This window comes from Agelaius phoeniceus, chromosome 25 (genome assembly GCF_051311805.1).
Source record: "Agelaius phoeniceus isolate bAgePho1 chromosome 25, bAgePho1.hap1, whole genome shotgun sequence".
NCBI classification, from domain to species: domain Eukaryota; kingdom Metazoa; phylum Chordata; class Aves; order Passeriformes; family Icteridae; genus Agelaius; species Agelaius phoeniceus.
In genome coordinates this window covers 228,212-295,701 of record NC_135289.1, presented here as the reverse complement: position 1 = coordinate 295,701, position 67,490 = coordinate 228,212, and the positions used below count along the sequence as shown (strand labels likewise).

At 49.9% G+C, this 67,490-nt stretch overlaps 6 protein-coding genes across 15 annotated transcripts in view; 3 read left to right on the top strand and 3 right to left on the bottom strand.

Moving 5' to 3' along the window:
* The window catches only part of WNT2B (Wnt family member 2B), a 15,755-nt gene extending 14,568 nt beyond the window's left edge, over positions 1-1,187 (top strand). The window contains exon 5 of the mRNA XM_054648715.2: positions 192-1,187. Within this exon, the coding sequence (XP_054504690.1) occupies positions 192-421 (230 nt within the window). The 3' untranslated portion in view covers positions 422-1,187. The remainder of the gene's footprint in view (positions 1-191) is intronic.
* Positions 1,188-7,814: 6,627 nt separating this feature from the next.
* On the bottom strand, positions 7,815-29,561 carry ST7L (suppression of tumorigenicity 7 like). 5 transcript variants are annotated; one of them, XM_077190637.1, is made up of 16 exons: positions 29,525-29,561; positions 27,480-27,562; positions 26,373-26,532; positions 25,797-25,851; positions 25,156-25,271; positions 23,221-23,299; positions 22,612-22,766; positions 22,392-22,489; positions 21,865-21,979; positions 20,058-20,130; positions 19,248-19,350; positions 15,982-16,132; positions 15,751-15,843; positions 13,027-13,166; positions 8,619-8,687; positions 7,815-8,386 (listed from the first exon to the last, which is right to left on the bottom strand). In XM_077190637.1, the coding sequence occupies exons 1-15, from the start codon at positions 29,535-29,537 to the stop codon at positions 8,634-8,636; spliced, it is 1,488 nt and encodes a 495-aa protein (XP_077046752.1). In that variant the 5' UTR covers positions 29,538-29,561; the 3' UTR covers positions 7,815-8,386; positions 8,619-8,633. The 5 variants fall into 5 exon arrangements, with proteins under 5 accessions (XP_077046752.1, XP_054504917.2, XP_054504918.2 ...); XM_054648942.2 differs by lacking the exon at positions 29,525-29,561 and adding an exon at positions 29,150-29,282; XM_054648943.2 differs by lacking the exon at positions 29,525-29,561 and adding an exon at positions 28,860-29,110.
* On the top strand, positions 29,536-39,554 carry CAPZA1 (capping actin protein of muscle Z-line subunit alpha 1). Its single transcript, XM_054648947.2, has 10 exons — positions 29,536-29,686; positions 32,943-33,006; positions 33,262-33,313; positions 34,138-34,201; positions 35,088-35,294; positions 35,684-35,763; positions 36,190-36,268; positions 36,738-36,809; positions 37,397-37,459; positions 38,050-39,554. Exons 1-10 carry the CDS (start codon positions 29,648-29,650, stop codon positions 38,188-38,190), a joined length of 861 nt encoding a protein of 286 aa, XP_054504922.1. The 5' UTR covers positions 29,536-29,647; the 3' UTR covers positions 38,191-39,554.
* Positions 39,555-40,324: 770 nt separating this feature from the next.
* On the top strand, positions 40,325-47,130 carry MOV10 (Mov10 RNA helicase). Of its 2 annotated transcripts, none has more exons than XM_054648868.2 (22): positions 40,325-40,729; positions 41,428-41,521; positions 41,611-41,744; positions 41,827-42,065; positions 42,146-42,386; positions 42,574-42,696; positions 42,785-42,938; positions 43,027-43,181; positions 43,302-43,478; positions 43,568-43,715; positions 43,801-43,962; positions 44,057-44,160; positions 44,393-44,490; positions 44,582-44,701; positions 44,790-44,892; positions 45,094-45,217; positions 45,297-45,488; positions 45,632-45,706; positions 45,818-45,943; positions 46,122-46,210; positions 46,361-46,482; positions 46,639-47,130. In XM_054648868.2, the coding sequence occupies exons 1-21, from the start codon at positions 40,596-40,598 to the stop codon at positions 46,473-46,475; spliced, it is 2,907 nt and encodes a 968-aa protein (XP_054504843.2). In that variant the 5' UTR covers positions 40,325-40,595; the 3' UTR covers positions 46,476-46,482; positions 46,639-47,130. The 2 variants fall into 2 exon arrangements, with proteins under 2 accessions (XP_054504843.2, XP_054504842.2); XM_054648867.2 differs by having other exon boundaries at positions 46,581-47,130.
* A 371-nt stretch (positions 47,131-47,501) lies between these two features.
* Positions 47,502-55,756, bottom strand: RHOC (ras homolog family member C). 2 transcript variants are annotated; one of them, XM_077190561.1, is made up of 6 exons: positions 55,585-55,756; positions 54,006-54,230; positions 49,214-49,371; positions 48,847-48,967; positions 48,424-48,554; positions 47,502-48,284 (listed from the first exon to the last, which is right to left on the bottom strand). In XM_077190561.1, the coding sequence occupies exons 3-6, from the start codon at positions 49,367-49,369 to the stop codon at positions 48,111-48,113; spliced, it is 582 nt and encodes a 193-aa protein (XP_077046676.1). In that variant the 5' UTR covers positions 49,370-49,371; positions 54,006-54,230; positions 55,585-55,756; the 3' UTR covers positions 47,502-48,110. The 2 variants fall into 2 exon arrangements, with proteins under 2 accessions (XP_077046676.1, XP_054504613.1); XM_054648638.2 differs by having other exon boundaries at positions 53,966-54,230; positions 55,585-55,754.
* A 1,319-nt stretch (positions 55,757-57,075) lies between these two features.
* Positions 57,076-65,839, bottom strand: PPM1J (protein phosphatase, Mg2+/Mn2+ dependent 1J). Of its 4 annotated transcripts, none has more exons than XM_054648819.2 (10): positions 65,480-65,838; positions 64,104-64,230; positions 63,331-63,654; positions 62,787-62,899; positions 61,153-61,237; positions 59,713-59,831; positions 59,482-59,545; positions 59,207-59,314; positions 58,912-59,063; positions 57,076-58,650 (listed from the first exon to the last, which is right to left on the bottom strand). In XM_054648819.2, exons 1-10 carry the CDS (start codon positions 65,737-65,739, stop codon positions 58,503-58,505), a joined length of 1,500 nt encoding a protein of 499 aa, XP_054504794.2. In that variant the 5' UTR covers positions 65,740-65,838; the 3' UTR covers positions 57,076-58,502. The 4 variants fall into 4 exon arrangements, with proteins under 4 accessions (XP_054504794.2, XP_077046660.1, XP_077046661.1 ...); XM_077190545.1 differs by having other exon boundaries at positions 64,581-65,616; XM_077190546.1 differs by having other exon boundaries at positions 64,627-65,616.
* Positions 65,840-67,490: the final 1,651 nt, after the last annotated feature.

Sequence of the window (67,490 nt, the reverse complement as noted above, 5' to 3'; positions counted from 1 at the left end):
CGTCCATCATAGGGGACATGAGAGACACCACAGCTGCATCCCTGGCCAGGCTTGTGGCATCCCACGTCCATAAAGCAGTGGCACCCATGGAGATGCCCAGGGTCCCCAGTAAGCCCTGGGGTGGGTGGGCGGGCAGGGAAGGGCAGGGACCCGGGGAGAAGGGCAGCCTGACGCGCTCTGTTCCCCCGCAGGCTCCCTGGGCACGGCGGGCCGCGTGTGCAGCAAGGCGTCGCGCGGCACGGACGGCTGCGAGGTGATGTGCTGCGGCCGCGGCTACGACACCACGCGCGTCACCCGCGTCACCAAGTGCGAGTGCAAGTTCCACTGGTGCTGCGCTGTGCGCTGCAAGGAGTGCGAGGACACTGTGGACGTGCACACGTGTAAAGCCCCCAAACGGGCCGAGTGGCTGGACCAGACCTGATCAGCCGGGAGCACTGAGGGAAGAAGCCACTGCCACCCCCCCTTGCAATTTTTTTTTAAACCCCTGTGCCCTGAGGGCCGCGATGTTCTGGGAGCTGTAGTTCAACTGCATGGCTTTTATTTAATTAATTCTACAAAGCACTAAGGAAAGGACTGCAGTTTCCAGGAGGTACTGTGGGCCCTTCAATGTGCTCAGCAAAACTAATCCCTGACCTAGCAGGAGGCTGCGATCCTTGCTTAAACTGTGAACCTGCAACGGTTCTCTTGGCAAAGGGATGGTGCGACCAACAGAGACTCAGAGGACTGACTGTCAGGATGTGATGGCTGAGGAATCCTGCACCTCCCAGAGAATCTGTTACAGTAAAGCTTCACCAGCGAAAAACCCTAGTTCAGAATAATCCACTCTTGCAAAAGCATTCTTGCTTTATCTTTTTTGCAAGGCCAGAGGAAGGGTGTTGTGAAGCTGTAAGACAGTTCCATGATACCTGTGTTTCCCTCGAGCAGACCTGATACATCACTAACCCCACTGAGCAAGAGTCACCTCTGCACAAGGCTTGTTCCTGTGTCCCCAGCACAGGGAACAAGTGGAGTTGTAACCTGGAACTGAACTCTGAAGGACTGCACAGAGACAAAGGCCACCTCTAGATGCTGGTGGACACACGGGGCTTGAGAGAGCAAATGAAACCTGTGAACTTACTGGTAGGTTCTGAAGTCAACCATACAACAGCATCTCTGTACAACTCACGTGTATGTTGTGTATACTGCTTATTATTTTAAGTCAAAATTAATTATAAACCTGTACCAGAAAATTATGTCCTTTGCTTTTTGAATTCCTACTCACTCAGCTGAGCACGTCCCCAGAGCAGGAACCAGCCCACAGCGTTTCTCTTCCCCGCTGTCTGCAGCTCCTGCTGTCCCAAAGCTTCCTACAGAGCCAAGCATCCAAAGCCCCAGGGAATCCTTTCTCAGCAGGATCACACTTCAGGATGCCCCATCCCCAAAAGTGTTCAAGGCCAGGCTGGACAGGGCTTGGACCAACCTGGTCAAGTGGAAGGTGTCCCTGCCCATGGCAGGGGGTGGAACAAGAAAGGTTTTACAGTCCTGCACCACTCAAACCATTCCATGGTTCTATAGCACGGGGTCAAGCAGGAGATGCTAGATAAACTTACAACTCTTTCCCATTAAAAACCTCCAAACACTCAAAACATAAGCAGCTAAAATTGAAGCTGATGAGAGGAGGGAAAGGCAGCTACAGAGCTGCTGGTAGGTAAGTTACAGGGATCCACACATAACCTCTACAAATTTCCTCTTTTCTCCACCAATTTGAGCAAGCAGACATTACAAAAATGCTTTACTTAGTGTACAAATATTTTATAGAGTCTGGTCAAAAGGTCCCAATCCATACAAACAAATGCAATGTATAACAGTTGAACCTGGAAACTAAACTGACCCAGGTAAAAAAGAGAAATTATCCTAATCATTGCAATTCCTGAGGCTGAGTGCTCCTCAGCTCCCCCACCAGAGCCAGGCTGCACATTGCCCCAGGCACGCTGTGCCCCCTCCCTTAGCCAGAAAAATGGGGTTAACTTTCCTAATACTGCTCAGCATTGTGCTGATGGGCAAGGATGTTCCACACAGAGGAAATTTTCATGGAAGTTCCAAACTTGTAACAATAAGAGAGGCCAAGTCAACAGGGACATTCACCTGCTTTTTGCTGGGGTCTGCTTTATGGCAGCCAGAGGCCACGCCAGAGGTCTCTGAGGAGCTGGGGTTTTCTCTGGAAGCAGTGAGATGTGTGGGCAAGGGAGCTGAGCAGGCTTCAAGAGGAAGGTCAAAGGAACAGGATGGGATTAAGGCAAAGAAGATTATTCTGGTCCTAAGCCACCCATCGGCTACTGCACCAAAAGCATCTCTGAACAGGGATCTTACTCAATGGCCCTAGGAAATTATAGTTTAAGTGGGGAGAGAAATCCACTTTAAAACCAGTTTTGATGGGGGAACTGCTCAAAGAATTAAAAGAGCCTGCCATGGGCTGGATTAAGCACCTTCCTCCACGCCAAACCCCTGAGAGTGCTCATACAGAAAAAGGAGCTTCAGCAGAGCTGCCGCAAAGCCACAGCCAAGCCAAAAGGTGACATTTTATTGGAGATCTTGAGAGAATTACAGGAATCCCACCTTCCCACTGCCTCAACTGTTTCTTACAGAATTAAACCAATTTCCTGACAGCACAAGAGGGTTGTGCAGCACCTTCCCTGCTCTTGCACTGGAGCTGCTGTTTACCCAGGAGACTTCTGGTCTTCCCCCAGGCCCTTCCAAGACCCTCCGAATTTCAGGGAGACAATTTTCCCATCCTGGCTGTACTAAGGAATGCTGGCAGGTGAGCAGGAGGTCTGAGGCAGGCCCAAGGCATCCCAAGCCAGTGCAGCATCCGTCAGCACAGGCTCATCAACCGGGAAGAGCCTCTCATTTATCTTCATTACTGCTCCACCTCCTCTCAATTTACGACAGACTTGAAAAAAACGCTGCCCCCTCAGCCATCAATCCAAGCCTCCCTCCCACAGCAGGACACACTCCCTGGGCTGGGAGGGACCCAGTGCCTGGGGACCCGGGGTCAGCCGTCAACAAACACTTCTTCTTTTGCAGAGGACCCTGGGGGGTGTCTGTAGGAGATCCGTGGGCCAGCTTGATGAATGACACCTTAATCAATGGCTGCTGCCTAAATATATCCTCCTCTTGAATGCAGAGGTTCATATTTTAAAACAAAGAGGGAAACTCCTGAGGATAGGTTGTCTTTGGTTTATTGGCTTCCCCTCTTTCTGGCTTCATCACGGAGATGCTGAAATTGGATGCCTCCAGTGCTCTGTAGAGTAACCGCAGCTGAGACAGGAAACCTCCCTAGTTCTGCCAGGTCCACCTGTGCAGCTGCATTCCTCTGTCACAGCAGTAAATAAGAGGAGTAAAAATACTTGGATCAAGTGCAAGTGCTCCAGCAGTACCTGGAGCAGTCCTGGGACAGCCCACCGAGCTCAAGTCCACCTGACAGAAGAAGTGACAGTTTCTTCTGCTAAGGACTACGCAAGGCTACACTCATTTATCAACAAGCAATTAGCAGAAAACCACAGAACTGGAACAGAAATACACCAGTCAGCCAGAGCAAACTCCCAGTGCTTGTACAAGGTCCCACTGTGGGCTAAAGGAAATTCAGACTGGTCAGTGCCCTACTGCAGATGAGCCCCATGGAAGCCCCCCTGAGCACCCTCATCCTTGGCAAGCAGCTGCTTTCCATCTCATTTCTGAAGGTTACAGTCTCATCAGGGAACACTCAGTCCCTCTCACAAACCCCTCTGAAGTAATCTGCCTAAAATGTGGAGGGAGCCTTTCATGCAAGTTCATCTTCAAATTATCTTCCAGTCAAAAGCATGGCTGCACTCAAGGACAAGGTGCAGAATTAATTCCTTATGAGCTTCTGAATATACTACCTTCTCTGAAGCAGCTGGACAGGATACACAGGAGGAGGCAGAAGGCATTGGAAACATGGAATCATGTGCAGGGCCAGGAATTGGACTTGACATCCAAATGTTCCTTCTGGGTCTCGTCCACAGTCCAGGAGATTCTATGATTCTGATTTTCTCCACGTGGGTGAGAACAGGTCTTAGCCCAGGTGATACCACCATTTTTTGGGACGGAGGTAACAGCAAGATCTGTAAATTCTTGAGCTCAGCAATGCAGGTGAACACATTGCCAAGCTACATCCCAATCCCAACACGCCCTTGTCTCCCCACGGGCCTTTTCTGCTCTCCATTGGGTTCCTAAAGGCACAGAAGGCTTTGCTCAGGTACCTGTGACCAGTGTAATCCATGGGGGATTACAAACCTGCCATAACAGACCCAGCCCTCAGGGGCAGATTTACTGTGGCATTTGGACTAGCATTCACACAGCCTGTCTGTGCAAGCTTTCACATCCCATGTTCCCGAAGCCGAGTCACGGAGGGCTGCTCCAGCTAGCAGCAGGGGGGTCACTGCTCTGGAATCACAGCCAGTGAGTCAAGGCAGGAGAATGCAATAGTCACATACTGTGTCACCCTGTTTTATAACTGATGAAAGCCCACAGCCAAATTAGCAAAGAAATCAAGAGCCTGTTAAGAGAAGGGTCCAGCCGATGAGGCCGCACTGTGATTGCACAACCCAAAGCATCCAGAGTAAAAGGAAAATGCTGCTGGCCAGAAAGAACCAATAGGGGAAGATCCCAGCGGAGGAACACGCTCATCGTGGTGGATGCACCCTGAGTGATGCCGTCAGCGTCAGCAAGGGTGTGTTATCTCGCTCTCCCCGATGACCAGACTCACTGAAGATCCCACCAAAGAGCACAACAGAGCAGTCGAGGCTGGCAATGAGGAGAATTCCAAGCACATGAGCAGCATCCCTGATCACGGCCTTGTCCCTCCAGTAAGGGCTGGGGCGTGCAGAGCACACCCTGCCAAGGAGGCTCCAGACAGGGAGGAGGCAGCCAGGAGACAGAGCTGGAAACGAAGCTGCCTTTACTCTTTATCCACCTTTACTGTAAGATGGGTGAATTCAGAGCACAGGACACTGAACACAGAAGGCCACTGTGATTGCTACTGTCATCCTGACTCATCTGTAGATATTTTTCCCCAAAGCAGGTGACAACAGCTCATCATCACCTCTGCAGCCATCCTAATGAAATGCAGACAAGAGGAGTCTGTCCCTCTTAACAGCAAAACAGGGCAAGCTGGGCACTGCTCAGAATCTGGTAGAGTAGGAATGCTGGAGAAGAGGTTCAGGCTGGCTATCAGGAAAAGGTTCTTTCCCCAGAGGGTGGTCAGGCACTGAACAGGCTCCCCAGGGAATGGTCACGGCCCCTTGGCTGCCAGAGCTCCAGGAGCCTTTGGACAGTGCTCCTCAGGCACAGGGGGGATCACAGGGGTGTCCTGAGCACGGCCAGCAGCTGGACTCGATCTTTGCAGGTGCCTTCAGCTATTCCATGATTCCATGAACCCCACAGTGCCCTGTGCCAAGAGCACAGCCCAGCTCACACGTGCTCCTGGCCTGCACAGCTGGGCCCATTCTGACACCTCAGCACAGCCTCACTGGCTCCCAAACACACACCCCAAACATCAGTGCTTGGGAGGTGCTGCTCCCCTCGCTGTCTCCCCTCTGAGCAGGGGGAAGGGCAACAGTAATTTATGTCTGGCCGAGCCCCATACATACATCTCCTTCCCCTAAGGGAGTCTGCTCTCATATTTAACCTCTTCATTCTGCTGGCACTGGAGGTGGATGATGCAGCTTGTGGAGAGGTGCAGGCACTTCCCTCTCCCCCTCCTCCTGGAATCTTCCTCTCACTTGTGGTCCTTGGGATTCACCCAACGTTTCTCAGGAAAAAGAAAAAAAAAAAGAGGACCTCTAGACAAGTATGCATTTAATAAGCAGTGAGACAAATAAGCTCCAGTTATCCCAGCAGAATTACAACACCAGAGAACAATTTTCTGCATTCCTCTGAAGGCCTGAAGGAACCCAATTGCATGCTCTCAGGCTAAATAGGTACCAGACACCAAGCGCTCCATAAGCAAACAGAGCCCCCAAAGTGCAAAAATGAAATAAGTAAAAAGCTTCACATTACATATAAACCAGCCGTTTGCACCTTGTTATTAATGGTCTCAACTATGACCTTTACACCCTGCCTTGCTCAGAGTCATGGATCTATGAGGCTTGGCACCCTCACAACAATTCCAGGATGAGGAGCAGGGAATAAACTTGCCTAGCCAGTGCTGGAGAGATGCAGGAAGGGAACTGGCCTGTGACAAATCTGGATGGAGAACCACTCCAGGGCCATCTCCATATGAATTTGTCCCCATAACCTCAGTGACCAAGGTGTCTGACAGCATGAAAAGTCCTTCTCCCACAGACATACATGCATAAAAGCTACTAACAAGCATCTATTCCAATTTTCAAAAATGAAGGGCTCCCAGCATGGTAAATACCTGTCAGAGATTACTCCCCAGAATTCTGATGTGATTTATAGCCCACATGAACTAGGGCTGCAATGAACAGACCTTGTTACCCTGAAATATTTATTAGTCTGAACTGCCTCACCTCTGCCACATAAAGCCCTGTGGAAAAGCTATTGCCATCCCAATGGCTGTAAAGTCACCACAGTCCTTGTTTCAAAGAAGTTACATCAATATTCATCTTGTCCTGAGTAATAATTGTAATTTTGAATGCATATATACATTCAGATGTATATGTGTATACACTAAGGTATGGGTCACGTGTCTGCTCCTAAGTGGCAAAGGAACACTTCCCAAAAACATGGACAATCCTGCACAGACAGCACTCCTTCCTAGGATTGCTGGCACTTCTAGAGACAGGAAGATTTTCATTACACAGCCTGCTGCCAGCTCTCCTTTCAGAACAAGCCCATCCCCTTTCTGTTACTGTTATGTCAAGGGAGGACAGTGAGAGAAAGCAGCTCTTGGGATGATACATGGGAGGCAGAGCTTCATTTATAACCCCACACAACTGCTGGAAAAGGTTCAACTTTAAAAAGCATTAGGCTGGTTACCTTATGGGCCCCTGCAGACCATGAAGTGAAATCACATGAACACAACAGGCCTATTAATCACCACAGTGATTCCAAGGTGAGAAACAGCCCCAGTGACCAACTGGAAAAAAAGTTGAGAAAATTACATTCTAGTAGTTAGATAAGTCTAAAAAGACTGGTAGTATATTTCTGTAGGGCTTCCCTTTTGATTCCTTGATGAATTCAAACAGTTAATCTGGATTTAAGTCCAGTCAACAGAAATATACAGTGGAGAGCAAACAATGGCATTTCTACCCAAGCAAGTATGTTTCCCTTCAGAGTTATAAATAAACTACATTTACATGAGATGCAGAGGTGACTTTCTGCTTCACAGAACTTGGTTTACAAGGTAAAGAAGGATTTGAAAACAAGCAAAAAGAAAAGTAATTAGTTCTTCTTTTGCTCTAATGGGAGAGTAGAAATGGAAGTCACACCAATTACCTCAAACCACGTGGCTGCCACAGCCATCTTTCCACCTCTGCAGTAAACAAACCCTCAGGGCTGCTCTGTATGTGAAGCAAATCCTTTGAAGAGTTTTCCACATCTCCGTTCTCTTCAAGTCTTCGTAACAACACTGAAACTACTTTGGACTAACACTTGAAGGTTCAGCTCTCCCAACAGACTCCCCTGCAGATACCACAACACTTTGGGCAGTTTCAGAAGCCATCCTGTCTTTCAAAATGCTTTATCTTAAAGAATAAAAGATGCACAATTAAATCTAAAGAAGTAGTGTGAAATAGAGGAGTTTACCATCTCCTTGAGTAATGCAAGCTCATAAGATAGAGAAGAAACAAATCTTTGTTTGCACATTGTAATCTATATTTAACAGACACTTAAGAAGTCAACAAATTCAATGCTTTAAGTAGCAACCTTTTAATAAAGAAAGCAGAACCATACTTTGCTGTTAACAAATATTTTGAAAAAGGCTTATGAAATTAAATCTAAGCCAAGTATCTGGTGCATCTGCAGCTGAGAAGGAAGCATCAGTACTCCCAACACCTGCTCAGTTTGTGTATTCTCCTTTCTTACAGAGGAAGTATGAGCTTCCAGTTGTCCAAGTGATTTAGAGAGCAATAAACTATTGTTCAACAAGAACTATTTTCTTAGATGATTACAGATTAAGGCCAAAGGAGAAATTCGTATGTTAAGCACCATCAGCATGGAAGCCAGTCAAGGATATCAGTTTGAAGAGCCCAGATTTCTTCCTTGGCTCCCACAACTGGGAGGGAGGCTCATAAGAATAAAATCAAACTATCATGGAAAATACACACGCCAGTCACACCAGTCAGCTCATGCCAGGGGCTGGACAGCAGCAGGTCCTCAATGCGTTCAGAGTGAAGATGAAGGGTGAAAGAAGAGTCCCAAAGCACTGGAAGAAATGGAACACAACCATGAATCAGTTCAGTTTCCAAACCAACTTCCTTCTGCAGCCTCAAGGTATGAGCAAAAACCACCCTGTGTCTTGCCCTCAGGGCAACAGAATTCCAACCCCTTCACTGCTGATGCCATGAAACAGGCGTGTTGTAAACATTAGAGATGAATGGAGACACACAGAAGGAGAAGCAGCCTGTGGAAGGCCCAGCTCCAGGCCATGCACTCACCCTGGCGCAGTCCCCTCAGCTGGAGGCCAGAACACTGGGAGCACTCACTGGCCACAGCACCCGCAGCACCTGGGCAGAGGCACAAGGGTTAGCGCGGCATTCCTCCACACGAGCACTCTGCCAGCTGCTCAGCACTGGGCTTCAGGGCTCAGCAGACCAGGGAGCAGAGGACAGTGGATTTTCAGAGAATCACAGGAAGGGACCTTAAAGATCACCCAATTTTTTCAATATTCAGGCAGAGATTATTTAGAGGTCACTGGCCCAAATGGAACAGCCCATCCACCAAGACCAGTCTGTGCTTCCAGACGGGATCCATATTCTAGATGCCATCTAAACAGTTCCAGAAGTAAGATTAGGCTAAAACAAATCGTGCAAACTCCCCTGCACCTTCTCAAACCATCCCCCAGATATTCTGCTGGCACTCAGGTTATCCTTGTGCAAACGCTCATTTCATGAGTTAGCAACAACAGGACTCATTTACTTTGAAAGTTTTACTTTGGCCCTCCTGGCTTCTATCATAACCTCAAATATTACATTAAAAAGGCTTTTAAAACATAACATTCACAGCAGTGTAGGTGCTTTTCCTTGCAGTGGGCTTCTTCCCTGCCTGTTAGCGTGTGGCACCTTCACATTAAGTGCATGAGTTAAGATGTAGATTAGCAAGGCAAGAAACCTTTGCCCTTGGCATCGACACTCAGCTCTGACAGGAAACTTCAGGCTTTTTTTCCCCTACCAAGTGTAGAACCACTCATTACACATTGGCAGGGAAGTGCACATCTCCAAACTATACACATTTTCTCTTAGATAAGCAAAAGACTCAAGTGTTTATAAATATGAAAAGTTCAGCAGCTGGCTAAAAAGTTAATTCTCCAGTCTCACTTAATGAGCTTTGGGGAAAGTGGTAGGGGGATTTGTTCTTAAAGTAAAGCAGAGTGTCACATAAAGCAGGACTTGCCAGACACGGCTCTGCTTTGCCCTATTTTCTGTCCCTAGACAGCTGCCACAGACCAAATGGCAAGGAATCCTCCAACAGGGAGCTAGGGAACAGCCAGAATGAAGAATGTTTTCTCCTAATCTTGCAATCATAAAAATTAGCCAATTTTTAATTTAAATCCCATGACTTCTTTCTTTGTTGTGAAAGTATCAAGCGATCCATATAAAACCACTTTGGAACAGGGACTGTCTTAGGATTTTGTCCAATTCCCTGAAAAATAAAGTTGTTTTCAGTAGGATACAGCAGGAACATTGCTGCACTATTTTTTCAGTACTTTAATAATAATTTACACTGGTCTATTCCAGTAACAAAGTTCTGATGTAAAAAATGGGATTGACCTGCTTGGAATTGTCCAGAGCAGCTGTGGCTGCCCCATGCTTGGAAGCACACAAGGGCCAGGCTGGATGGAGCTTGGAGCACCCTGGGCTAGTGGAAGGTGTCCCTGTCCCTGGGCAGGAGGTGGAACTGGATGGGCTTTAAGGTCCCCTCCCACCAAACCATTCTGTGACTCTATGCAGGCATGTTCATTGTTTTCAGGAACTTTTGAGATCTGTTTACAGTGCCTGCTATCACTCTGTGTCACTGGTGTTCTTGGTGTCTTTGTATTACAGAAGGAACTGTGCAACCTCACTTTTGCAAGATGATACACGTCCACCCAGTCCTCCGTCTATGTAATTATTAAAAAATAAAAATTCATACTGAATGCAAAAACAATCAGACCCTTTTGTCTGCCATTTCGACAGAAGTTGTTTTATCTAGCAGCATTTTTCAGCTTGTTCAGACAGTTCAGATTATTGTCATTTGCATACCTTCCTACCTTCTGTCACTTACTGCAGCTACTTCAGAAACAGCTGTCTGATGATCAAGAACAGTGATTCTCCAAGAGATCAGAAATCTGAGTGAAACAAATAGTGAGGCCCAGGGAGCACCTGCTGGTACTGCAGCCCCTGTGGCTCTTCTGCCATGGCCTGTCCTCACCAGCAGGACAGAATCATAGAACAGTTTGGGTTGGAAGGGTCCTTAAAGATCACCTAATTTCAACACCTTGTCAAGGGCAGGGGCACCTTCCACCATCTGAGGTTGCTCCAAGCCCCATCCAACGTGGCCTTGGATTTGGCAGCCGCAGCTGCTCTGGGCACCGTCATGGGCTCTCAGTGCATCAGCAAAAGCTGCAGGTTCTGCCAGCAGCAGTCCCCAGCACCTGCAGAGCCCCGGGGCTGCAGGACAGCAGAAATCCCCGTGGCGCCGGCTGGCAGGGCCGGGGCGGCCGCGCTCGCGCTGCCAGCGCTCCGGCCGGGCTGGATCGCGCTGTGTACATTGGAACTACTACACGCTTCCTTGTGATTTTTGGCCACTTGGAATACTTTTAGCAATTTGCCAAGGTTTACCCTGTGATTTATTATGGAGGAAACAAACTCAAGCACTAACAAATGAAAATATGTAAACTCAGACTTTTCAAGTCCATAGAAAGGTATTCAACTTCTTAAACCCCTTCTGAGGCATTCAGCTGGCTGTGGATTCAACTGCTGGAAAAAGAGTTTGATTAAGAAGTAACTGAAATGTAATCTAAGGAGTCACTGCTTGGAGATGTACAGTGAAAAATTCCATATACACACAATACTTTCCAATTGCCATTCCTAAAACAGTGTTCTAGGTTTCTTGGAAATTCAAGAGTTGGAAATACATTTTGCATTGCTTTTATCTACAGCCAAAGCACTCCAGATATACCAGCTAGAACTTTATTATCTAAAATTACTATATTTAATAAGTTAAAGAACAGTAAGATGAAAAATACTTGAAGTAATGAAATACATAGGAAAAAATAATTTTAAAAGTCTGAAGTACTGGAATTACTTGAAGATAAAAATGCTCAATATAACAAATAATAATTGCTTTATTAGGTACACTTGAGTGGAAAGGTTGGTATAATTAAATAGAAGAGAATCTTCCATTTTTGGTATGAAAATTCAAGTAGATGCTACTACTACAGACCTCCAGAAGACAAGAGAGTATGTATAAAGTGTTAGCAGCCATCAAAGCATTATCTGTAGTAAAACTATTGAAGCTATCTACTAACGGAAATAGAATCACAGAATGGTTTGGGTGGAAGGGACCTTTAAAGTCATCTAGTTGCAGGACCCCTGTTTGTGAGCAATAAAAACAGAAATGTTATTTTGATGTTGAGTACCATTGTTTCTTACAAGTTCAAGAAACCCAGCAGAGAGAACTTCACCAAGCAATTCTTTGTTAGCATAACATTTGACCTTGTATCTCTCTGGAAATCACACAACTTTGCTAATGCAGCCCTTATAGAATTAATCAAACAAATAGTCAGCCCCTAGTTACTGTGAACCCAGCCAATTATGAGCAGCACTGAAATTTGTCACTGGCATGTCCAACTACGTTTTCCAGCATAAAGATCAACACCACTGTGTGGAAATGAGGCCCCACTCTCCCACCTGCATGGCTTGGACACTAGACTGGGCTCACCAGTAAAGCCAACATTTCTTAGAACAAGTATTCTCAAAAAAGAAAGGCTTTCCTCCTGGGTCCCCATTACCTGTTGCATTAAACCAGCCAGGATGCAAATGTCTTTTGCCCTCTATTTTGACTAGCAAAGCCAGAATAAATGATTCCCTTAAGAGTTCAGAGCTCTTTATTTGCTACTCTGCTCTACTGCACAAGATCCACAGTTCAGTAAAGGCCAAACTTACTGCCTGGAGTAGTTTGAGAAGCTGGAGCTGGAAGCTGCCTATGCACTTTGTTTCTCAGCTTCCAGAATCCAGGGAAAGATGACGAGGTTACAGACAGCAGATGCTAACAAATAAGTAAGGCAAAGAAACCCTAAAAATAGATATACAACCACTGGCTGAGCTCCTGAAAGGTTAAGTGACAGCTAAACTCAGTTCTGAATTTGGTTTGAAGTCATCAGCTCCTTTACCTGTTCTCATCCATTCCACTTACATCATGCTGTGGGTTTTCAATGCTCACAGAGACCTGTTTCCTGCAGTTGAGTCTCTCTTTTACTCATTTTACTCATTTTGCTCATAATCTCCAGTCAACAAATGTATTTTTGAGGCTCTCCCACTGCAGTTGTGCACTTCCACGAGGATAAAATCCATACTCACCACAGTGCTCGGTGGAAAAATTTCTCTGGCACTGAAATGCTGCTCTCTAACCATGACAGAGCAAATCAAAGCCATGGTATGTAACAGTAATAGTTGATCTCTTGTCAAAGTAGACATTTTGCCCAAATTTCAACATGTTTGTCACTACCAAGATTCTTATAAAAGCAGATAAAATAAATTATGCTCCACAAGCATGAGATTGACTGGAGGCTACTTGGCCCTGGACCTCAAAATTCCCAAAAACCCACAAGATACCTTAGCAAGCCCCGTGACACACAGTACTTACAGCTTTTGCAAAAATGACCATCAGCTCAGGAAACTGGTGGGTAAGGAGGGCCAGCATGGCAGAAAAGGAACACAGGCCTGCTGTGAAATGGATGAAAAAGGGAAGTTCCTTCTGGGGGTAAACGGAGACTTCGTGAAATGCTGAAAGGAAGAAATGAAGCATGTTGACATTTGATAATCAAGAACTGCTTTCTGAATTATTTAGGGCCTTGTAACTAATTTCTGAACTTTCAGAAGGAAAGACTCCTGCTGCACATCTTAAGTTCCAGCATTTTAACTTCTTAAAAATTTTTCCCCTACATCACATGCTTGCTTTCATTATGAAGAGTCTTCACATATTGGTTCTCATTATTAATATTCTCTTCCCAGGCTTCTTTTTCACTTGCATGGGCTTTATTTTTGAAGTATTTAATCAGGCTCAGTTTTTGGTACCTACTTTTCTAACAGGACAGAGGAAACACCTGTAAAGTTCACAAGCTGTCAAAATTACCTGAACCAACTAAACAGTTCAGGTGTTTTCAACTCTCTAGAGCTCTAATCCTGTTACCTGAAAAGAACAATCTCCACACATCTCCACACCCCTAAGAAGCTGAGCAAGTACAGAACAACCAGCATGCTGCATACACATATATTTCCTAGTACTTCTTGAAGACTTCTGGTTGTAGACTACAGTAAATCTGTTCAGAGCAGCTGACAGAGCAGACCTCAAAGAAAACAGTGCCAGGACAGGGTTATAAATTCTGTACATAGCAGTTCCTTGCAATTTCCAATCTCTGGTAACAAAATCCAAAGCAGGTGATTAGCCAGGCTAAGGGTGGCATGTGGAGCTTTCAGCACTCACAACACTACTACTGGTCACTTGCCGAGGACCTGCTGGCTGAATTTGCAATTACTGCCTCTGGATACCCCAGCTCTGATTTCTATCTAATCATTTCAGAAAATTTTAAAAGAAGAAAAAATAGTTTCTATAGACATAAGTAATCATAAAAGGACTGCCCTTCTTGACAAGCTGTTCTTAAAATCTAACACAAACCCAAAATTATAAATGAGCCTTTTTTTGTAAAATGAGAAAATACAATTGTATTCTTTCTTAAACTGAAGTCTGTGGAGGAAGGAGACACTTTACCCTCCTAGTTACTGCTTCTGAATGCTAACACATTAAAGCACCATTAGAAGAGTAAACCCAGCAAAAGTGTCTTGTACTCTTGCAATTCATTAATGGCAAAGTACTCAGGGTTTGTTTTGGTTTTAATGATATGATTTTGGAGCACAATTACACAGACTATTTGGAGATCCATGTCTAACATCCATCAGAGATGTTAATGGTACCCAGAGATTTATATTATATAGAAACTCACCTCATTTCTAAAACATGGAGCAATAAAATTTAGTAAAGTGCTTAAAAAATAGCGATTAATTCTTTTTGCAATAGCTTTTCCTACACTGGGAAATTAAAACCAAATTCAAGATAGGTAAAGACAACTAAAGCTAATTCTATACGTTCACAGACATTTGAGAAGTGTTACTCATCAGACCAATCCAGGTTTTTTGAATCAATGGTTTGGTCAACATTATTTTAAATAGATAATTTTTTTAAAAATTAAGTGTCAAGATTTCTCGAAGAAGTACGGCAATAAAAGTGTTAAGATGATTTTATTTATAGGTAGTTCTATATTTAAAACAAAACAGGAATGCGTGAGTGATCCTGTTGAAATATCTGCATGTGTTGGTGTTTAATTATGCTGGGAAGTCTACAATTTAGGGTTAGTTGCTAACCAAGGAATTCCTTGTGCAATATCCTGCATAAGTGAGAAATGAGTAATTTAAAGCAGTCTGGGGGCAAATTTAAATTACACATTTTAAATATAACTTCAGGCTTTTAAATAGAAACAGGTCTGTGCAGTTTTCCTTCCACAGCTGTGGTCTCTGTAGGGCTGCTGGTGCTTTTGCAGTAGCCCTTTCCAGTCCCAGGGGAATTGTGTTTCTTCAAGATATAGAAGTTCAACCCCAAAGGAATTCAATTAAGATGTATAATTAGCAGCTCAATTCTAATCTAAATGAATGTTATTTTCCTAAATATCATGAGTACAGGCAGTAAAGATATAGTCTATTTGTAGAAAAAAACATGTAGGCCTATCACTGCATAAAGTAACGTTGAAGCAAAGAGCAGCTGGAAAAGACTTACTTTTCAGTATCAAATGTTAGTATAAATCCATAGAAATACATGTAGAAAAAGTTCCAGGAGGCAGCCAGCAGATCAATACAGACCACTGAATTAATGACAGAAAGCAATACATCTTCTATGAACCTACAGGTTACCCAAAGATTCTCTGCAAGGTCACAGACAGGTTTTACTGGATACCCAGTGCAGAACTGGAACCATGGATTGACTCCTTGCTACAACCAAACCCATGAATTCTTTTAAAAGCAATTTTTAACAAATGGTCAACTTTGTTGTTCTCAAGGTTGGCCAGACTCAGTCTGAATGTACCACACACAGATTTAATCTCTGAAGGACTTAGGTTATTACTGCATCAAGCTGACATTTACCACACACACAAGTCAAGTGCTTCAGGATCTGCTGGGAGGGACATCAACAAATAGCTGAATCCCCTTCACAGGAAGCTCAAACTAAAAAAATCACAGTAAGGTAAATACAAAATACCACAAACTGAACATGTCCTTAGCCTGTGTTTTATTATCTTACTGCTTAGAAACCACTTACTTGGCAACAGTTCTCTGTCTGCTGTTTCTGTGCAGCTCGGGTAGGGATAGAAAAGATGTCCTTTCTCTAATGGGTATGGGATCATCCTAAATGCTGCAAAAAGGGTGAGTGATATTAGATCTGAATCTAACAAGGCAACCAGCTTCTCACGAAGAGAGCCAACCATGTCTGAGGGGGGTAAAGGCAGAGAGACTATCTACTGTACAGAAAAGAATAAAAGGAGATACTTACTGCCTTCCCACGTGCAGTGCAGTAGATTGAGAGCCCCTTCTATCCTCTTCCAGTGCTGGAGGTGAAAAAAAGCATATGCTACTGCCTCACTATCCCCCCGCTTCAGAATGTGCTCTGGAGGCAGCACCAGGCTCTTCATTTCTAGTAAATACTGAAAGGAAAAATGGAAAGTACACCTGGTTACACAGAATGTTCCAAACCCTTTGATTGTGAAACACAATTGATCATTTTAGGCATAACTGAGCGCACAAGGGGCCAGGGCCAGCTTCTGTCACACAGCAGCCAGGCTGCACTAAGTGAGAAATGAAAAGCAGCAAAACACGCTCCCTGTGTGTATGACTCTTAAATTAGGCTTTCACACACACCAAAAAAAAAAAAAATCAAGAAAAAACATACAGCTTCAGTAAGACAAATAAAAATACATTCTTGTGGAACAGACATTAAGTATAATGCTGCAGGTGCAACACCAATGAGGGACAAATTTAGGCTGATAAAAAACCCCAAACCAGCAGTATTTTTGCTCATTACTTCATCTCTGAAAGTTTCAATGTAGGTGGTTGAGGACTTGTTAGCTCTGAAGTATGAGCAGAAAACCTGAAAGTGTCAGCGTGCTAACCAAAAGAAGAATAATAAACCAAACCCAGGAAAATCTTTCATGTGGTCTTATTGGGCTACCACAAAGTATCTTTGATTTCAGATTTTTTCAATTTCAGCCCTCTTCCTCCATCAGCAGAAAATATGATGCTCAGAGGGGTCAAAGAACACAAGGATTAATCATTTCCTATTTCTTTGCAACACAGAACATGCAATTTTTTTAATGTACCATGTTTTCTCATGGTACACTAAAAAAGTCAGGTATTCATTTGAACTTAGCTTTTAAAAACAGATGACTACTTTTTACAAGAATGAAATGACAGTTTCAGCTCTAGTATTTACCTGTGAGCTGTCCTCTCCTACCATGTAGTGTCTCATTCAATAACAGCCAAAGTTAATCCACATCTTTGATCAACGTAGCTGGCAATTCCTTGGAGTGTCCCCCAAAGTGTAAGAATGCAGCTAACTCACCGATTTATTTCAGCAGATGCCACAAACTATGAGATTATTTACTAATCCAGTTTGAGGGCTTAACTTTTCCCATTCAGACTCTTCAAGGAATGTAGGAGGGGTTGTGCCCCAGCCAAATAAAGCACATTTGCTGCCTGGCTAGGTTCTTCTCTCAGTGCCTTGGGCCTGCACTCCGGAGGGTAATATTCTTGCTAATCCTCTCTAATCCTCTTCATTTTATTTTTTTTTAACACAGTAAAGGATCACTCACACAGCACTGCTGTGGGAAAATGGTCTCAAATATCTGACCCCTGACCCAATCCTCATGCTCTCCACAGTGCCCACTTTTCCATTATGCTAACTGGGAATATAAACCCAGCAGTGGTGGTGAAGCTCCTCTGAAAGTATTGCCACAACACACCAATGCTCAACTCCAGGCTTTGGCTCTCCCTGAGCCCACGTTACCACATAAACAGAAAAATTCCAGTCTGGCAGGTTTTCACATCCATGTTTATGCATAAATCAGGGAATGTGTCAGTACTGAAGGTGTCTCAGTACTGAACTGAAGGTTTTGAAGTCTTTATACACAATAAAAATCTCTGAGATATTCAGAAGATGACTGCAAAAGACTGTTTCATAAAGTACCACAATGCAGTTACAGATTTCTAATTTGTAATGGCTTAAGAGGACCACTTTTCTAGCTGGTTCTAACTTTCCAAACAAACCCCAATCTTGTAAAAGCAAGACAAAGAGAAACAATTTATTTTCCTTATGCAAAATGTTCTGAACAAAGGCAATCACTTTCATCCAATGTGCGAACAGAGGGATTTCCTGCTTTACACACTCCTTTTTAGTCTGTGGGATAGAATAGAGTAGAAATTCAAAGACCAGATTTTCTTCTCCCTCTGTGATCCACTAGGCAAGCTGCTTCACTTCTCTGCCCTTATTCACTTGTTTGCTCTGACCATAAACATTTCAGAGTTCTAAACAGCCTGCACCAGTAAAATTCTGCTCTGTCATCTCACCAATTGGTGCCTCAAGGCAATGTTGTAATAAAAAACCCATGAAGAATGGATAGATGTACAATTAGAAGAGAAAATCAAGTTACTGAAACCTGGAATCAGTTTCTGCATGTGTCTGCAGAACTACAGACCATATTTTAACAACAGGCTGTTTGAAACCATCTCTGACTTCTTTAAAAAGGTATATGAGGTTCCAGAAGCAACTGGAGGATACCCAAAACAAAAGAACTTTTAGATAATGATAATGCATTATAATCTTCTGCCCCTAAAGGCAGGGGCTAAAGAAAAATCTGTCTGAGACTGTCTGAAATGAACTTGCTAGGCTCTTGATCAGTCATGCAAAGAAGCAGCAATTTCTCCCAGCAATTAGCTTCCTCAGTGCACATTCTATTGGATTGGACAGGCAGACAGAACGGAGCGGCTGGATCATTCCAGCCTCCCCAGCAGCAGCCACTGGGGCTCCAGCATCATTTGCAGAGGATTAGACCCTGCACCGAGCCAGCCTCCTGCTTCAAGGTTCATACTGCAAGCATCCCTAGTACAGTAAAAACCAATGCAAGACTTTATTTTCACCCAATGTTCTGTGCAATCTGCGTTTTGATGCCAGACATTAAATTACAGCCTGTGGAGATACAGACTCCTAATCTTGTTTACACGTGGATGAAGAAAATAAGTGACTGCAGATCTTTCAATAACCATGGAGCCATGGTTGGAAGCCCAGCAGAATAAAGGGGTTTGGAATACTAGAGTGATTATTGTTTGGAGAACTTAATTTGGCTTTAGGGACTTGGAAGCAGGGTCCTGGAATGAGATATCTTTAAGGTCCCTTCCAACACAAACCATTCTGTGATTATTTTATGACTTTAAGTATCTACATTTATATTTATTAATGTCCACCCTTATTGAGAGTAAAGGGCCTTTGGTAATACATTATTGGAATTTCCAATGAGTTAGGAAATTTGAAGTTTAAATTTTTGTGCAAAAAACCCTGTTTGAACATCAGCTATTATTTAAAAAAAAATCTGGCCACAAAATATTTATTATATAAATACTAATGTTTTTAACAACTCCATAGCAAGAGTTATAACCAAATTCAAGAAAATATGGGGCTAGAAAGGCTCCAATAACAAAACTACATTATAATATGGTATTTTTCAGAATACATTACAAGTGGTCCAGTAGGAAATAAAATACTCTTACCTTTGGAACATGAGGGTTAAATTCCACAGCTCTGTGAATTGCTTCCACAGCATTAATTTCTGCTGTACTAAGTCCTCTCCTGGAGGCAGTTTCTGGGGAGAACCTGAAGGGAAAAACCCACCTTGAACAAAAGTAATAAATGACAAATGCTAACCAGGTGTTTATTTGCACTGCAAGCTTAGAGTTCATTAAAAATTGGCTGATTTATCAAGAAAGATAAACAAACCCCTCTAGGAGAAAAATGTTCATGTTAAGTCAGGTATCTTGACTGCTACCCATGACATATGACACATGAAAATTCATGGTGATCCTGACTTGCAGCTCCCTGTTACAGCATCACCTGCTGGGAGGTGGGGCTGGGATCAGACCATGGTGAAATGCCAGCATCAACTACCACAATAATCCAAAACACAAATCTCAAGCAAAACATTGGAAACAGAATTTACACAAAAATGGCCAATACACGGGTTTGTGAAAAACATCCTCCCCTGTACCAACTTCATGGATGCTTAAAATAGTTTTAAATTGTATTTCATTACACACACAAATATATGTATATATATATAAATACACTCAACTTGCTCTTAGAAATGTAATTGCTACATAATTAGGCATAACCAGGGATGTAAAAAAGACAAAAAAAATTAAATAATCCTAAAGACTAAATAATTTAAATAATCAAAGCAAAGATTTCTTTACAGATTAGAAATAATTTTAAAACATAAAGGATTTAGACCTTTTTCCTTCATATTTTACATCAAACCCAAGATATAGGAACAAACCATTGTTTTCACACATGTCCTTGCTTACCTTTCTGAAACAGCTCTGGCTTTTAGCAGAGCTGCTGTGTAACATATTGCTGCTGATTTGGGAAGACTGATATCTGTGATAAAATAAAATAATTAAGCTGTAAGATTCTAAGGCAATACAAACATTTTAAACCCACATCCTTTGAGTTAAAGATTTTTCCTTGGGTATGGGAGACAATGAATTTGACATCTGGAACATTTCAGCTGTGATTAGAAACTTTGAATTTCTTTTTTCTGACAGTCACCAGTCAGTCTCAGATTGAAAACTCCAAGTTGTATTTAGGTGATAGTCACCTTTTGTTTCTTAATGTACCAACACACTGAAACAGAATCCAAAGAGAAATGTGCATATAAATACACTCAAGAACAGAATGCACTTCCTGCATTAACCCACAAAGATCTAAAGTAAGCTTCTGATCTTTACTTAATTTTGCAACTGTACATTAACACAGTTTTGTACAATACTGAGAGGCTGACCAGAAGCTGACTGCAAAAAATTGCATTACAGACAGGTAGATGAATTTTAACAAAAACGCAATTTCCGTTCTCCTGCAGTTCCAAGGGGGAAAATTCTGTTAGTTGTAGCTTTGTAGCATATCTGAAGCCAAGTTTGAGCTGACAATTACAGATTAGAAGGTTAGCACTCCACAGTGCAAGTTTACTTTAAAAGCAGACAAAGTCTGGGGTCTGATTCCCAAGTACCACGTTGTGTATAGTCAGAACGTTCTTGCTTTTTTTGTAAATCCCATCCTGGGCCTGTCCATCACTTACTACAAGTCTGGCTGTTGTGTCAAGCCAAACACAGGGGTGCTGCAGGGAGTTTGAAGCTTGTACTCATTTTTCCAGATGCTCAGAAAAAAATCAGCAATGCTTTCTTAAGAAAGTGTCACAATTCCTGGTGTTAACAGAAAGAAGCACTGGGCAAAGGGCAAATGGTTTTCATAAACTAAAAAGAATCCACCCAGAAGAGGATCAAGGAATGGGAGCAGGGTGCTAGGCTGGCCATGGACAAGTGGCACAGGATTTGGGCAAAGATACGATACTTTTGATTCCCTGAGGTGATAAAGAATTGACATAAGAGAGAACTCAACAACTTCTGACAATAACTGTCATAAAATACTGCTATGTCCCCTCCATTCCAAAGGTGATTTAAGGCCCTGCTTTGACAGCAGCCTTTTGTACACTCATGAAGTGAGCACTATCCAGGTGGCAAAACTGAGGGTAATAAAAAATAAGTATATACTTTATCAACCTCTATTTAGACTTACACAATATCCAAAACCTACTAATCAAGACAGAAAGTGAAAGCAAGCAACACCATTTGATGCACACCAGTGATCTCTGGCAGCAGCATGTTTGCACACTGCTAATCCCTGACAAGCAACCTCAGTATTACAGAAGCACAAGGCCAAGCCTGGAAGATGACAAAAAGGAAAATGACCTTTTCCAGCTTATTTACATCAATTACTTACAGGGCTATGTGCTGGCTGAAAAAGGCTGATGAATTTAGGCATATCCAGGGATGTAGAAGAGATTAATTAAAATAATCCTTGAATTGAAGCAAGGATTTCTTTACAGATTAGCAGTAACTTAAAAACACAGAAAGTAATTCATATGCAATTTAGTTTGCCTAAATTTGACCTCAGCAGTCAAAAGGAGAACTTGACCTGCACCACATTTGTTACTGAAGGGAGTCTGCTCACCTTGCTGAGGTCATGGTCACTCTTGCCTGTGGACAGACATCCCCTGCCCATCTCACTTATTCTTTTATTCAAAAACACCCACATTTTCCAACAGGCATCACTTACCATCATACTTGGCTAAAACTGCCTGGACATCTGCATACGCCTGTAACTCCAGAAGGGCCTCTAGGAGGTTTTCATGGATATTCAGCATACTGAGAAGTGGAAACTCTTTCATCAACTGCAAATCAGTAAAGAGAAATAAATTACATGTAGAATTGCAGTTGAATAATTGAAATACCTAATAGAAATCAGTACAATAATCTAGGGCTTTTTAATGTCCTTTTGTCTCAGAGCGTTAGAGACTGGCACGGAAGCAGCGTGAAAAGAACTGCATAATTCCATAAAATCACAGAATGGTTTGGGTTGGAAGCAATCAAAGCTCATCTCATTCCAGCCCCCTGCCACAGCTGAAGGACAGGGACATCTCCTACAAGATCAGGTTACAGAATGCCCCATTCAATCATGTGTGAACTCATGGGAAAATAATTCAATGAGATTAATTATGATGCCTAGAAATGAACTTAAACCCATCAATTAGAACAATGTGATTGAAAACAATTGTTAACTCAGTTTTTTTTACTTTTACTTACATCTCTCATCATTTTTACTGCTTCTCGTATTCTCCCAAGTTTCCTGGCACACATAGCTAGTCTCCTTTTCACATACACCAATACATTGGTGTCTCTTCCTGATTACAAAGACAAAAAGTATTAGTCTATCAGCTTCAATCCTTACCTCTCCTAATTATAACTTTATTTTTACATTTCTGCTCACACAAACCCAGGAGTTCATGTGATTCAAAGTCCTTACTCAGCTGTGCTTCATGCTGGGGGCTCTGGGAATGGCAGTTCTGAGATTTTCTATAAATCATTTCTCCTGCTTTCAGAGCCTGCTTGAAATATTTCTCAGCATCCACAATAGTTGTTGCTTCTTCCTCAGCCAGGAGGACATATGCAGTAGCACAACTGAAATAAGAGAAATAACAAGACAACATAGCAACGCATATCACAGTTATGGGTGAAATTCTTTGGTTTATGCTACAGAGTATTTTTAATTCCTTTACAGGAGCGGCATCTGTGAATTCCAAATACAGTTCTACCATGATACCATCCCTGAAATACATGATCTTATATCCAACTAGGACTGCTCCATAGCTGAATATGATTTCTCATTTGTTATTGCCACTAACACAGCGATTTAAGAAAAAAAAGCTGCACAAAAGATGTTTTTAGTAGAAGAGTTCAATATTCCAGGGCAATTTACAGCCCCATGTGCAATTCCCAGTCTGAAGAGTCCCCCTTAAGCATTCAGAACTTTGCTGTAAGTGAATTATTAGATGAAGAAACTGATAGTGTGCTCAGTATCCTTCCACTTAATCCTTCACAACAAGAAATACAGCAACTGAATGTACAAACTTACTCATTGTTCAACTCCAGAGCTTGATACGCCGCTTTAATCCGGGCCTGCGGGTTCCTCTCCCGCCACGCTTTCTGCATAACTGTGGAAAACACATGGAAAGGCTGTTAGGGACACAGACACCTGTGAAAGACCTGGGAGCCAGCAGAGGCAACACTGGCTGCTTGGAGCCAGCCCTCATTAACATTCCCTTCCAGTCTGAAAATTCCTGTTTGCTGTATGATTGTTATAAGGAAGAACAAACCTGTTTGAATTTCAGCCTGCTCCTACCATAAGCATCAAATTCTTGCAACAGCTCATTACAGCCCAAATTTAGTTTGAGAAAGCAACACCACCAGGAAGATTCCTCACTGACCATTTCAGAACTCCTACACAGAGCACAGACACAGCTTACATAACCAGGCAGATGTACAATTTCTAAATTGCTACAGATTTTTGGAAATGCTTCCCAAGACTTGTTGAAAGCTTGGCAGGAGCAACTGTTAAACACAGGTTCTTGCATAGACCTGCAAGGAACTTTAATTTAAGCTTTCAAACAGAACTTCAAAGGAAACAGTGATGGAGTAAGTGGTGTCTTGCACAGGTAGAGTTTTATACTTAAATTAAGCAGCTGTGGCTGCCCCTGGATCCCTGGAAGTGTCCAAGGCCAGACTGGACAATGGGGCTTAGAGCACCTGGGACAGTGGAAGGTGTCCCTGCCAAGGCAGGGGGTGGAGCTGGATGAGCTTTAAGGTCCCTTCCAGCCCAAAATATTCTGGGATTCTGTTTCATGATCATTTTTCAACAACTGTCAGATCATGAAGGGTTAACAATTTATTTTTAAATTTACAAAGCACATTTGAGTGGCATCACAAGGCAAAGCCAATTCAAGATATACATTTATCAGTTTATTTGGTTGGGGAACAAGTAAAAAGGGTGAAATCTATTCAGAACTGTCCTTTGAACTACAACTTGAATTCAAAATTATTTCAATGCAATAACTCTAAACCCCTCCTACCATGCTTCCATTTGGTAAAACTGGAAAACACAAACTGAAAACCAGCTTCAAGGAAAACAACACATTCAGAGCTACTACTTTCTATGCAGGATTATTAACTTTCCCACTAAAAACCAGTCCTGAAAGAACTCCAAAACCTTACATTCATGGAGTTCCATATCTGGCCTATCTCAAGGACGATAAGAAAACTGAAGAATCTATACATGTTTCTTTTGGAACAAAACCTCCTGCTGTCCAGCAAGAATAACGTGGAAAAATATTTGAGTTTTCTTTCGGAAACAAAATATTAGTCTTGGCTCAGCGAGCGAGACAATTCACTCCCTTTTGTGAAATAAAAACATCTTTCATATCAAACATGTCACAGCCAGCTGACAAGGAACACCTCTGGAATGTGACAAACTGACAATAATTCACACCCACTCTGACAATAACCAGGTAAAGAACATTTTCTGCACTGAACATGTGGAACACAAGGAAAAAAATCTGGAGACTGCACTATTCATTACTAAGGTTTAAATGAGACCACATTTTGGCTGTTGAGAATATAATCCAGGTTTGCAATATTGTGTTAATTATTTGAAATGTGTGCGATCTTAAAAAATATCAGGACTGTGACAGCACTAAAGTTGTAGAGAATGCACAACGTAAAACAACATCTTCCCACTGAGTTTCACTAAACACTAAATTTCAAGGGGCTTGGAGCAGCCTGGTCTAGTGGAAGGTGTCCTTGCCCATGGCAGGGGGTGGAACTGGATGGGCCTTAGGACCCCTCCCAACCCAAACCACTCTATGATCCTCTACATCTATTAAACCTCTTGAGTAGTTGAGAAAGGCTGTAGTTTCATGAAATATTTGGCAATAACTTGCACTACTTTCAAGTTCACTAAAAGCACACCCTTGACCCTGTCCAAGACTTGCACACCTTACACACACATCAGTACCTGTGTCTGAAGGCCGGAGGGCATCCGTGTCACATGTGAAAAAGGTCTGATGATCTTGAGCAGACAAATTCATGTCATAGTAGGTAAGAGGCTCCTTCCCAGTCACCCACATGTACCTAAAAGAACACATTGCAGTAAGAGGCATTCATAGCAATTAGCAATGCTGATATCAAGGTGATATCTGATGTGCCTAGTACAGAAAATCTGTAATAAAAGACTAAAGCTTCCAACACAAAGTTTCAAGTACTACTGTTCAATAACCTGTAAAGTTCTAAACAACTTGGGAACTGGCTTCCTAGAAAGCAGCTTCTCCCATGAAGTAACACTAGGAAACTTACAATATAGTTTAATAAAAGAGAATTTAGATTGACAATCACTGTTTCAACCTCTGAATAAAGGGTTTTTTCCCTACTTTACGCTCAAAAAGCCGTGATGTTGTAGTAATATTTTTGTTCTTAATATTGAAACTGCCAAAGCTTGGCTTGGTGCCTTTAAAATACAGGATTGGTATCAATCACCCCTATAATCTTGCAGGTCTCCAGCTGTCTCCTGACATTACCAGTGCAAGCTCTGTGAAGAAGTCATGTGCATGCCCCTGATTAAATTTAAAAATATGCAGTGGAAAGCAAGAAAATTAATACCTGCTATACTCTGCCCCTCTGAAAAGATTGAGAGGATTTCGCCACACTTTGCACTCTGAGGAACAACAAAATAAAAGTATTTTTTAAATTAAAAGCACAGGAAATACTACCTTGACATTAAAATGCAGTAATGCAAATCAGTTGTGTTTTCAAAACACAACTTTAATTTTATTATTTAATTTTTAATTTAAGCTTTAATTTTATTATTATGCAATCATCACCTTCATAAACTTCTGCTATTCCATAAATATTTTTGCTCCCCAACATTGCTGGGGTACAAAAGCACAGAGCAAGAAGATTAAGCAATGCATGCACACTCACGCAATATTTATCTTCAGAACAGTAAATAACTAATGTTACTGAAACAGTTTTAGCTAAATGTATAACATTTTCTAAATCATATCTTTAACAATGAATGGTTTAGAGTGAAAAACCATTATTATTTAGTTTATTTTTAGCACTACTAACAAAACACTTTGTAAGATGTAGGTTTTGTCCATTTTGTACAAGCACTTGAAAGCCATTAAAAGCCAACTCAAAGCTTAAGGAAAGCTCCTGGGACACATCAGGAATCACCTGGCATGTTCTGCCTGCTGCTCTCACTCTCCCCGGCCGAGAAAGCTGCTGGGGCTGGGGGGCTGCTCTCTGCACCCCCAATGAGAGGCCTCAAGTGGCTCACAGAAACCTGCTCGATGAAAGATGTGCCGTATTTTCGGAAGTGCCACCACTCAAACACCTGTCACAGGAGAAAAAAGCACCACAAAGTTCCTTAGGTGATGTGTGTGTAAGGTGTGCAAGCCTTCCCAGCAGAGATGAGCGACGAAGAGCGATCGCACCGAGTCCATCCCCTTGCCAATGACCCGGGGTGGAACTTATCTCCTCACAGAGTAACAGCAATGATCTACTTTGGCCTGCCTTGTCGTGCAGGATCACTCACATAAACATGAAAGAGATTGGAAAAAAACAGCCATATTTTAGTCAAACGTTATGTTCCTCCCTCCCAAAGTCATTAGGATAACTCCAAAACCCTTTCAGAAGTACCTGTATAGGGAAACTGTGAACAGAGGCAAAAAACCATTATACCCTTTTTTCTGGTGAGGATATTTCAAGCTGCAGCCCTACCTGCAGTACCAAATTTGTAGTATTCAACAGAAGTGTATTTTTTTCATTTCACAAAAATAATCTAAAAGAATAAAGGATAAAATGGCCCATTAAATTGAGATGTTCTGCTAACCAGAAAGAGAGAGGCTAACAAAGAAACAAGGCTAAGTTAACAGCAATGACAGTCACTTAGCAGAAATTCTGGGCCAAAAATATTACCATCTCTTTTTGAAGCTATTAAAATACCAGCATATCACAAGCCCTCCAGGACTACAGCAAGCTGTCAGCCCTGGACCAGCCTGGATCCTGTGCCTGTCTGCTCTCTCTGGTGAGCAGTGACAGGCCCCAGGGAGCAGCTGGAGCTGTGCAGGGCAGGTAAGTCATTCCAGTATTCCACACAAGTTATCTTCTCAGACTCATACAGTCCCAACACACACAGCAAAAGAGCTGCAACAGTACATCAGAGAAGTTCCTTCCCAGCACAAAGGCACCCTCTAGAGTCTGATATTCACTCCCTTTACCCCTCATAAAGTCATCTGAGAGGTGGTAAAGTTGTTTAAAAACAAAGAAGTGGCTACTTACAAATATCAGTCCAGATATAAAAGATGAAGTTACTGTCAGGGCAAAGTAGAATTTTGGAGTCAAAGTGCTTAAGAACATGGTCACTGTTAAGAGAAACAAAACCAAAGACTTAATAAGTAGAATTGAAAAAGATAAATAGCTTGTCTATTAAAGAATGCCAAATATCATGCAAATACATAATACACTATAGCCCTAGCAGCTTTATAATGCTACACTTTTAGGGGAACCCTCACCATGTATTATTTTGTTTGTATCTACCTGTGACAGCCAATTTTTATATCCCACCAAAAAAAAAATCACTGTACATTTCTAGACAGAGCATCTTACAGTTTCACCCATACAGTGGCTGGTGAACCACAAGAAGCCAATTTAATATACTATTTCATTTTAAGACAAAATCATCCTGTTCTAATACAAGTTTATATTCAGTGCTAACAAACGTTTTGCACAGACCTCTCCCTCCTGCTATCGAGAGCACAGTGCAGAGAATGCAATTATCCAGTGGTGTTCTGACCATGGTTTGGACTCAAACTGCACATCAGCCTTGTCACCTGCCACCAGCGCAGGCTGGACAGGGAGAGGGCAGGGCTCCAGCCTGACAGAGCCCCCGGTGGGAGCACGCAGCAGCACCGGGGCAGTGCCTGGGCTGCTTTCAGCTGCCCCAGGACTGCCCAGTCCTCGGCCGTGTCCCTAACCCTGGGGTTAGGTGCAAGCTCAGTGTGCCACCGAGCGAAGGTGGGATGCACGACCTGCCTGTAGGCACGGCTGGGACAGACCCACAGAACCAGAATATCAATTAGTTTGGAAACGACCTTATCGAGTCCAACCCGTGACCAATTTCCACCTTGCCAACAAGACCAGAGCACTGAGTGCCAGGTCCAGTTCTTCCCTGGGTACCACGATGGGTGGGGACTCCACCACCTCCCTGGGCAGCCGATTCCAAAGCCTGACCAATCTTTTCATGAAGAAATTCCCCCTGATGTCCAACCTGAACTTCCCCTGGCACAGCTGGAGGTCCTGTCTGCTCCCTGGAGCACAGTCCGACCTGGGGCTGTCTCCTCCTGTCAGGAGTTGTGCAGAGCCACAAGGTCCCCCCTGAGCCTGCTTTTCTCCAGGCTGAGCCCCTTCCCAGCTCCCTCAGCCGCTCCTGCGGCTCCAGACCCGTTTCCTTCTCTGGACAGACTCCAGCCCCGCAAGGTTCCTTCTGAACGGGTCCCAGACGCGGGCACGGCAGGTGCGGAGCCGCCCGCCGGTGCGCGGCACAGCGGGACAGTCCCTGCTCGGTGCCGCTGGACCGCCGACATAGCCCGGACACAGCTGGGGACCCCACGGGCAGGGTCTGCCTCCCCCCGGCGCGCCGTTCCCCCCTGCCGCCCTCACCGGCCGCCAGGCCGTCCCGGAGCCGCACCGGCACCCGCAGCACCGCGTACAGGAGCCCGAGCCCGGCGGCCGCGGCCAGGAGCCCGCGGGCCCAGGGCGTCGCAGCCCGCCGCCGCAGCTGCTCCCAGCGCCGGAACGCCGAAGCCGCCCCGGGGCACGGCGGCCCCCGGCCGCTCGCACCGCCGCCGCTGCCGCTGCCCTCCGCCATCACCGCCGGCGGGGCACGCCGGGACAGGGGCGGGACAGCACCGGGGCGGGGCTCCGCCAGCGCGGGCAGCCCGCTCACCGACCCCATCGCTGCTGCTCCAGGGCGAAGCGCGGACCGATCGTCCCCCACACCACAGCTGGGATGCCCGGAGGCTCCGGGGGTGCGGCAGGTCCGGTACCGCCGTGCTCCCGGGAGCGAGAAACCTGCCCGTTCCTGTGATGGTGCCAGCACGGCGTCTGCCCGCAGCTAATATGGCGGCAGCCGCGCTTCCGGGCTACGGATCCCGGCCGTCTCAGCCCACGGGGCACGCCGGGACGACCAGGGCGGGGCTCGCGTGGGCAGCCTGTTCGTCTAGTCCATCACGGCTGCTTCTCCCGAGCATATCCCACACGATGACCGGGAGCCCCAAGGGCTCCGGGAGGCGGTGGTTCTGTCATGCGGTACCGCGAGAACCCACCCGTTTCTACCATGGCGGCCACGCGGCGTCTGCCCGCAGTTAAGATGGCGCTGCCAGCGCGTTCGGTCCGCCGCCCAGCGCTCCCGGCATGCACTGCGCGGGGCCGGGCACACAGCTGCCAAGATGGCGGACCTGGAGGAGCGGGTGTCGGACGAGGAGAAGGTAAAGGAAGGGGGTGGCCGCCTCTCCGCCGTGGGCCTGCGCCGCTGCCCCCGGGAGGGCACTGGGTGGGGAGCGGCGGGCAAGCTCGCCTGGTGCCGGTGTGCCGGCCTGCGAGTGCTCTGGGGTGGGCGGGCTCCCGAGACCACCGGGCCGCCCCCGCCCGGCTGAAGGACCGGCTGTTCCTTACCAGCACTTTGCCTTCCGAATTCCTCATTGCTTTCCGAATTCCTCATTGCCTTCCCATTTCCTCATTGCCTTTCGATTTCCTTATTGCCTCGGTGCAGCTGATGGGTCTCGGCCAGTCGTTTTGCATGAAAATGGACATAGTCTCAACCTAAACCAGGGCAGGTGTCGGTTGGACATCAGGAGGAGCTTCTTAACAGAAAGGACAATTAGATATTGGAAGGGGTTGCTCAGGGAGGTGGTGGAGTCCCAATCCCTGATCAAGGAAGGACCGGACGTGGCACCCAGTGCTCTGATCTTGCTGACAACGTGGGAGACAGTCACAGGTGGATCGCTTGGTGATCTTGAAGGTCTTTCCCAACCAAAATAATTTTGTGAAAATTTGTTTTCTGTGTTGCTTTTCCCAAATCAGCAAAGTAACCAGCGTGTCTACAAGGTGCTTTGCAATCTCTTCACTTCCTAAACACCTTCTGAGTGTGCTGTTGCACTTTCTGCTCACCCCAGCTGCTGACAGGAACTGTAGATCCTGAGAATTACACTGGATGGAAAGGACTAAGTCAGAGCAAACAGAGCCATAATTATTTTAGGAAAGGGGGAAATGAGAAGTTTGTTCTTCTTGTGTAGGAATGTGAGAAAGTTACATACTGCAAGTTCTCTGCTTGGTAATACACTGTTGTCTGCACGCAATAGTTTAAAAATGCACTGTTACTCTTCCTTACATCATAGAAGTGTTACACATATTGCTTCCTTCATTTCTTAACATTCTGTAGGAGTTGTTCCGGCTCATGGATCTTCAAGGATCCTACAAGTCGGGCTGTTGCTTTCATTTTTCCTTTAAACTGCAATTTCAGCTTCATTTCAGTGACATCATTTGTGAAACAAGCAGGGCTTTAGAGGTGCAGTTCATCTGTTTGTCAGTATTTTAGGTGATGTTGTTTGAAATAAGTATTCCAGAGCAGAATTGATATAGGCCTTTAGAACATTCAATTTCAACTAACTCCAGGCCTCACACAGGCAGAGAAGGATAACCTCCAGGGAGGATCTGAAAGAGAAGCATGCAGCAAGGATTTTCTGTAACATGTGACTATTCAGATGAGACGAGAACTTTATATATGTTAATTTTTTAAGTTTGAGTTTAGCGGTACTTTAAAGTAAAGGAAAAACCCAAAAACGTCAGTTGAGCCACAAAATTAATTCCTTCCATCCTCCAAGCTTCACTCCTTTATTCTCTTTGGGCGTATTTTAGGTAAGAGATCAATTTCTCAGGCAGGCTGGGAGAGCTGGCGGTGTCAAGTCCAGAGAAGAGAACGCTCCAGGGAGACTTGAGATCCCCTTCCAGCACCTAAAGGGGCTCCAAGAGAGCTGGGGAGGGACTTGGGACAAGGCCTGGAGTGACTGGGGGGACAGGACAAGGGGGAACGGCTTGGCACTGCCAGAGGGCAGGGATGGATGGGAGATTGGGAATTAGGAATTGTTCCCTGGCAGTGCCCAAGGCCAGGCTGGACATTGGGGCTGGAGCAGCCTGGGACAGTGGGAGGTGTCCCTGCCATGGCAGGGGGGACACTGGAGGAGCTTTAAGGTCCCTTCCAACCCAACCACTCTGTGATTCTGTGATTTTCTTGTAAGTTCTTCTGAAATCTCCCGTTTTGCTCAAGTTCATTCTGCTGCTGTTTTGCCAGTTCAAACTAACGGCTGAGCAGCTTCCCTTCCCCTCAGACACTTTCCCCATTTTAGAAGCAGGAAGTTGATGCTGCAGAGCTGAAATGACACCTGAAATGGCCCCGGGGGCCAGGAAATGGGGCAGATTGCAAAAAGTCCTATTTTGGTGTTTCTGCAGAGGAGCATCCTGACACCGCCCTCCAATCAACGGGCTCTAAAACCAACAACCATTCAAGTGCTTGACATTTCAAATTAATCGCTCCCCAGCCTGTTTCCTGCACTCCTGATTTCAATAGTTTGACTGAAATGTTTTCTATTTTATTGATCAATTACGCAAGATGCTGTCTTTTTAATGTTTTCTTTGTATTGCTTAATTTCTTCAGGCACCAATAATATATATCTATTTTTCAAAATCATTGCTAATTTGGAAGACAGTCTATTTTTATCTGAAGCTCAGTCCAGTTAAGGCACAGTTGTTACTTGATCCTGTTGGAATAAGGCAATTACCTTTTGTTTGGAAAGGTATTTATTTCTTTTCATGGCTTGCTTAAAATAATTATGTGACAAACAATACAAACAATTTCTAATTAAAGCAGGGAAGACTGTTGAGAGAAGTGAGTTATTTCCAGCTCTGGTGATAACTCAGGTGAAGCAGTTACATATATATACACAATTCTTTGTTTTGCTGCTCAGAATGAAAAGTAGAAAGTAATCAGAGTTCTAATGAACAATTCTGTAGTCACTTTCAATAAATGTCTTGTTAGACCAGAGAGGCTCATTGGTCAGCTTTGTTAGCTGGAAATGTTAGCTGTCAGAGGAAATGGGACGTTTTTATTATTCTAAGGGAGAGTGGCATTTTGTGGCATTTCCTTTTTCATTTCTTCCAAGATCTTTCTATTCCCTTTGGTCCTGCAAAAGCTATAAAAGATTTTATAATGAAAACCATAAACTCTTACCAATTCCAACAGAACCAATACTTGGACCAGCTAAATTCTAACTGTGCAAGACCTGTTTATTGGATTTCGGAACACATTGCAGTTTTATTACACTTTTAGAAGAGACAGGGTTTTTCTTTTCCAAATTCAGAGTTTCTGGACATTGAAATTCGGCTTTCTCAGTTATTAATGCCTTCCTTCACCATCACGTGCCTTCATAGAAACCCAGAATGGTTTGGGTTGAAAGGGACCTTGAAGATCATCCAGTTCCACCCCTTGCCATGGGTTGCTCCAAGCCCTGTCCAGCCTTGCTTTGATCAGTCTTACAAGACTATTTCTACCTTGACAATGCAATAGGTTTCTCCCTAAATCTGCCACCTTCTGTCACTTCAGAGGTGGTTTTGTTGGTGAATTGCTTCAATACGTGTGAACTCAGTAAGTTATATTTTGTCTTTAATTACTTTTCTCCTTCACTGTAGGTGCGTATAGCTGCAAAATTCATCACTCATGCTCCCCCTGGAGAGTTCAATGAAGTATTCAATGGTAAGCAATTAAAGAAAAAAATGATTTGTGGTGTTTTCTTCATGTTTTATTTATTATAAGAATCTAAGGCTGTGTCACACCATACTGCTTTTAAGGTTAAGTGGCCTGGGAAAGCATGCAGTTCTTCTGGACTATTTCTGCCTAATGAAATTATTTCATCTTTTAATGTTTGCATGTGCACAGTTGAAAATAAAGTGCATAAAGAGAAACATTTGATAAAAATCCAGTAACACACCTGGACCCTTTCTTCTCCAGATGTCCGGTTATTGCTTAACAATGACAATCTTCTCAGGGAAGGAGCAGCACAGTAAGTACTGAGATTTCAAACACAAGTCACATTACCATCAGAGATCCTTCTGTTTTCTTATACCCATCATTCTGTGACAAAGAAAACCATTTGCTGCATTCAGAGCAATCTTATGTAATTCCTTACCCACCTAATAAAATACATAATGAAAGGTGTGGATAATTCTTTTTAAAAGCCCTAAATGGGAATTTGTGATGTGTAAAACTGACAGGAAGGCATTCTGCCAAAAAGTTTGACTCTGCAGCAGCAGAAATGTCTGATCATGTTGAATCATCTGATTTATAAAGTTAGTGAAGCCTGAAATACTGATTAATCTATAGCCTAAGTTTAGAAAAAGAGCTGTCCTCAATAAAAACTTCTCAAAATTTGTTGTTTATTTCCACAGCTTCATCAGAAGGTGCTTAAAGATTACACATACCCAAGCTTTTTGATGCTAAGATGTATTTCAAGCTAGGTGACATGTCAGACAGCAAGTCTTTGCATAAGAAAATTGTTGTAAATATTCGTCTACTCATTTATTTACCTTGCTGCTGTCTAAATTGTAGCTTGGGTGTTCCTGTTTAGCCTTGGCTTGCTCACATTTCCCCAGGCTATCTCCTGTTCTACTTTTGAACTCTGTATTTTCCTGGCCATCACTAAACAAACATGCTTTTAGACCTGGGGTTTATGGCTATCTACAGTGAAAGGTATTGGAAAATCTTTTAACAGTGCTTGTGTGTATTGTTTGCCCAATTAAGTTGTTGTTTGCTGCAATATAATCCTTGAGTCAGAATAAATAAATGTGCACATGCAGCTGAAGTTCATGTTCCTTTGGTGCTCCACAGTGCCTTTGCACAGTACAACATGGATCAGTTCACCCCGGTGAAGATAGAAGGGTACGAGGATCAGGTAAGAGGAAACTTTGTACACTCCAGGTGGTATTACTGCACTGTGAAAAAGCAATAAAAATGCTTTTCCATCAGGATGTTGGCTCACAAGCCAACATCACCATCAGCTGACTCACCATTCTGCTCACAAGGTACCACTCCTCCTCCTTCCCCCACATATCACTATGACAAACTTTCTTTGATAAGAACAAAGCATAACCAGGACATTCTCTTTAAGTTCTGTGTTGTACTACTTAGCAAATCCAATTCATTGTTCCTTAAAGCTCCATGCTGAAGTCACTGGAATTTTACTTAAGAGTATGAGTGATTAAAGATTACTGTGTATTTAAAGCTCACTTAAAAATCCTTATGTTGATACTTGCTTACAGTTCCTACTGACAATTGATAATAGATTCTTAATAGTTTGTTTGATTTATTTTCTGCAATTTTAATCCATTCCCAGCTACCCTAAAAAACAAACTTATCATTGATTTGGTGTAGTGATTATACTTAATACTATCCAGTCTCTGCTAGCAAAACAAGTTATTTCAGGGGGTTTTTTAATTCTTTTTTTTTTTTAGAACAAACAGCAAGTCGTAGAGAAGCCAGAAAGCTGCCTGACCATCTGCTCTGTTCTCTGAGCCAAGCTCTGACCCAGCTTTTCTAGTGTCCCAGATATGTTTATGGGAGTATGGGAGGCATATATTAAGGGGGCTGTTCATAGTTACCTTTAGCCTCACAACAGCTACTAATTTAAATTATTAATATCAAAAATTCTTGATTTTCTTTATGTGACCTTATAGCTCAATGAAAGAACCTATTGTAACACTGATATGCAAGGAGGGCAAAATGCAAAATGACACATCTATATCAGCCTAAATGTATCATCATTTCAACTTCTATTCCAGGTCTTAATCACAGAACATGGTGATCTGGGCAATGGCAGATTTTTAGACCCAAGAAACAAGCTTTCTTTTAAGTTTGATCACTTAAGGAAAGAAGCAAGTGATCCCCAGCCCGAGGACACAGAATCGGCTTTAAAACAATGGAGAGATGCCTGTGACAGTGCATTGAGAGCCTACGTCAAAGACCATTACCCCAATGGCTTCTGCACTGTTGAGTATCCATCTTGTTTCCCTGAAAGTGTATTGCTCTGAGTCACTCAGTCCCAGAGCAGACTGTGCTGGGCAGAGCTGTTGGAATTCTCCATCCTCTCTAGCATTTTGGCTAACTTTGGAATGACATTTCCAAAGAGGGTGCAACTATCTTGGCATGCACACAGAGGTAAAGATGGATTAGACCTTTTTCATAGGCATGACTGCCAAGCACCTTCACACCTACCCATAGTAAGATGCCTGCCAGGGGAGGTGTTGGACAGTGTAACTCATGGTGCATGTTCCCAGTGAGGTACCACCACAGCAGCCTGCACCCTGCTGCCAAGAACACAGATTAAAAATGGCTTTCCTTAGCTCTTGGGCCTTTTTAACTCTTTTTCTAAATACAGGTTTATGGTAAATCTATAGATGGACAGCAGACAATTATTGCCTGTATTGAGAGCCACCAGTTTCAGCCCAAAAACTTCTGGTAAGACTATTTCAACATAGTGTGTTTTCTTCCTTTGCCTGGTTCCTCAAACCAACCCATCCTCTTGCTCTGACACGGTCTGAAGGACAGGGAGTTTTGGGCTTCCCAAGAAGTTCTTTTCCTTCTGTAGTGTGTTTTCCTTGCAGCCCCCTTGGGGGGGAAAACTCTTCCTGTGACCTCTCCAGAGGAAAAGGCCTTATCAGAGCTGGATAGATACTCCTTTACATCTCTGGAGCTTCTTTGTACTGAAGCTGCATTGTATTCAGCTTCAGGGCTGCAGAAACTTAACTCTATGCCATCTAAAGCACTAAATCCCATGTAGTATTGGTGATAAGACAACATCAGAAACAACTTGGTCATTAATTTCATTCTTTTTGCTGTTAGAGCTTTTTGGAAATAGTTTTTTCATGCTTTGATTGCTTCTAGGAACGGGCGTTGGAGATCAGAATGGAAGTTTACTATCACACCACCAACAGCTCAAGTGGCTGCAGTGCTCAAAATCCAGGTGAGTTATTTTTCCTAGCAGTAACAGGAGGAGCTGCATTGTGCTTGTTTTACACAAATGCATTTGGCTCAGAGGGAGATGTCCTTCGAGTTATTAAACTAAACTAAACAATTCAAGAAAGTAATTCTTAAATCTAGCATTCTAGTAATAGTCTCAGATCTGGCCTGTGGTTTATTATGTAGCATTACCCTATAGACCTCCACTTTGCTTCACTTTATAGGGCTAAAACCTCTACCTTGAATCTTTTATAATTGCTCTTAGCTCAGCTCTAGGCATTTACTGATTAACATAATCTTGAACAGTCTTGACAAAGAATGAAACCTTTTAGAAAATCCATCCTGCTTTTAGTCTCATGTAAGCAAAGAAGATGGGCATGATGCTCTGTTGTGCCATTTCAGTAGCATTTGGGGGCTCAGGAATTCTGGAGGGAGTGGTCATAATAAAACCTGCATTCTGTCTTTTTGTCCAGGTCCATTACTATGAAGATGGCAATGTCCAGCTGGTTAGTCACAAAGACATTCAGGACTCTGTACAGGTGTCAGTAAGTATGCTAAAAGATCTTTATGATAAGCAACTGTTTTCATTCCTTTAACAGCTCACAAAGCATGCTGCTATGACTGCATTCTCTTGACTTTAAAGTAATTTTAGGGTGAGCAGTCAGTGTGGTGTTTAGAGTCATGTAGGAATCCCATATTCCCAACTGCTTAAAATTCAGTCTTGTTAGAAAGTCTCTATTGGAAAGCTTCTCTTGGTAGTTAGGGTTAAAAAGGACAGAATATGCTTTTCTATCTCTGTCCAAGGGAAGGAAACAGTAAGAGACATATGCTAAGGCAAATTAAGAAATCCTCTAGTGTGGTAGAGGGAGCAACAGCTGCAAAGTGACTCATTTTACCATGAAGGTCCACTTCCTTTTTGCTCACTAGGGTGCAGCTCTGTTCCAGTTTGGAGCAAGGTCTCTACCCAGTGTGTAGTAAGTGAAAGGAACCCAGCTACAACCAGAAGGCACAAGCTGATGATGTTACCTACTTTATCTATACTCAGCCTATCATTTGAGAAGAAATCTATTGTGTAGCTTATGTAAGTTATGTAAGTTGCTCTTAAACATGCAAACTTTTTTTTCCTTTGCAGAGTGATGTTCAAACTGCTAAAGAATTTATTAAGATCATAGAAAATGCAGAAAACGAGTACCAGGTAAGATCAGTGGTAGTTAAGCAAAACATAGAATCATATCAGTCTCCATTTGCAGTTAATAGAAACATGGAAAACTGACCTCTCGTTCTGTTCCTAGCTGAATCTGGTATTGTCTGTAAGAATTACTTAGAAAAGGGTAGCAGTATTTGTTTAAAAAATATAGTTATAAATCTGTAAAGTTACAAAGCTGTGTTGTAATTAACTATCAGCTTTGCTGTATGGTTTTTTTAAAGGATTACAAATGATACCTGGAACAAGCATGGGAGGGGAGTGGGTGAGTCAATGTATTTTCCTCTGTGACAGTTAAAAATTCTGAGGAGGAAACTTGTGCAACAACTTTTGCATTGTCGCAGCCTCTGTGCAAGGAGACTGGAAAGAGATAAGTCAGTGAAAGACCTAAGGAGATGCTGCTACATTACAGGGAAGGTGAATAAAAAGCCTTTGACTTGCACAACACTGATGACTGCTTTATTAATGTAGTTAATAGTGGGCCTTACACCTTACAGAAAGGAGTTTGTGGCTTTAACACTAAGTTGAGCTTTCTCATAGTGTTTTACGTGTGCCCTAACCAAATGTGCTTGCCCTTGCAGACAGCAATCAGTGAAAACTACCAGACTATGTCAGACACCACTTTCAAAGCCTTACGCCGGCAGCTGCCCGTCACCCGCACCAAGATTGACTGGAACAAAATCCTCAGCTACAAGATTGGCAAAGAAATGCAGAATGCTTAATGCAGAAACAAGGAGGTGTATGAAACAGTCGTGTGCAGAAAAAACAAATATGGTCCTATGCCAAGTAGATGGTTTTTAAACCGGAGCAGCATTTTTTAGGGCTTTCAAAGTTAACAGGTTTTCTAGCCTGAGAGGGAACCGTGGAACAAATAGTTGTCTTTGTGTTTTGTGTTTCCTGCCACATAAACTTCCTGTTGTAGCTGCATTTAATAGGTCATTTAAATTCAGCCATTCATGGCTCAGAAGTATAGCTGTTTTCAGTCACTGGCTGGAAAACTTCCTAGCTGGAAAAGCCCTATTATTACCCCAGGAGAGGGTGCAGAGCGTTCCCTTCACCTGTATCCAGCACTCCAGGTATCCAGTAAGTTTGTCAAACCTGCCAAGAGCTCACGGCGCTGCAAGACACAGTAAGTGCAAGACAGTGAGTCCTCGTGTATCCTTATTCCTAACCTCCACAAAGCAGATGCCTGCAGGCTTAGATTTTGCTGTAGAAAATGAGTTTACAGGATCCTTTACAGAATTCCCTACTGACCCAGCTCTTCTGGGGACATAACTTTTTTTTTAATCTGAAGATTTGAGCCATGTTCCCTAAAAGTGAACATTTTTCTTCTCCCTTCCCTCGTGTACGTACGGTTACCAGACATCTGCATTTTTTCAGAACTACAAGATGAGTCACTGCTGATCCACAAGGGCTGGATGGTGATTAAAAATGCAAATGTCTACAAAATAATAGGTATGTTGTGCTTTAATGCTTTGTGGCAGGTTCATAGATTTGTATCGCAGGTGTATGGATGGATAGTGTACAAAATAAATAAACTTGCACCAAAGTGAAAGAAAAAATCCATTTGTCTCAGTTGTGGACAGTTTATTGTCATGCTCAGAGGGGATTTTGGAATTAATCTCTTCTACATGCTTGCTCTGCATTACTATTTTCCCCCCTCTAACATCAAACCTAGCAGTCATAACAGTTTCTCTGAAGGGGAGGATGAAGAGATAGACATTTGCCTTTTTCAGATCTTGGAACATAGATTCACTACAAAGTGAACCTCCTTTGGTGAACTCCCTTTGCTTTGTTTGCACTTGGTTATCACTGGGCGCCTTGCAAGTTCTGGTTTTTAAACTGGCTCATGTCTTCTTGTTTTTAAATACACAAAGGAAAAAGGGTTGGGAAGAGAGGGGTGGGGTTGCCTGTGCATTACACTTCAGGTTTTGCACAGTAACACCGCAAAATAAGTGTTTATCCTTTGTGAGTTTTAACTAATTAAAATATATTTGTATTTGCTGCTGAGACTGACAGTTCATCCCTCAGGCATCCTCTGTATCAACTAGTCTAGTGCAAATACACCAGTCTTTGTTTAAAGCCATTTGTGTCTGTTCTTTCGTGGTCTCCTTTTAATTCCTGAAGTCTAGGAAATGGCATCACCATCCCGGAAAGTGTTCAAAAATGTGAATGTGGCACTTGAGGACCTGCTTTAGTGGTGATCACAGTGGTGGTGCTGGGTTGATGGTTGGACTTTAATGATCTCAAAGGTCTCTTCCAATCTTAACAGTTCCATGACTAAGGCAGGGATGGTATCAGTCCAAATGCCCTGGTATACAGACATGGGAACTGGAGGGCTGAGCTTCCCAACTAAAATAGAAACAATCACAGAGCTTTATTGCAGCTCCTCACCCTGGGAACAAGGCAGCAAGGAGGTCATTCCACTTACTCTCAGTGTCTTACTTTAACCTCCTTCAGACACTCCTGGCTGTATCCTGCACATCCAGTTTGTGTCCTGGTTGTATCCCAACAGCCGGGCCTTTCGAGGGCTCGCACAGTGCTCTGCAGGAGCTGCTCACGGGCAGCTGAAGGGGCTCCTGCCTGTGCAGCACCCACGGAAGATGAGAGGTTGTGTGAGTCTCAGGTGCTGTGGGCTGCGGCCCTGGACCATCCAGGAAATCGCTGCAGCAATTCCAAGAATGTGAAGCCGAAGCAGGGCGCAAGATAAGGCTCTGCACACAACACAGCTTTTATCTGCCTCAAGGCTAGTCTTCTGCTCCTTGGGCACACTGGGAGCAGTTCACCGCCAGTGCCCCAGCCTTAGGAGCGTTTCTATCTCTCTGTCCTTCTCCAAATCTTTCGCTAATCATCCTGCGGACTGCCTGGTTCCGTGCCTGCCTCCGGGCCCTTCTCCCCCCGGCTGCTGCCCCGGGCCGTGCCCTGCCAGCCCCGATCCGCCCCAGCCGGGCGGGCCCGCGGCCCCACGGCCTCTTTCGCTTTCGTTTCTCCCTGCGCGACAAGCCCTGGCTCAGCCCAGCCTGGCTCAGCCCAGCCCAGCCCAGCCCAGCCCGGTTTAACCTGGCACTCCTGGACGCGGCACCATTTCGGCACGACACGGCTCGGCTCGGCTCGGCTCGGCTCGACCATGCCGCGGTTCAGCGTGGCGGAGGCCAGTCTCTGGGGGTGTCAATTCGTGCAGTTCCTGCAGGACACGGGCCGGGAGCAGGCGAGCCTGCGGGAAACGCTGCGGACCATCTACAACCAGGAGTTCCGCGGCAGGTGAGAGCCCTCGGCCAGACCCGGGCGACATCACCTGGGACAGACCCGGGCCAGCATCCCCAGTGCCTGGCCAGCGTCACTGGTCCCCAGCATCATCACTGGGGTCCCCAAGCTCACCTGTCTCACCAAAGCCCTGCTGGGATGATCCCCAGCTCCATGGGCCCCCAGCAACTGCCTGGGGATGGCCTTGGACACCCACTGCCTGCCATACTCCCCCAGCTCACCCTGCTGACACCAATCACACTGGTCCTTGTGCAATGTCACCGCTGTTAATCATTGGCAAAGCCGGGGCTCGGTGCACCGGTGGGACTGGGAGGAGGTACCTGGGGAATCATCGCTGCTGGCAGCACGGTGGCTGTGCCTTAGCAAAGGCACCACCTGTGCCAGCTCAGCTCCTGAGCACTGGCATGGGCAGGGGCTGCGTGGCTGTCAGGGCCAGGCAGTGATGCAGTGGGATGGCTGGAATGGCTGTGGTGTAGCTGGGACAGCAACGGCACAGCTGGAGCAGCCAGCAGGGATGTAAGATTTGCACAGCCCCAGTCCTTCTTCCTCTCCTGGAGCAGAGGGGACCTGCTGAGAACCCCCTCACTGCAGCCTCAGTGTCCTGCTTCATCTTCCCCTTGCCTCACCCCAGCTGCCTGTGCCCCTGGCAGCCAAGCCACACTCTCCCACACAAACCCTCTCCCTTGTGTCTGCAGGACTGAGGCCAAGACGCCCAATTTTTCCTGCATGTTGTTTGCGCTGAGGACAACCCACCAGGTTCAGGTGCGCGGAGAGGTGGTGAAATTCAAGGTGAGTTCATGCTGGGGCAGTGCCCACCAGGACTGGCCCCTCAGGAGCCCCCTGCAGAGTCCCACGCTGATTCTGGCTGCTCCTTGCAGGTGAAGAGACATGTGGTGGTGGCAGACCAGTACTGGCGACCCAGGAGGAATGCACAGACATCCGTGTCCACGTCTGCCTCAGGACAGCAGCTCAGCTCCACTCCACAAATGCCCCAGCGCTATGCCAAGCAGTGGTATGACCAGCAGCACCCCACCTTGGCATGTCCCTTGGATCTCCCACCCCGGCTGGGAAAGCCTGACCCTCCCTCCCCACAGGGCTGAGCTCATTCGTGGGAAGCACGGGGTTGAGATCACCTCAGACGATGACCAGGGCAACGGGAATATTCGCTTCCCAGTGGTGCCGGGTGAGCCCCGCACAGTCACTGTCCTGGTGCAGAACCGTGGGACAGAGGTGGTGACACTGCAGCGGTATCAGGCACAGCAGCAGGCACGGGAGCTCTCCTTCACCGATGAGCAAGGGGCAGTGCAGGGCCAGTCCCTGCTGCTACACCCAGGTAGGGTCTGGCCAATCTCCTGCCCCATGCCCTGCCCTGCACAGAGGATGCAGGACCCAGTCTCACCCTTCACCCCGCAGGTGGGATGTACCCCTTCCAGGTGCGGTGCCTCACCACCTGCAACGGGCACTTCAGTGCTGTGGTGTCCTTCGAGTTCACCAAGGAGTCAGGCGAGTCCTTCAGCATCTCACGCTACGTTGCTGCCGTTGCTGAGAGCCAGCTGGCCAAGGACCTGGGGCCCTCAGCACCTTTCCAGCCCTACGAGGCCAGCCTCCAGCGCCATGTCACAGTCATCACCGAGGATGGCATCCCCCCTGACAGGTATGTGATGAGCTCACCTGCTGCCATCCTGAGCAGAGGGGCCCAGCCTGTTCTCCAGCCAGGACAAGGTTCAGCTCCTTGACTGCCTGGCACCACAGGACAGTGCTTCAACCCTGCTCCATGGCTGATGACAGTGGGGTTGGGGACACCACGTAGTCCCTGAAGCACTACTGTCCCCTCCACCCAGCTCCCTGAAAAACGAACTGGAGAGGGAAATCCCCCTGGGCACCTACCAGTACCCAAAGAGCCTCAAGGACACAATCCTGCTTGGACCCAACTCCAGTGCCAGCTCCAGCTGGGCTGCCATGCGGTGAGTGCCAAGGGCTGAGAGCAATGCTGAGGTGTTCCTTGAGTGCCAAGGTGTCCCTGGGACACAATGACATTGCTGCTGCCCTCAGCTCGCTGCTGGAAGCACCTCTGCAGGCTGAGAACTACTACCAGAAATTCCAGCTGCTGCTGCACCTGGAGGAGATTCAGATGGAGGTGGACATCCGTCGCTACGACATGCAGGACGTGACCATGGTGCAGGAGAGGGCACTGCTGGTTCTCGATGTGCGTGGGGGGCTGAGGGACGGGAGGGGTGCTGGCGTAACACTGGCACTCCCAGAGTGCCTGGCATCACACTGGCCCTTTGGCACAGGTGCCTGGCGTGGCCGAGAACCGCCCATCCCTGCTGAGAGGGGACCACCTGTTTGCCCACCTGAGCAGCGAGCGGGACCACTCCCCGCTCGTCCGCTACAAGGGCTACGTGCACAGCGTGGAGCTGGACAGGGTCAGGCTGGGCTTCTCCTCCAAGTGAGTGGTGTCTGGTCCCAGCAGCCTTTCTCAGAGATGCCAAAGGCCAGGAGTGGGTTGGAAAGGGCCAGGAGGGCATGGGAGAGTGCCCCGTGCCCTGCTCACACCATTCCTTCCCAGGCTGCAGAAGAAGTTTGTGAAGAACCTGAAGTTCGATGTGACCTTCACCTTCAGCCGGCTGCCACTGCAGGTCCAGCACCGGGCTGCAGTGCTGGCCATGCGCCGGGGCTTGTCCAGCCTCCTCTTCCCCTCCGCCTCCTGCCACAAATCCCTCTTCTCAGGGCCCTTCCAGCCGCGGTGAGTCCCAGTTCTGCAGGGTGGGAGGCTCTGAGGGGCGAGGGGATGGAGGCGATGGGGCTTGGCCAGCGCAGCCTCTGCTCCCACAGGTGGTTTAACCGCAAGCTGGAGACCAACGAGGAGCAGTGCAAAGCTGTGACCCACATCGTGACGGGGGTGTCCCGGCCAGCCCCATACCTCATCTTTGGCCCCCCTGGCACTGGCAAGACGGTCACTATGGTGGAGGCCATCAAGCAGGTGGGTGGCCGGTGCCCAAATCCAGCCCTGAGCATTGCTGCCCATTCTCATCCATGGGGCTCAGTGCTGTCACCTCCTCTTCCAGGTGTGGACATGCTTCAAGGATGCCCATATCTTGGCCTGTGCCCCCTCCAACAGTGCTGCAGACCTGCTGTGCCAGTGCATCATCAAGGACATTGCTCCTCAGAACGTCTACAGGATCATCGCCAGCTCCAGGAGCTACAGGGAGGTGCCCACTGATATCAGGGTAAGTCCCTGCCCCTCCACCCTGAAATCCTGACAGCACATCTGGGCTGGCATCCCCCAGGATAATGGGAGCTCACCCAATGCATGTGCTCCAGCCCTGCTGCAACTGGGATGATGAGCAGAGCAGCTACGTGTACCCAAGCAAGGAGAGACTGAGGCGCTACCGGATTATCATCACCACACTGGTGACAGCAGGAAGGTCAGAGGAGCTGGGCTTGTCCCCAGCATCCGTGGCAGCTGGACCCAGGGCTGCCTTGCATCCAGGCTGTGAAGGCAGAGCCTCTGGCACTCAGCAGGGAGGGCTTGGAGGAGGGCCGGCAGCAGGGGAGGAAATCCCTCCTCTGTGGGAGGGTGAGGGTGAAGGGTGGGAGAGGAAGGATGGCCAGGTGGGGCAGGATGCTAAGAACAGCCTCTTTGCATCTCTCCTCCAGGCTGGTGTCAGCCAATTTCCCCCCTGGGTTTTTCTCCCACGTGTTCATCGACGAGTGTGGCCACGCGGTAGAGCCGGAGAGCGTCGTGGCCATCGCGGGTGAGCAGTGCCCGCCTGCTGCCTCAAGGGCCGGCTTGTCTGCATGGCCTGGGGTCCCTCCCGTTCCCCGCTGAGCTCTCCCTCTTCCCAGGGCTCCTGGCTCCCATGGATGAGGAGACCAACCCCAATGGGGGGCAGCTGGTGCTGGCAGGAGACCCCAAGCAGCTGGGCCCCGTCCTGACCTCACCGCTGGCAATCCAGTATGGTCTGGGTGAGTAGGGAGAGGAGTGGGAGTGCTGCGGGCGCCCCACAGGGGCTGAGTGTCCTTGTGGGGAGCCACAGGATATCACTGGGCACAGGCACCTCGCTGCTGGAGAGGCTGATGCTGCACAACCCCTTGTACCAGAAGTCGAGTGGAGGATACGACCCACAGTTCATCACCAAACTGCTCTGGAACTACAGGTGGGGACAGGGATAGTGCAGGAAGGGGTCAAGCCAGGCAGGGATTGGTGAGCATGGCACTCCAGGATCTGTCCCCCAGAGCTTCAGAGTGCCCCAGCTGGTGTGGGAGATGGGAGTGCACCTGCTGTCCTGGGTGCACGGTGCCTGAGACGGCTCTGGACCCACATGGCATCCACCCTGGCATGGTCCTGCCTCTCCCAGGTCCCACGAGGCCATTCTCAGGGTCCCCAACGAGCTCTTCTATGACAACGAGCTGAAGGTGTGCAGGAGCAATGGGCTTGACATCCGGAATCTGTTTTGTACCTGGGAGGAGCTTCCCAAAAAAGTGAGAGGCACAGGAGGGACTGACCTAGGGGGTTCCCTGAGGCACAGGCAGAGCAGAGCCAAATGTTCTCCATCCCCAGGGCTTCCCCATCATCTTCCATGGGGTTTGTGGGGAAGACCAGAGAGAGGCCAAGAGTCCCTCATTCTTCAACACGGCTGAAATTGAGGTCCTGGTCCACTACCTCAAGAAGCTGCTGCAGAGCCGGGGCAGGGGAGGCTGCCCCAGTGTGTCCCCCAAGGAGATTGGCATCATCTCTCCCTACAGGAAGCAGGTGAGGGACACAGCTCTGCAGGCAGGGCAGAGGCAGAGCAGAGACCTCCCAAGGGACAGGGAGCACTGGGATGGATGGGCAGCCCCAGGGCTGGCACAACATGGCCCTGTGGAGGCTGGATTTTGCCACATGCCTCCACTCAGGTAGAGAAGATCCGGAAAGCCATCACCTCCCTGGATCCCGACCTGCAGAAGCTGCCGGACATCAGCCAGTTGAAGGTAGGTCCTGGGCATGGAGGAGAGGGGAGCACACCATGCCACAGGAGGAAGGAGCCCTGGCAGCCCCAGCCCAGGGGTGCTCCTGGCCCTCAGCTGTTGTCCCTGCCCCAGGTGGGCTCTGTGGAAGAGTTCCAGGGCCAGGAGCGGCAGGTGATCCTCATCTCCACCGTGCGCAGCAGCAGTACGTACCTCCAGTTCGACCAGACCTTCAGGCTGGGCTTCCTCAAGAACCCCAAGGTACCGCCAGCCCCGAGCAGACCCCCCTCCCTTGGCATCCCTCTCTTCCCTGTGGTTCTCACAGGCACGTAGAGCTGCTCTGGGTGCTCATGCCACCAGAGCTGCCTGCACCCAGCTGGGGCTGCAGGACGATGAGAGGTGTTGCAGCAGGTAAAGCCCTCTTGCTTGTCCTCTTCAGAGGCTTAACGTGGCCATCACCAGGGCCAAGGCTCTGTTGATCGTGGTGGGTAATCCTACTGTGCTCAGCAAGGACCACCACTGGCTCAGGTGAGCTGCTCCTGGCCCCTGCCACTGGCAGTGCTCACCAGCACCTGCCCTTTCCTGCTGCCAGCACGTGGTTCTTGGCCGTGCCCATGCCATGGAACAGCCGGGCCAGGGCCACCTCGTGCCCACGCTCCCCTCCCTCTGCACCTGCAGGTTCCTCAGGTACTGCAAGGAACAGGGTGGCTACACCGGATACCCTTACGAGGATGAGGGCACAGCTGAGGACAGACTCGCCAACGACCTCCAGGCACTGCAGCTCAGTGTTTAGCACCCAGGTGAGCAGAGCTGGCAGCATGGCCAGGGCAACAGCTGGGGCACTAGGAGGCTTCTCCTGCCCCAAATGCAGCAGGACTTAAACCAGGTTTTTGCTTAGGCTTGCCTGTCTCCATCTCAAAGTCAGGAGCCAGCTCTACCATGAGGTTTCTCTGCAGGAAATGCACCTGGGAAGGGAGGAGAAGCCCCATGAAGGTACATCCCCCTCAGCCTGTCCCAAGCCTGCAGCAGCTCCTGCTTTTTCTGTCTCAGTCCCAGGGTGCTCCATGCATCCCTGTGGAGATGAGGCTGAACTCACAGGACCAGAAGGTGTTGCCAGCCTTTGCTGCCAGCCACGAAGCCCACACCAGCACCAGCACCAGACTGGGACAACTCTCCATTTTAATAATTTTTTTACATGGCTGTGGCAAAACTATTCTCTGTGACTGGTCTCACCATTCAGTGAAAGGCTTAGGCCTGGAGGCTCTGGCCTCCAAAGAGCATCACTGGGTGCACAGGGGAGCTCACTGCTGCTGTGATGGGTGACTGGGGAAGGCAGGAACCTGGTCTGGGACAGGTTGGCTCAGCTCTCCACTGGGCAGCTGCCTGGCCTGAGAGCTGGCATGGCTGTGCAGACACTCTATTTCCCTCAAATAAATGTTTAAAGAAAAGCAGTGTACTGTTGAGTCCTAGGTGGGCCTTGCTTACACAGACAGGGCTTCAGAGCAGCATCAGGCTCAGGACAGCAGCCCTGTCCTGACCTGCTCCAGAGGAAGGATGGCTCCAGCAGTGATGGCAGTGCCCATCACCCAGGGACTGGGTGCAGCTGGGAAGCTCCTGCCTGGCCCTTCCCGTGTAAACTGCTTCCTGGCTCTTTTGCAAGCACAGGGTAGTGAGCCCTGATCCTCCACCAGCGGCTAAAGCAACCGGGGCTGGGGGCCAGGCAAGTCCCCACCCTGCAGCACACGGCCCTGAGCCCAGGCAGGAGCCTGGAGCACTGAGAGGCACAAAGGGGAGCCAGAAGAACGCCACACAAGTGAAGTTACAATTACTAAAATACCAGTTTGCATTTATTCTCCCAATTATGCAGTTGGTGTAGTGCTGCCAAGCCCACGGCCGAGGCAGACTCGGAGGCGGCAGTGCCGGCAGAGCTGGGCACAGGTCCCAGAGGAGAGCTGCTGGCAGCAGCTGAGCCCAGCTCTGCTCAGACAGGGCTGAAACTGCCCGGGCAGGTCTGTAACACTGCTGTGTGCTGCCTGCACGCCCAGGGAGAGCAGGCACAGCACACCAAGGGCCTGGCACACCGCACACGTGAGCTGTGACCAGCACCTCCTGCTTCTGTGGCACCTGCCCAGAGCAGGGGAAAGAGAGGGAATACCCCAGCAATGCCCGTGGGAAAGGCAAAAGCAGGGAGCTCAGTACAAAACGGGGCAACACGGGGAGCAACACGAGCACCGGCCCACGGAGAGCAGCAGGTGCTGAAGGCACTGGCCCCTCATGGCCCTGGAATGTCACAGGGACACCCTGCGAGCGTGGGTGGCAGTCTGGTGCAAAGGGTGCGGGGCAGGTGGTGGCACCACGAGGCGCTGCTGGGGCTGTGTGCCAGCAGTGCCCCTGGGCAGGGCAGGCAGTGCTGCTGCCAGCAGGCTGCTCACAGCAGCGGGCAGCCTCTGCGCTTCTTGTTCTTGCGCACCTGCAGCCCAGCTCGGGTGGCCATCTCAAACACCTCCCGCACCCCCTCCTTCGTCTTGGCCGAGCACTCGAGGTAGCCAAAGGCGTTGATCCTGTTGGCCATGTCCCTCCCCTCCTCTGGCTTCACCGGCTCCTAGGAAGCAGTAAAAACAGGGTTTGGAAACATTGCCAGAACACAACAGCAACTGCCCTTGGGGCATGCAGCCCTTCCAGCCAGGATCTGGTGTGGGCAGAAGTGTCTTGCTGGCTGGGGGACCCGGGGCTGTCCCCACCTGTTTCATCTTGGCCAGCTCCCGCCGCGTGTGCTCGTCGTTGCGCAGGTCCTTCTTGTTCCCCACCAAGATGATGGGCACGTTGGGGCAGAAGTGCTTCACCTCCGGCGTCCACTTCTCAGGGATGTTCTCTACAACAGGCACACGTGGAATCCTATGAGCTGAGGAGCTGCTGCCCCACAGCCTCCTCACAGAAACCAGTCCCAAGGTTTTCCCATTGGAGCAGGGAGAGCTCGCCCCACAGAACCCCCCTCTCCCACCACCTCTGCCCAGTCTGCAAGCTGCCAGCGTTTCCCTGCAGTGCACACAAGGCTGGGGGATGAAGGGAAGGCTCTGGCATCCTCGAGGGGCAGCTTGGGGGCTTCCCAGACCCCAGGGGGTTCAGTAGCAGCACCGAGTCCTGTGGGACCCCCAGGTCCCTACCGAGGCTGTCGGGGCTGTCGATGGAGAAGCACATGAGGATGACATCTGTGTCCGGGTACGAGAGGGGCCGCAGCCTGTCATAGTCCTCCTGCCCCGCCGTGTCCCACAGGGCCAGCTCAACCTACGGGGACAAGGACATGGCTCAGTGGCTCTGCAGGCCACGAGTGACAGATTTACCTTCCTCAGGTAGAGCTGTGCTCTTCCTCAAACTGGGCCAGGCTCAGGGCGACCCAGAAATGCCAGAGCCAGGGGCTCCTCTGTGTGCTGCAGGTGCATCCGAGCACACAGAGCAATCCCAGCAGCACTGGGCAGTGGCACTGCAGCAGGGGACATGGAGCAAGGGGACAGGAATGACAACGGCCCTTACCTGCTTGCCATCCACCTCTATGTCAGCAATGTAGTTCTCAAACACCGTGGGCACGTAGACCTCGGGGAACTGGTCTTTGCTGAACACGATCAGCAGACACGTCTTCCCGCAGGCACCATCTCCCACGATCACCAGCTTCTTCCTGATGGCTGCCATCGCTGTGGGGGCACGAGCAGGTGAGCAGGACAGAGCAGCACAGGCATTTCATGCTCCCGGCCCCCCAAACTCCTGCGCACAACAGCCTGGGCGATACCAGACACAAGCACCGGGGCACATCCCACTGTGAGTAGCCAGTGACTGACAGGACAGAAGTCCCAACGCTCTGCCAGACACCCCTCCAGCTCCCACACACTTCACTCATGGGCACCACAGGAACTGGCCTGACTGGAACCATTTACACCCAGCACTGCTGCCGTGGCTGGGAGAGCCACCCCAGCTGTGGTCAGGGCTGGTGGCTGCACACAGGGACCTTGTGGGAGGTGACAAACCACTCTGCCTTCCCCAGATATCCAACCCTCCCTGGGTTTGCTGTGCTACCACCCAGGTAACCAGGATTTTAGACAATCTCAGAGTTCCATGCGCATGCTGGGTTTATTTTAAATTATAAATTCTTCAGGGCAGAAACTGTGCTTCGGATTTCCCCCCAGCTTGCTCACCAGACCCTAAATAATCTGATCAGCAGCTGGAACACACCAAGCCAAGCTCCTGGAGGTCTGGGCAAGCAGGGCCTGTGTGCCTGGCACCCAGCACTGGGCTGGCCCCATCCCAGCCTGTCTGAAAAAGGAGCCTTTGCCATGGAACCAAGAGAGCCGAACTGGCACTGGCAGGGGGAGAGGCTGCCAGTCATCACTCAGCAAACAGAGCTGAAACCCCACACAAAGCAAGCAACTTTCTGCCCCACGGGAAAAGGACGCAGTTCTGCAAGGAAAACTATGCCTTTGCATCCCTCACTTTCAAAAGGGGTTTACAGCTGAGCCTGGGAACCGGCCAGGACAATGCCACAAAATGCCTGGCACAGCATCTGAACGAGGCATGAGAAAATCAGCCATAGTGGGGTCACATCCCTCCCCAACCTTGTGACCAAAATCTCTTTTCCATCCCCAGATTCTCAGTCCAAAGAGCCTGTCCTACTCCTCACATGCCTTCAGCACATCACCAGCTCCCTGTCCCTGCAGAGATCCTAGGAATGACACAGGCTGACATGTCAGGGTTTAATCCCTGAAAATTCACACTGCTCTGGGGGAAATTACAGGTGACCAAGAAACCTCTCCTGAAGGCAGGGATGTTCCATGCTTTCCCCCTCAGCCCTGCCCCTCTCCAAATCCTCTGCCAAGGCAGCAGGATGGGAAGGAGCCGTTCATGCTGGGAGCACACAGCTCCCAGGAAAGGACCCCGTGGGAAGGACACACACACCCCAATGCTGAGGCATTGGGCTGCAAGCCCTGGGAGTGGATCATGCTGGGTCACTCCAGAATCACCTTGGGAAGGCCAGAACATCACAAGCCTGGCCTTTGACCAGGGCTCTCATACTGAGCCTTACCAAAGGCCAGGAATCTGTCCCTGGCCCAGTGATCCCACCCTCACCCTGTGCCAACAGAAGAGGGAGGAAAAGGGTAAAGCAGGAGTCTGGCTGCATCACAATTAGCTGCAAGTAAGGGATTAGGAAATGAGCCTGAATGGCTGACTGGCATTCCAAAGGCAGGCTGCAGACCTGCTTGTCTCATCCATGTGCCTGGCAGGTCACCCCTGTCACACAAAGCCCAGGGAACCACCCCCGTTTCACAACTCACACTGCCCAATGGTTTGGGCAAAAGAGAGTTTTTACCCATCCCAGACCAGACCCTGCTGTAGCCAAGATGAGCTTTAAGGACCTTTGTAGGTTCCAAGCATTCTGGCTCACAAGCTGAGGCAGGAATGGTTCATGGCTGCTGAGTGCTCTGGAGCTGCTAATAAAAATAGAAAGCTGGCACTTGTAAGGTGAGAAGAGTGAGAATCAAGAGCTGCATCCGGGAGAGGGGACATTCCTCAGCTGGGATCCTTGGTGTCAAGCACACATCCCAGTGGAGCAGCATGTCTACAGGAAGGTGAGCACATTTGTGCAACACTGAAGTCAGAGAAAAAAAGAAAAAGGTGCTCCAAAGGGTCCCTATAAGGAACCAGGGGCACTTTAGGGAGGCAAGTGCTGAGAATGGGGGGGAACAGCTCCTGTCCCTATTCCTCATGCCCTGCTGCTCCTGCCTGCCCAGCCTGGCCAGGCAAACCCACAGTCCCACAGAATCATAAAGGCTCCAAGATGTACAAGTCCAACCCTCGTTGCAATCCATCCTTGCCTGACCAAAGGCTCGTCCTCTCTCCAGCAGCATGTCCACAGCACAGGAAACGGAGAGCTCAGGGAGAAAAAAGCCTGTTTACTTGGACACAAAGCTTCTTTGCCCACAGCAAAACATGATATGCTGCTTTGTGACTCCCTATCTCCAAGAGGAAAGGCAGTTTGGGCCGTGCCAGTATCTAACCCACAGCACAGGCAGCTGACAGCATCTGCAGCGTGAGCAGCAGGAGATGCCCAAGGACACAAACAGCCAGATGGACACCAGGATCTGCCCCTGCCCAGTCTGCAGGCACTGGGGTGGAACCGAAGCCAGCCCGAGTGGCCCTGCTCCTGCCCCAGGGCTGCCCTGAGAGGGGCCCAGCAGCTGCCCCAGGCTGAGCACAGTCCCCCACCCAGGGCTCCTTCCCACGGCTCCAGTCCTGACCCGGCGCGGTGCCCAGTGGTGACTCAGAGGGCAGAGGCTGTCCCCACCCAAAATCTCAGCACAATTCATTCCATTACTCAGGAGAGCCATCCAGAAATAGCCCATTACTAATCCAGAGCTGGTGTGCAGAGGCGAGCAGGGCAACGAGGCTGAAGAGCTGTGAGGCTGAGGGGTCGGCTGGGTGCCCCAGTCCTGCCCTGGACCCAGCAGCTGGCACAGCACCAGCACCAGATGCCAGCAGCTCTCTCTTCCAGGAGAGATGAGCTTCTTTGCCAGGGGATGCTCTTGGTGCTCAGCAGGATGAGGCTAAACCCTGGGATGAGGATTCTGTTTGCACTGTTGCCAGATTATGAGCAGATAAAAAGAGTGGAAAACATGAAGACAATTCCATGAAGACAAACAGGACAATCCCAAGTACAAATGCAGAAGAGTTAAGTGGGAGCAGCCCTGAGAGGAAGGACTTGGTGGTGCTGGTGGATGAGAAGCTCAACATGACACAGCAACGCCCCCGTGTGCAGGGCTGCAAGGGAGGGGGGAGCCAAGCACCCCAAAATCCAGCCAGCACTGCCCAGCCACGCTGGCAACCCACACTGGCAGCTCCTGGGTGTGAGCAGCACCCGCAGGGCCCCGCTGGAGATGCCTCCTGCTCATCCATGGAGAAAACAAAAGGGAGCAGCAGCTGTGTGCCAGCGTTTCCCACTGCCCAGCCCCACAGGGCTCCCGTGCCCATCCCTGCACCTGCTGTGCAGCCAGGCTGGGCCCCACTGGGAGCTCTGTGGGTTTAATCTGTGCCACCACTGCCAGCACCAGCCAAATCCTGAGCAGGCGTCTCCTTCACTCACCAAAAAGCTGCAACACGACCCCAGATTGCCCTGTTCTACTTTCCAAGCAACTATTCTAAGGCCATCACCATAAAATCGGCCAGGCTGCGGGGCAGCCCTTGTGTTGCTGGTCTCTCACAGCTTTGTGCAGTTCCTGCTGAGCAGGATATAGGGAATTCCTCTGGCAGCAGGATGTGTCCATCATCCAGTGTCTGCTAAGGGGACTCGGGAATAGCAGAGAAAGATGTGAATGCTTTGAAGGACTCCAACCAGGGACAGAAATCTTTCAAGGAACCTCCTTGGCCAGACTCGACTTCCTAGAGGTAACAGAGGGGTTTTGTTCTAAAGCAGAAATTCCCAAGCACTGCTGAGGGCCCCACCCTGGTCAGACCGGTCACGCCAGGGATCACAGCCCTGGCCAGAGGCACAGCTCTGAATTCTGGGCAGGGCTGGGGGGAGAGAGCTGTGCTGGGAGCAGCCCCTTGGCAGGGACACCCCCGCAGGATACCCCCAGTGCTGTGGGGAAGTTCCACTGCAGAAATGCTTTCAGCAGTTTGGACTCACTGGTACAATGATAAAACAAGTAAACTTCCAAATTAAAGCCCCACAGGAATGCCCACTGTGGGGAATTTCATTTGCTGAGACACCTAAGCCATGGCCAAGGTAGTACAGGACAAGTGTCTCAGCCACTGCTGCAAGCACCAGAGGGACTCTTACTACAGAATCATGGAATCATTAAGGTTGAAAGGCAGAAAAAATTTCCAAAAAGGGCTGGAAGCAAACAGTCATGCTAAGGGGAAGTGCAATGGGCAGGGCAGAGCGTGGGCTCCTGGATACAGACCTGCTATAGATATAGACCTGCTATATCCAAACAAGTGATTGTCAAAATAGGAGCTCAGCCCAGTGCTCAAGTTTAGACCTCACCCATTTTTTTGGGCATATTCTTTGGGCACAGCCAAGCAGGCTGGGCTTAACACACACTCCAGTGGCAAAGGGCAACTGTCCAGACCCAGACCCAGAGCAAAGTGACCAGGCTGGCTCATTTTCATTGCTAAATCCCACAAAAAACATCCACAAGCAAAACAGAGAAAGGAACTTGGAACAGCAGAATTTGAAAGCCTAAACAAAGCTCAAACCACAAGTGTTTGAGCACTGAGGGAGAAGCTGCCTGCCCTTACCTCCTTTTCCAAAGGACATCATGCCATGTTCTTATTTTACCTCCTGCAGTAGTGACAGCCTTCCCAGCCTCACGGTAGCCAAGCGTCTTGCTGAAAGCTCCAAATGACACGCCACAATCTCAGCAGATGCCTGTGCTTGGGCAACGCCTGCCTGCCCCAGCGCCGATCAACATTTGCTAATACAACTCCTTCTTTTCATGTCAATGCACCTCTCCCGTGCAAACGGCAAGGTGGGAGCTGAGCCTGGGTAAACACTCCTGAGAACCTGTTGGAAGACAGTGACTTGGCTTATTTTCCACTTACACGTTTCCCCAGAGAAGCTGTAGCTGTCAGGAGTCTGTATGCAAGGGAAAATCCACAAAATCTCATGCAGTCTCTACCTGAGCTGAGGAGGAGGAGGAGCAGCTGGACATAAACTGAAACTGCTTGGACACCAAAAGCACTTGGCAAAATAGAAACAAAATGCAACTGGTCCCCATGACACACAGCCAGCCAATCCTGCAGCTCCAGTCTCCAGTTTCCCCCGGAACCCTTTCCCAGGGATGTCAGCCTGGGGGCTCAGCCCGGCCCCTGCTGCCAGCCCCCCAGGTGGATGCAGCCCCAGGATCACACAGGGATCTCACTCCCGTTCTCCGGGGCTGCTGAGAGGCTGGGCTGGGTTTAGGTCCCAGTCCCCCATGCAGATGCAGCCCAGGGATCTCACTCCCGTTCTCTGGGGCTGCTGAGAGGCTGGGCTGGGTTTAGGTCCCAGTCCCCCATGCAGATGCAGCCCAGGGATCTCACTCCCGTTCTCCGGGGCTGCTGAGAGGCTGGGCTGGGTTTAGGGAGGCTGGCGGCCACTGAGAGACTTGGCTGCCAGACTGCTAGCACTGGAAAAGGCCACGCAGTCATGCTTTTGGAATGCTCCCCTGCTCCTAAGACATTACACAATTATTCCCCCTCCCCACAAACCCCCCTAATATAAATGTTTAAGAATGAGCTCAGCAGTAAGGAAAGGGAACTTTTTTCCCTCTTTCTGAAGAAAACACAGAGTGGCCACTCCATGGGCTGTACATGGGGACACTGCTGGAGTGGGGGTTGTGGGGAGGGATGTGGGATGGGGCAGCAGCCCCCAGGCTCTCACCCCCGGTCAGACCCTGCCTGGGAGACAACTGCAAGTAGGGACCCACAGCCCAAGGCCACCTCAAGGAATGACAGCCTGCCCTGACTGAGGCAGAGCTGACCCATCCCTCACCACACCCAGGGACCCCCTCCCCAGCCTAGGCACACCCACCGCACCCTGTCCCGCTGCACCCCACCCAGCAGCCCTGCCGGGCCACCCACCCCTGCACCGACCCCACCTCTGAGCCCACCCCTTACCAGAATCGGCAACCCCAGGTCTCAATCCCTCCAAACCCCACGAGTACACCCTGATCCCAGCTCCCCCAAGCCCCACCGGTAGCCACAAAGCCCTGTTTCTCCAGACTCCGCCAGTAACTCAGACCCCATCACAACCCGTAATGCAGACCTCAGTTCCCCCAGACCCCCGCTCCGGCCCCACTCCTTACCAGCACCCCCCACCCCACCAGTGTCCCCCTCCCCAGCCGCCCCTCCCCGCTCGGCTCCCCCAGACCCCGCACCTCTCTCCGCGCTGCCCCGTCCCGCTCCGGCTCCGGCTCCGGCTCCGTCCCCGCGCGGCTCCGGGCACCGCCCCGGCCGGGGCCGCCCGCCGAGGGCGGAGCGGGGCCGTGCCGAGCCGAGCGGGGCCGTGCCGTGATGGGCTGTGCCGTGATGGGCTGTGCCGTGATGAGCTCTGCCGAGCCGAGCGGGGCCGTGCCGTGATGGGCTGTGCCGTGATGGGCTGTGCCGAGCCGAGCGGGGCCGTGCCGTGATGGGCTGTGCCGTGATGGGCTGTGCCGAGCCGTGCGGGGCTGTGCCGAGCCGAGCCGAGCCGAGCCGAGCCCTTTCCAGCGCTGCCCCTGCCCGGCTCCGGGACCCGGAGCCCCCCGGTGTTTCCCCCGGTGCCCGCGGGCGTCCCCCCCGCCCCGAGGGCGTTTTACCGGCTCAGGTTCCCGAGGCCAAGTGGGCAGAGGGCGACCCCAGCTGCCGGAGGGGCTGAGCTGCTGCCCTCAACCCCCCGTGCCAGGTCAGGCCGGCGGCAGAGCCCGCTGCCCACTGACACAGGCGGCCGAGGGACGCGCCTTGTCCCCAGGGTCCCCTCCCAGGGCACTGGCAGAGCAGGGCTGTGCCCGCATGAGCGTGACCCCGGTGCCCCTGGTGTGCCCCGGCTCCCCGTGCCCACCGTGGGACCCCAGGCGGCTGCTCCCGCCGGCGTCCGGCTGCAGGGCACAGCTCCCGTCCCTCCGCCGGGGAAAGGCAGCCCCAGGAGCCTGGCCCAGACCCAGGCTCATAAACCGCTGCTATTTTAAGGGCTTGCAGACTATTTTTCTTTATTTATCAAGCCCCAGGCCAGGAGCTGGTTCCAAAGGAAATGTTTCTTTAGTAAAAAAGGGAACCACAGAGGAAGCTTTAAATGCAGCAGCCACTGCCTCCTTGTCTTATCCAACAGCCGGGCAGTGACCTGGAAAAGCAGAGCCGGTTCTCAGCCACCAGCATGAAAAGGAATGTGCCAGGAACAGGGCTGGGCAAGCAAGTGTGAAGAGAGCATCAGGAGTACCAGGGGTACCAGGTGGCCCTCGGAGGGACGTGGGGATGTTTCCAGCAGGCAGCCCGCCCTCGAGGCAGAAGCAGCTGCTGCTTGAACTGCCGGGGAGGGACAGGCACATTCCTCAGCCTGCCCCCTGCCTCCCCCGCAGACAGGAAAACCATTGGCCTTTTTCCATTCCGTGTGTGGTGCTCCTGTTCCCACAGGACTGGCCATTCTGCTGCCTCCCAGCCAGAGCCGGGGTCCGGGTCCCCCTGAGCACCGTGCTGACACTGGCAGCACACCAGTGCCTCCCACTGCCTGCTGGACGGGCGCTGCATGGGCTCTGAGCAGCGCCAGGGGCAGATGGACAGCAGCACACATGGCTCTGCCTGTTTGCCTGCCTACATGCATTAATCAGAGTTAATTGGCTTTTCGGTAAGCCGTCTTTGCAGGAGCTCTGCAAAGAAAGACTTTGAAGTAGGACTGCGAGTGGCAAAATCTTTATTTAAACACACAGTGCTACAGAAGGACAGGCTCCCGGCCCCAGCACCGCTCCCTGCAGCAGGGGTGCCAACAGGTTCAAATCTCGTGTGTAGCTTTCACATTGTGTGCACCCAGTTTATTTACATCTCACTGGTTCCAGGACACAAACAACATTCACTAGAGGTGACACTTGACAAGAGCTGGCTGCACCCAGTGACAGGATGGTGCCATGGAGCCTTTCCCAAGCAAGGGACCATGGCCCAGCTCTCCCCATCCCCACACTACCAGGATGGGACAATCCCTCACAGTTCAGGACTCTGCAGAGGTCTGGGAAATGGATGCTCCAGGTTAGAGACGTGTGTGATGCAAAAATCCGGTGCAGAGATCAAGTGCTCAGCTCCCCTCTGCACCAGTTCTGAGACCGTGAAGGAAAACATGGGAGCTGTCTTTCCCTGCCCTGGTCACACCAAGCTGCTTTTACTGTGGGTTCCCAGCCCTGGGCTAAGCAGATCCAGTGCAGTTAAGCTGTTAAGCTCACCTGAATAGGGCTGCTCTGTGTGAGGCTGCTAACCCAGAACCACTCCAAAATATAGACCTACATTCATAGGCTCCCCACACCAAGAAAGGATTCAGACATTTTCCAGCTCAGCTCTCCAGTTAATAAATAATTGGCTCCAGAAGCACTGCAGTGAGCCAAGGCATGAGAGGACAGGGGTAGAACCTGTGGCACAGCCAGTGCTGGTGCAATTGCTTATCCCTGCTCAGGGCTCTGGGTGCACAGCAGAGCTTGGTCACTGCTCCAATCTCCCAGCCTGGAGACTGAGGCAAAGTCCATGACAAAATGAAGGTGTGAGGGGCTGAAAATTGGGAGCACAAGGCTGGGATGGCCATTGTGGGGCCACAACTGGACTTGTGCCAGGCTTAGCACTGCCCAGCTGCCTGTGGGGCTTTCACATCCCATCTGAGCCCCAGCTCCCACCTGCAACAGCAGCTTCAGTGTCACTGGCCAGAGCGTCCCAGGGCAGGAGACAGGGGGTGACTGCAGCAGGTATGAGTGCCCCAGCAGCCCCATGGCTGTCACACAGGGCTGCAGCCAGCACAGCCATGGCAAGAGGCAAAGGACATGCTGAGGAGCCAAGGAGCCTTCAGGTTTTTCACAGCATTGAGAAAGTAGCAGCATGAAGACATCCCTCAACCCCAGTGTTCGCACTCTATCCAAGGCCTCTCCATCTCCACCTGGGACTGGGATGCAAGCACGTGGAGGGGGAAGCTCTGGACAGGAGCACAGACTGAGGCTCCAGGTTTCTTGCTCTTCTTGCAGCTGGCTCAAAAACAAGTGCTTAGAGGAGATGTGGCCCTGAGGCAGCCTCAGTGTCCCACTGCACCGAGTCTCCATCCCCTGGTGAGCTGCCCCAGGCTCATTCAGCATCACGTGTAGTTGCCGGGGCCACCCAGGGGGATCACAAAAACAGAGATGTCATCACCAGAGCCCAGCTTGTCATTGGCCAGGCGCCAGCCACGCTCCTTCAGCACCCCCCGTGAGCGCACCACCAGCTCCTGGGCCACCATGGTGTACCTGGGGGCACAGCAGAGCACGGCTCAGCAGTGACCCCAGAGCCTCATGCAGCATCCTGGCAAGGAGGGAGAAGCTGGAGCAGCTGGAGCTGCAGGAAGGGGTCCCATGGAGAGATGCAGGCTCAGATATGCACATCCAGGGGAGCAATGCACTCTGTGGAGCCCGGAGGGATGTGTGGCCACAGCACTGCTCCGAGGAGCCAGGCCAAGGGGAGGGGTGGAGTGCACGGCATGCCCGGCCCCCTGCCCACCTGCAGCTCACCTGCACGGGTCGTTGGGCTCATAGTTGGTCAGCACCTCCATCACCACACCAGCCACCTCCTTGTCGTTGGTGACATCCCAGAGCCCATCGGTGCCCAGCACCAGGACATCGTCAGGGCAGTGCTCGTACTGCGTCAGGTCATAAACCCTGACCTGGCAGGGCAAGACACAAGGGTGAGAGGCAGAGGGGCGGAGGAGGCTCCTGCTGCCCTGGCCATATCATGGATCTGGGCCTGCTGAGTGGCTCTGGCCATTGCAGGGGCCCCTGGGTGGAAGCTGCTGGCAGCCAGGCTTACCTCTGGGAAGCAGGACAGGAAAGGCTTGATGTGGATGTTGGAGTTGAACACCTTGAGGTCATGGTCTCCCAGGCCTCTTGTGACCCCGATCGTGGCCATCATCCGAGCCTGGAGAAGAGTGGAATCAAAAGAGAACTTTAGGCAGCTTTATTTCCAGTTACATTCCCAGCAGAGACTCAGTGATGACAGCACTACCAAAAATGGGCTGAAATCCCCCAAAACAGTGAGAGCAGGCACGAAACAAGCCCTGCCAAACTTCTGCCACAGTACTTTACCTTTTTGCCTTCCCCAAAGATAAGTGGAAACTTCAGGTCATCCTCTTCTATCTTTTTGTAAGCCCTGGTTAAAATAAGCCAAAGTGTCAGCAGGTGAAGCTTCCAGCACCTCCTCTGCCCACCTGGGACCTGGGTGCCCAGTGTAGCAGAGCCCCTGCCCATGGGATGGGGTGCCAGAGACGAGCAGCCACCACAGCAGGACCCCAGTGCCACTGGTGGGTTGGGGGTTACCAGCCATTCATGTTCTGGTCCCTGTAGAGCATCTTCTTCCCCAGCTCCTTGGGCTGGATCCTGCGGGGGAACTCCAGGTGGGTGAACTCCTTCCCCAGCAGCTCGGGCCTTAGCAGTGCCTGCAGGAAGGAGTGTTGGCTCAGCCACAGGGTGGGGGAGCAGAGCTGTGGATCCAGCCCTGCCCAGAGCAGGATCCACCATCCGCTGGGACTTTGGCTACAACATCCCGTGGTGGGATAACCTCGGCTGCTCTGCAGCCACTTGAATGGGTGCTGGTAAAGCAGCTTCAAACCATCCACCTGTGCTAAGCCAGAGGGGAAACTGGAGCTGAGGACAGCCATGCCAGCACTCAGCAAGAAGGTGAAGCTTTTGCATAGAGAGTTTTGGGAAAGAAAGGTCTCCAAAGGGGATCAAACAATCAAACCCCAGCAAATTCCAGGAGAAGCTGGAATTTGCTCAGAAGGAGTCATAGCTGCAAACTTTCCAGGATCCCAGGGTCAGTGCAGGGCACGGCACTCACCCCAGGAAAAGAGTGATGGGTCTTTTCTGAAACAGAGTCCAGCTGTGACCGTGACAAGGGACAAGCAGCAGCACAGAGCCCTACCCAGGGCAGCCCCAAGCCCTCATGGAGCACAGTGTGGAGGGGACCAGGAACAGGGAGTGCTGGAAAATGCTGAAGGGGAAGAAAAGCAGGAAGAGAAGAGGAGATCCCTCGGGAAGATGGGATGGCAGGGGATGGGGGCAGAGGCATGGAGACCCCCAGCCCTCTCTGGGGGAGCCCTGACCACAGCCTCGGCATCACGCGGCAGAGCAGCCTGTGCCCGTCCCCAGGCTGTGCCCTGCCCCTCGCAGCCAGATGGGGAGGATTCTGATCACAGCAGGTCCCTCCTCTCGGTCATTCAAAAACAGATTCCAGAAAAAAGGCCTCAGTGTTTTTCCAAGTACATTGCAAGCCAGGAAATTTCATCCAGCAAGACCTTCTCCAACACAAACTCCTCCTCCCCTGTGCTGCCCTCAGAGAGGTCTTTAAAACCTTAAAGAGTCTCCCTGGGTGGCACCAGGGGGTTCATCCAGGAGAGGGACAGGGAGCTTTCAGGGCCAAAGACAGAAACCCTTTGGCACACATCAGCTGTGACTATCCAGGGAGCAGCCAGGGAAGAAAGTAGGACTGAGCAGGAGCACTGCAGCTCCTCTGACACAGCAAACCAGGGCTCTGCCAGCCACAAGATGCCCCCATGCCAGCTCCCTGCATCCCAGGGCCTCTTCCCATCCCAGGAAGGAGTCTGGGATGGACAAGTGCCAGCAGCAGGTCCCAGCCATGGGGCTGCCATCGGGTGCAGACCCCCACCATGGCAGCAGTCCAGCAGGCAGCACAGGGGACTGGGAAGAGGCCAGGAGGTGTTTCAGCAGGAATGAGGTTAGAAGAAAGGTCTTTCTTACTAAAAACTGCAGCCTCTGCCTCTCTGTCTCTGGAGTAAACTCCCTGGACATTGGAATGATTTCCCCATTACGGATGATAATGGCCCTGCAATGAAACATGGAAGGATGAGATTAGAGAGAAGGAGACTTGGTGGAGGAGCTGAGTCTGGCTCTCCAGGGCTGATTCCCAGGGGTGGTGCAACCCCTTCCCCTCTGCTGCCCCCCCTTTCCCAGCCTGAGGTGGGGGCTGCTTCCTGGATTCACTGCTGCCCCTGGGCAGGGCATGGCATCTCTCCCTCCTGGGCAGGGAGGAAGGGGAAATGGGAGAGAAACACGGGGCAGAGGGGAATGAACAGACCAAATAAAAGGACAGAATATGGTCAGAAAAGGAGCAGAACAAAGGCTCCCTTCAGAGGGGAGCTGCACACAGCAGGGGCAGAAATTGCCTGCAGCAGGAGACAGTACACGTGCCCATCCCACACCAGCACTGCCACTTGCTGCTGGGTCTGCTCTTACAGGTTAATGTCTCAAGAAAACATAAAGGTCTGATTATGAGATGTTTCTGGATGTCATGGTAGGCCCAAGGATCTCCAACACTGGTGGCTGCGAGTCTCCTGCAATGATGTAGGGCCAGGCTGGGCTCAGCTCTGGCAGTGTCTGATGCCTGGGAAGGCAGCTCAGGCTGTTCCCCAGAGGCACAGGCACAACCTCAGGACCCTGTGCATGCTGACATCCTGCATGGCTGGTGCCTGGCTGCTGCTGCCATGGAGGGGGACCTGCACCCAGAACGAGGGATCTCCTCCTTCTCTGCCCAGAGCTGGAAGCACATCCAGCCTCAGAAAATTGACCAGAGCCTGTATTTGCTGGTCTGACATTGCTGAGGACAAGGTAACCTGCAGTAAATACCCAGAGCAACTGTAGCTGCCCCATTCTTGGAAACGTTCAAGGCCAGGTCAGACAGGGCTTGGGACAACCTGGTCTAGTGGAAGGTGTCTGAAATGGCAGGGGGTGGAACAAGATAAGCTTTAAGGTCCTTTCCTACCCAAACCATTCTTTGATCCAGGGCAGTTCAAACCACCTTTAGTGTCAGGTGGACCTTCTGCCATTGCTTGGGGCTGTGGGCACACTCAGGTGCAGTCAGAGTAGCCCAGCCTGGAAATACACCTGGCAATTAAAGTGCTTGGGCTACAAGGTACCACTGCACACAGATTTGTGTCCTTCTCCTGAAACAGGTCACTGGTATGAAGAGTACTCTAAAATGACTTCTTGCACATTTTTGAAAGCTTCGCTGAGTGCAATTTTCACTCTCCAACCTGGGCAGCCCAGGCCAGTGCCAGCAGCAGGGGCCAGGATCTCCAGAGCCATCTGGGCAGCACAGAAGATGTTGTTAGGAAAGAAGGGAGCACATCCCAGATTTTGGGAGGCAATTCCACAGCCTTATCTGTGTACCTGGCATACACAGAGATCACAGCAGAGCACATTGTCCCCAGGGCATGGAGCAGGCAGAGGATGACTGCCCAGTTCTGCCACTTCCACCCTCCCCTAGACAGGGATGGAGCTGGGTGTTCCTCACCAGCATCCCTCCGGCACCACCCCACTCTCCTGGGGTGTCCCCAGTCCCTGAGCAGAGCTGAGGGCTGCCCTGAGGGCTGTACCTGCTGTCACCAGCGTTGGCCACGTAGAACTTGCCCATGAGGTAGATGGCAGCCAGGGCACAGCAGCCCCCTGGCAGGTGCTGGGACGCCCGCTCCCGCCTGATCTGCTCGTCCTGGGGAGACAGAGAGGGTAAGGGGCAGCCCCAGAGAGCGCCTGATACCACAGCTCCAGCTGGGAAGCAGTGACCAGCCAGGGCACCTTTCCCCACACTGCCATGGCGTGGCTGTAGGGCTTGTGGGGCTTGTGGGGCAGCCAGGGATGTGGCTTCACTGGGGCAGGGAAGAGCAAGACTGGAGGGGAGCAGCTGGGCCTCCTGGGACAAAGTGTAGGGGAGCCTTCTGCACCACACAGGCCCGGAGCCCAAAGCCTCTGCATCCTGAAAGCTCAAAATGCAGAGCACCACAGAGACCACCATGCTTGGAGCCCTCCCTGCAGTCCCCAGAGCTGCCTTTTACCAGTGGGCTCAAGCTGATGCAGACACAGACAGCAAAGAGGGGCTCTCAGGGGATGCTCTAGATGATCCCACAGGCAGAGGATCCTCACCATGTGCTTGAAGGCATTCTCAATGGCACCAATCACCAGGCTCTCATGGGACACTGCTTTCTCCAGGTGAAACCGTGGCACAGCATCGTTCGGGACCTCCCCACGATCCTCTTCATTGGACATCTGGCTTGGGTCTGCAGAACCGGTCTGTGTGTCGTGTGGGAGGCAGATGGGAGGCGGGGAGGGGTCCTGCAGGATCTCCACGAGCTCCCGGAGCTGCTCACAGATGTGCAGGTGGAGCCTCTCGGAGGCCATGACAGCAGCACCGCTGCCTGCATGGCCATCAAACAACGCCCAGTAGTGGAAATAAAAACCTTTCCTGCCCTGCAGGGAGAAGAGGGAAAGCTAAATGAGCCTGCAAGGAAGCAGATGGCACGGGGAATTCAGAGCAGCTGGCTACCAGCTGAGGACAGTGACACGAGTCTCGCAGGTCTCAGTGCAGGCAGGAGCAGTGTGGGCAGCTGACCAAGGGTGCCTGGACACAGCTGAGCCCTGGCTGGAGCCCAGCCCTGCGTCAGACACCTCGTGCCCTTGGAGGCACCACAGTGCCAGCACAGCAGCCACCTCTGCTGCCCACCAGGGCACGTGGGCCACGGCTCTGCCTGGGGCAGCCCTGGTGTAGTCACATGGGGATGGACGATGCTGGGAGCAGGCAGAGAGAAGGGAACCAAGGGAATCCCCAGGGTGCACACATTGCCAAGTGTCCCATCTCATGCCCTGCTGCTGGGCATCGTCCCTGTCATGTCCCTGCTTGTGAACCACCAGGCTCTCACCCCATCCAGCTCCCTGCTGCCTTCCCTGGATGACAGGCAGCCCCTCGGGCTGGGCCTCTGCTCCACAAACACCACCTCACAGCATGCCTGGTCCTCGTTGTGCTGGCTCTTCCCTGCATTTATCACCCTGCCAGGAGGAAAAAAGGTGTAAAGACCCTTTCTTTCACATCATGTTCCAGAAAATGCCATCCCCCAGCACCTCTTCCCCCCACCCCCACCCCTCCACTCATGCCCCCGTGCCCCCAGAGATGCCAGGGATGCCCTGCACAGGTGCTCCTGTCCTGTCCCAGGTGTCTCAGACCAGTTGTGTGGGCTGAACTGGGGCCAGGAGCAGCACTGAGTCCCACCCACAGCTGGGTCCACGGGGGAGCAGCTGTCCACACACCTACCAGGGAAGGTGACCAGAAATAAACTGGGTTTGCTGAAAGTCCCTAGCACTGCCCCAGGCAGAATAATTGCCCCAAAGCCTGTACCAACCTCAGATATACACTCCTGGGACACACAGAGAGAATCAGAGCCTCACCCATGTCCCATCACCTCTTGAGGGGAGCAGGGGGCGCAGGGAAGGAGGGGAGAAGGTGATGGTGATGAAACCGACAGAACTTTTGCAAAAAGATTCACAGTGACTTTTCCCAGCCGGTGCTGACACAGCAGATTTCAGGTCTAGATTGCAGAACCTGCTCACAGGAAGAAGCTGTAAACACAGCAGGGTGATTTTTCTTCAGGCAGACTTCCCAAGTGGTTTGCAGAAAGAACTCTTGGGACACTGAAAAAAGGGACTTTTTCACTCTGGGTGCTCCTACCCCACTATCTCCGAGGGAAAATCAATATCCCATAGAGCTCTCTAGGATATCGGGAAGATCAGCTTGAGGAAAGGATTGTGGGAGTGGGCTGACAGCAATAAGCAGCAAAAGCCTTCAAAGTCTGACCTTCCCCCCCCCGGTTAGGACTGAAACTCGCAGCTAGTGAAAGAAGAAGACAGTCAGGTCCTTGAAGGGGAAGTCTCAAGTAGTCTCACTCCCAAGAAATCCCCAGCTCCCTGCTCCCCACGAGTCCTGCCAGAGGCGCCGCAGCTTCCTCGCCCTCGGTACCCATGGGTGACAGCGGGTGTCGTGCAGAAAGCGAAGAAAACAAAACGGGCAGAAGAACCTAAACCCCTCGGGGATCGGTAAGAGCACAGCCCCGGGCTGCCGCTCTCCCATCACGGGCACCCACAGCGCCCGCTCCTCGCTGCTGCTGCTGCTGCCGCTGCTGCTGGAAGAGGGACAGCCGCAGCTCACCGCCCGCCGCGACCCACTTTCGTGCCCGAGCTTCCGTGCCGAGCGGTGCCACCCCGCCCTCCCCAGGCTGCACACGCCGCTCCCGGCCCCGCTCACTCTGCGTATCCCGTGCTCCAGGGCAGCCGGCGGCGCCCGTCGCGGGGGCTCTGCACCGCCCGCCCGGTGTGGTCGTCGGCGCGGCGCAGCTCCTCGGGAGTCAGCTGCAGGAAGGCCGGCCGGCAGAACGCGGCTGGCGGCGGCGATTCCCGGCCGGCCCCGGCCCCGCCGCCCCGCGGTTCTGCGGGGGGCTGCGCGCCCGGCCCCGCGCCCAGCCCCGCCGTCAGCTGCGCCACGGCAGCGCGCACCCGCAGCAGCATCCCGAGCCGGGCCGAGCGGAGCCGAGCCGAGCCGAGCCGAGCGGAGCCGAGCCGGGCCGAGCGGAGCCAAGCCGGGCCGAGCGGAGCCAAACCGGGCCGAGCCGAGCCGAGCCGAGCGGAGCCAAACCGAGCCGAGCCGGGCCGAGCCGAGCCCGCCGCCCCGCCCCGCCTCCCCCCCGCCGCGGTACGGGGGGGGAAGCAGGCGCGGCAGCTCAGCCGCAGCGGGGACGCGCATCTCCCGCAGCCGGCGGGGAACGAGCCCTCCCGGGTGATGAACTCCCCGCCGTTATCCCGCAGCCGGCGGGGAACGAGCCCTCCCGGGTGATGAACTCCCCGCCGTTATCCCGCAGCCCGGTGCAGGTGGAGCTCTCCCGGAGACGGACCCGGCGCCCAGCCGGGAGCCCCGGGGACACGAGCCATCCCGGCGCAGGAAATGCCCTGGGAAAGTCTTTTCCCGGCTGGAGGTGGGGCTGCGCGGGGACAGGCTGGCCCTGTCCACGCGTTTTGCCCACAGGTGAGTTTCCTGCTGGATCGTCCCAAGATTCCAGCAGAGCCTCCTACTCCGGGACAACGTCCCCGTCCAGCGCCAGGCGCTCTGTCACCCCTGTCGCGCTCATCAGCCCACGCGCGGCCATCCCGGGCTATTAATAACCTGCGGAGCAGCAGGGACGCACCGTGAGAGGGCTGAAAGCTGAACCTCTCCCTCCCTTTCACCCAGGATGCTGCGCTCCAGCGTGAGCAGGATGCGGATTTAGCTGATGCAGAACAACACATCCTCCCTGGCTGGGAGGGGAAGAGTCGCCAGCTTAAACACCATCGCTTGCACAGCCTGACCTTAGCACCTCCCTGCCTCCTGTGACAGCAAAAAAAAAAAAAAAAAAAAAGATAAAAAAAGAATACTTGCCTACTGTAAAGGAAAATTGAGGCTATTTCTTAAAATTCCTGTGCCCCAGTGCCTCAGTTTCACAGAGAAACCTCTGATTCCTGTCAACACGGGGCTTTTGCATTGTAAGTTACAAACAGAAGCAGCACTGAGAAGCCCTCCAGGCTTTAGCCATCTTCAGCCAGAGATCTTCAAACTGTACCAGATTATTAGGATCACAGTACAGAAGTGACTCAGTGGTACCTGTATTGCCACCTTCTCATCCCACGATTTAAGGTCTTCAGTACACTTTAAAGCTCTTTCAGTACCCTTCAGGACCTGGTCTAATGAGCAGCATCCCTGCCCATGGTGGGGTTTGGAACCAGGTTATCTTTAAGGTCCCTTCTGGGGGAGTTAAGGACCCTTCTGGATCTTTAAGGTCCCTTCCAAACCAACCCTTCCAGCCCGAGGCCAACACCCCTCCAATTCCTCTCCAGCATTCATGGCTCCTCTCCTCAGCTCCTGATGCCTTCCCCTCACAGCATCCCTGCCCAGCTGCTGGTCATGCGTGGGGTGCTCTTAGCTATTGAGTGCAATATCACCATGTTATTAAGGCTGAAAATCACTGGATTCTCCAGGGAATGTGTCTCCCTGCTGTGGGACTGCCAATCTGCCCCATACTGCTGAGTCACCAGGATGCTTTCCTTGGGAAGAATGAATTGGCAGTTCCCAGACTGACTTCTGTGACCCTGCTCGGTATTTGTTGTTTCCGTTATGTGGAGCACAGCATGGAAAGAATGGTCTGACAAATAAACACGTTCCTGCAGGAATGCTCCCTGAAACAATGCAGTGTTAAAGACTGTTTTCCAAGAAAGAGGGCTCCATTTCC

Bases quoted from the DNA above. Each gene is read 5' to 3' on its own strand.
- ST7L (XM_054648943.2), bottom strand. From the start codon at position 29,067: ATGGCGGAGGGCAGCGGCAGCGGCGGCGGTGCGAGCGGCCGGGGGCCG. The intron at 20,131-21,864 runs GTAAGTGATGCC...ATTTTATCACAG, and splicing joins AGTTTTAGCCAAGTATGATG to ATATCAGTCTTCCCAAATCA. The intron at 15,844-15,981 runs GTAAGTATCTCC...CCCTTTTTGCAG, and splicing joins GCACTGCACGTGGGAAGGCA to CATTTAGGATGATCCCATAC.
- CAPZA1 (XM_054648947.2), top strand. From the start codon at position 29,648: ATGGCGGACCTGGAGGAGCGGGTGTCGGACGAGGAGAAG. The intron at 33,314-34,137 runs GTAAGTACTGAG...GGTGCTCCACAG, and splicing joins CTCAGGGAAGGAGCAGCACA to TGCCTTTGCACAGTACAACA. The intron at 36,810-37,396 runs GTAAGTATGCTA...TTTCCTTTGCAG, and splicing joins AGGACTCTGTACAGGTGTCA to AGTGATGTTCAAACTGCTAA.
- MOV10 (XM_054648868.2), top strand. From the start codon at position 40,596: ATGCCGCGGTTCAGCGTGGCGGAGGCCAGTCTCTGGGGGTGTCAATTC. The intron at 43,716-43,800 runs GTGGGTGGCCGG...CTCCTCTTCCAG, and splicing joins TGGTGGAGGCCATCAAGCAG to GTGTGGACATGCTTCAAGGA. The intron at 43,963-44,056 runs GTAAGTCCCTGC...CATGTGCTCCAG, and splicing joins AGGTGCCCACTGATATCAGG to CCCTGCTGCAACTGGGATGA.
- RHOC (XM_054648638.2), bottom strand. From the start codon at position 53,987: ATGATGTCCTTTGGAAAAGGAG. The intron at 49,372-53,965 runs GTAAGGGCAGGC...GTGCCCCCACAG, and splicing joins GATGTCCTTTGGAAAAGGAG to CGATGGCAGCCATCAGGAAG. The intron at 48,555-48,846 runs GTAGGGACCTGG...TGCCTGTTGTAG, and splicing joins CGACAGCCCCGACAGCCTCG to AGAACATCCCTGAGAAGTGG.
- PPM1J (XM_054648819.2), bottom strand. From the start codon at position 65,739: ATGCTGCTGCGGGTGCGCGCTGCCGTGGCGCAGCTGACGGCGGGGCTG. The intron at 61,238-62,786 runs GTACAGCCCTCA...GTTTCATTGCAG, and splicing joins GCCAACGCTGGTGACAGCAG to GGCCATTATCATCCGTAATG. The intron at 59,064-59,206 runs GTAAGCCTGGCT...TTGCCCTGCCAG, and splicing joins TCCTGTCCTGCTTCCCAGAG to GTCAGGGTTTATGACCTGAC.